The sequence below is a fragment of the Neovison vison genome, chromosome 1, assembly GCF_020171115.1.
Source record: "Neovison vison isolate M4711 chromosome 1, ASM_NN_V1, whole genome shotgun sequence".
Lineage (NCBI taxonomy): Eukaryota > Metazoa > Chordata > Mammalia > Carnivora > Mustelidae > Neogale > Neogale vison.
In genome coordinates this window covers 83,159,188-83,231,276 of record NC_058091.1, presented here as the reverse complement: position 1 = coordinate 83,231,276, position 72,089 = coordinate 83,159,188, and the positions used below count along the sequence as shown (strand labels likewise).

Below are 72,089 nucleotides of genomic sequence, written 5' to 3'. Positions count from 1 at the left end.
AGGGCACGGCTTGCATGGAGCACTGGGTGTGGTGAAAAAATAATGAGTAATGTTTTTCTGAAAATAAATAAACTGGAAAAAAAAAAAAAGAAAGATACAGGCCAGGCTTGAAAAAAGTCCATAGAAGGCAATAGGGAATCCTTTTCTGAGGCAGTAAAAGAACTGAAATCCAATACCTATGCTTCTGAAGCACTGTGTAAAAATAAAAATGGGAGGAACCCTCCCATATTCTTCCTATAAGACCAGCATTACCTTGACGCCAAACCCAGACAAAGACCCCTCCAAATAGGAGAATTACAGACTAGTATCTCTGATGAACATGGATGCAGAAATTCTCACCAAGGTCCTACCCAATAGGATCCAACTGTACATTAAAACGATTATTCACCACGCCCAAGTGGGATTTATTCATGGGATGCAAGCATGGTTCAACATCTGCAAATCAACCAATGTGATACACTACATTCATAAAAGAAAGGACAAGAACCATATAATTCTCTCAATAGATGCTGAAGTAGCATTTGACCAAGTATAGCATCCTTTCTTCATCAAAACTGGAAGTCCTCCAAAGTGGCTGCACCAACTTGCATTCCCACCAACAGTGTAAGAGGGTTCCCCTTTCTCCACATCCCCTCCAACACATGTTGTTTCCTGCCTTGCTAATTTTGGCCATTCTAACTGGTGTAAGGTGATATCTCAATGTGTTTTTAATTTGAATCTCCCTGATGGCTAGTGATGATGACCATTTTTTCATGTGTCTGATAGCCATTTGTATGTCTTCATTGGAGAAGTGTCTGTTCATATCTTCTGCCCATTTTTTTATATGATTGTCTGTTTTGTGTGTGTTGAGTTTGAGGAGTTCTTTATAGATCCTGGATATCAACCTTTTGTCTGTACTGTCATTTGCAAATATCTTCTCCCATTCCGTGGGTTGCCTTGGAGAGGGCACGGATTGCATGGAGCACTGGGTGTGGTGCAAAAACAATGAATACTGTTATGCTGAAAATAAATTTAAAAATTAAAAAGCACATAATATAAATTTATATGTCAATTACACCTCATTAAATAAAATAGAGAAAAAGCAAAAACAAAAACTGGAAGTCCTAACCTCAACAATCAGACAACAAAAAGAAATAAAAAGCATCTGAATTGGGAAAGATTCAAACCCCCACTCTTTGCAGATGACATGATACACTATGTGGAAAACCCAAAAGACTCCACCCCAAAATTGTGAGAACTCATACAGGAATTCAGCAAAGTGGCAGATATAAAATCAATGCCACACAAATCAGTTGCATTTCCACACACCAACAGTGAGACCAAAGAAAGAGAAATTAAGGAGTCAGTCCCATTTTCAATTGTGCCCAAAAAAACCCATAAGATACCTGGAAGCAAACCTAACAGAGGAGGAAAGATCTATATGCAGCAAACTATAAAACATCATGAAAGAAATTGAGGAAAACACAAAGGAATGGAAAAATGTTCCGTCTTCACCTACTGGAAGAACAAATATTGTTAAAACGTCCACAGACCTAACGCAATCTATACATTCAAAGAAATCCCTGTAAAATACCAACAACTTTTTTTCACAGAGCTCAGCAAATAATCCTAAAATTTGTATGGAAGCAGAAAAGACTCCTGGAAAGCTGAAGGAATGCTGCAAAAGAAAACCGCAGCTCGTAGCCTCACGATTGCAGAGTTCAAGCCCTATTACAAAGCTATGATCATCAAGATTCTATGGCACTGGCACAAAAACAAATGCTTAGATAAGTGGAACAAAATAAAGAACCCAGAAATGGTCCCCCAACTCTATGGCCAACTGATCTTTGATAAAGCAGGGAAGAAGAATGTCCAATGGAAAAGAGACCATCTCTTCAACAAATGGCGTAAGGAAAATTGGACAGAGACACGCAGAAGAATGAAACTAGACCACTTTCTTACACCATGCACAAATTTAGACTCAGAATGGATGAAAGACCTAAATGTGAGACAGGATTCCATCAAAATCCTAGAGGAGAACACAGGCAGCAACCTCTGTGTCCTCGACCACAGCCAATTCTTGCTAAACACATCTCCAAAGGCAAGGGAAACAAAGCCAAAAATGAACTATTGGGACTCCATCCAGATCAAAAGCTTTAGCACAGCAAAGGGAACAGTGGAGAAAACCAAAAGACAACCAACAGAATGGAAGAAGATATTTGCAAATGTCCTATCAGATAAAGTGCTAGTATCACAGTCTATATAAAGAACTTATCAGGGGCGCCTGGGTGACTCAGGGTGAAGCGCTGGCCTTTTCTCAGGTCATGATCGCAGGAGCTTGGAATTGAGCCTCTCGTTGCATCAGGCTCCCTGCTCAGTGAGGAGCTTCTTCCTCTGACCTTCCCGGTGCTAGTTCTCCCCCACCCCCTCCTCTCTCTTAAATAAATAAATAAAATCTTAAAAAAAGAAAGAACTTATCAAACTCAACACCCAAAAATAATCAAATCAAGAAATGAGCAGAAGACGTGCACAGACATTTCTCCAAAAAAGACATACAAATAGCCAATGGACACGTGGAAAAATTGCTCAAAGTCACTCAGCATCAGCAAAACACAAATCAAAACCACATTGAGATACCTCTTCACACAGGTCCAAAGTCAAAAGTGAGCTACTGGAACCCCACCCAGATATGCCGCTTTTGATCAGCAAAGGAAACCGTGGACAAAACCAAAAGACAACTAGGGCGCCTGGGTGGTTCATGGGTTAAAGCCTCTGCCTTTGGCTCTAGTCATGCTCCCAGGGTCCCTGGATCGAGTCTCCCATCAAGCTCACTGCTCACCAGGGAGCCTGCTTCCCTTCCTCTCTCTCTGCCTACTTTTGATTTCTGTCTGTCAAATAAATAAATAAAAACCTTAAAAAAAGACAACCAACAGAATGGGAGAAGATATTTGCAAATGTCTTATCAGATAAAGGGCTGGTAATCTAAATCTATAAAGAACTTTTCAAACTCAACACCCCCAAAACAAATAATCCAGTAAAGAAATGGACAGAAGACATGACAGAGACTTCCCCAAGGAAGACACAGAAATGGCCAACAGACACATGAAAAAATGATCCGCACCACAGCCCATCAGGGAAACACAAATAAAAAACACTGAGATTTCACCTCCCATCAGTCAGAATGACTGAAACTAGTAAGTCAGGAAATGACAGGTGTTGGTGAGGGTGAGGAGAGGGGGTACCCTCTCACACTGTTGGTGGGAATGCAAGGTGGTACAGCCACTCTGGAAAACAGTATGGAGGTTACTTTCAAATTTAAAAATGGAGCTATCTTCTGACCCAGTAATTGCCCTACTAGATATTTACTTGAAGAATACAAATAGCAATTCAAAGGGGCACCTGTGCCCCAATGTTAATAGCAGCAATGTCCACAATAGCCAAACCATGGAAAGAACTCAGATGTCCATTGACAGTTGAAAGGATAAAGAAGAGGTGGTATATATGTATGCAGTGGAGTACTACTCAGCCACTAAAAATGAAATTTGTCCCGTGAAAGTACATGGAGAGAAATAGAAGGTATTGTGCTAAGTGAAATAAGTCGATCAGCGAAAGACAATTATCCTAGGACCTCATTCATGTGTGGAATTTAAGTAACAAAACAGAGGATTATAGGGGAAGGGAGGGAAAAAGAAAACAAGACAAAACCAGAGAGGGAGACACACTATAAGAAACTTCTAACTGAAGGAAACTGAGGGTTGCTGGAGGGGAGGAGCTTGGGAGGATGGGTAACCAGGTGAGGGACATTAAGGAAGGCAACTTGGTGTAATGAGATCTGGTAATACATAAGACTGATGAGTCACTGAACTCTTCCTCTGAAACTAATAATACATTACATGTCAATTGATTGAATTTAAATTTTAAAAATATGTTGAGAGTAAATAATATTTTAGAGGGATTTGAACTTAAATTTTAAATAACAGTGCTGTGCAATGTCACCTTGGCACCTGAGGTAAAAGAAAAAATCAGTAATATTTTAACGTTTTGACATTGTATCTGTCACAGATTTTATGTTAATGTAAATCTTTTTACTACTTTATTACAATATTATTCATCCTAATAACTGAACTTGGTCCCTCCTTCAATTGTGCACCCAAGATCAGTGCCTCACTCACAGTACTGTAGTCCTTGGTAGAGCCAAAAGTCTTTCAGTGTTCCCTGGCCTCCATCTTAAGAATACTGGGGAGAAATTTCTGAGGTGGAACCATGTGGAGTTGTAGTAAGGGGGGCTTCTTTGTGTAAAGGAAAGTGCTCAGGGGATAAAGAAAATGAAGCCATCTTATGGCCCCAAGCAGATAGCTAAGACAAAACAATTAAAGACCTAGAAATTACTGGACTGGGGGCGAATGCCACATGTCAGAGATGTTAAATAAAATAACTGGTATGAGTTGGACCATACCACTCCAAACATATTTCAATCCAGTATAATCATTAAATTAAAATGATTTGTACTTTAAGTTTGGTGATATTGTTAATAGAATGATTCTTGTGGAACTCAGAGTGTTGAGAAGTATGGCTCTAGGATATTTTCCACCTATATATTTGGGAAAATGTTTTTTAAAAGAACCTCTTTACATTAATTTGGGTCTATCTTCTTTAAGTTTTTATTTTTTCTCAATGGTCAGACAGATCCATCTGTGTTTATTAAAAGGTTCTTGAACATTACCATCTGTTACTAAAGGTGTTTGTTTTAAAAGGTAAATGTTGACGTTACACCCTTGAAAATGACATTGAAGGTGAGTGTTAGGCACATTCTCAAAGGTATGCATTAATGTCTGTACTTTTCCTTGTCATTATGAGCTAATTTGGAGGATCCTTTTGAGACAGACACATCCCTCTGTACATTTTATGAAAGGAGCCTGGGATTATCTCTGACCTTGGTGCTCCTTTGATAATGAACAAACACACATTGCCCAGCCCTAGGAGCTAGAACACAGAGGATAAAAATGAAGATTTAATGTTTAATATTTCATATTTTAGTTTGCCACTGAAAGTTAATGTCTTACATAGTATGAAACATGTGAGTTGGTTCTGGTGGAAAGTGTGAGAACTGGAATAATAGTTTCTTTTCCTAACTGGGAGCCTGGGAAATCATGCACTTAGCCTCTGATCCTCAGTTTCCTCATTTCAAAGGTGAGGATTATAATACTTCATGAACATGAAAAATTTACTTAAAAATGACAACTAATAAACATGTTCAAATTGGTGAGTTAACACTGCAGCAGTTCATGGGTCCTTGTCTCCAAATGTCCCCAGATTTCCCATTCCACCTTGTCCTCCTGTCACACAAATGAAATTGTAGGGGAGAAGTGTACTGCCATGGGTTGATGTTTGTGTTTCCCAGAAATCCATACGTTGAAATCCTGAGCCCCATGGTGATGATGCTAGGGGGTACGCTCTGGGATGGGACAACAGATTGGTGCCCTTGTCAAAGCTGCCTTGAGTTCCCTTGCCACTTCTGCCATATGAGGTCACAGTGAGAAGACCAGGAAGGAAGGGGATTCTCTCCAGACACGAAATCCTGGTGGCATCGTCTTGGACTTCCCAGCCTCTGAACTGTGAGGTGTGTGTCTGCTGTTAGAAGCCACCCAGTCTATGCTGTCCTGTGATGGCAGCCTGAATGGACTTAGACAAATACTCCTCATCTTTCTTTTGCCTTTATTTCATCAAAAAAGTGAATCAAGGAGCAAATAAAACATGCAGCTGTGCAGGTGTTGAGTTCTTCAGCTGTGGGGCCACAGCTGACGCCCTGCATTCCAACGCTAGCAGCAAAACTGCCTCAAGTTAAAGCAACTTGAAGGGCAGCCCAGCTCCTTAGCTCCCTGTTTGATCACTTGTGGGAGTTACTGCTGTCATTGCAGTTCACCTTCCTCCTCTGTCCAGAGTAGCTGCCATCACTCCCTCACAGGTGGTGTACCCAAGAGCCCTTCCTTGTTTGCATGCAAATCTCAGTCTGTGTCCTCAGAGGATCCCAAAGGAAAGCATCCTATGAAATGATTTCAATTAAAGCAGCCTGGTGACCTGATAGTGGACAGCACTTGAATGGAGCCCACTGAGGACCAAGTTTGGTGGGACAGGTGTTGAACCAGGGTCCTTTCTCCTCAGAGATCCCAGATGGTGCTAGGAAACTGGTTCTGGGTGTGGCCTAGAAATATGTGGAAGAATTTCTGTTTGTCACAACCTATCAGGATGGGAGGAATCCAGGGATCCTAAACACATTCTGGTGTGAGGACAGCCCCAAAACTTGAAGGGCTGTTGTAGAAACAAAAGGCACAAAAATAAAGATACAAAAACCTGGAAACCTTATTCCCTTTGCTGGCCGTGTGTTCAAGTTTTGTCTCCCACACAGTCTTTGGTATCTGTGGCTAGTTGTGGAGCTTTTTTACATTTGTCCAGAATTTAGAGATGAAAGATGGACTGGAGGGAGTTTGTGCCATTATTCTGGAACCAGAGCAAGAGTGATAGAGTTATGATTAAACGGTTAAATGGAGTTTGGGAAATTATGGATGTCTTAGGTTGCCCTAGAATGGATTGGTCTCAGATAAAGTCATGGCATCCTGGAAGGGTTCTCACTTTTCCAGTGTTAGTCATATATTTACAAAGAAAAACAAGCACCTGTGGTTTTCCTTGGAACCTGGCCTTTCTCAGGTTCTTTCCTATATTTCCTGTATGCCTGTTTTTCCCAGGTAAAACCTGTACTGCATTTCAAAATCATCTCAGCTCTTATTTAGAGAAAACACCAGACAGAAGAAATTCCTCATCCAACATTTCTCATTCAATTCTATTGAAATGAGAGTAAGAGGGGTGCCAACAGCATCTTGGGAGTGTGAGTTGTGCATTTTCTTTCCCTTTCCACCTACATCTTTTTTATTATTATTATGTTATGTTAGTCACCATAAAATACATCATTAGTTTTTGATGCAGTGTTCCAAGATTCATTGTTTATGTACAACACCCAGTACTCTATGCAATACATGCCCCCCTTAATATACACCAGCAGACTCACCCATTCCCCTACCCCTGCCCTTCTACACTCTCAGTTTGTTTCTCAGAGTCCACAGTCTCATGGTTTTCTCCCCCTCTGATTTCCCCCAATTCCCTTTTTCTTTCCTTCTCCTAATGTCCTCCACTTTATTCCTTATGTTCCACATCTAAGTGAAACCATATGATAATTCACTTTCTCTGCTTGACTTATTTCACTCACCATAATCTCCTCCAGTCCCAACCATGTTGATGCAATACTTGGGTATTCATCTTTCATGATGGCTGGGTAATATTCCATTGTGTATATGGACCACATCTTCCTTATCCTTTCATCTGTTGAAGGCCATCTTGGCATCTTCCAGTTTGGCAACTGCGTCCATTACTGCTATGAATATTGGAGTACAGATGGCCCTTCATTTCACTACATCTGTATCTTTGGGGTAAATACCCAGTAATGCAATTACTGGGTCATAGGGTAGCTCTATTTTTAATTTTTTGAGGAATCTCCATACTGTTTTCCAGTGTAGCTGCCCAACTTGCACTCCCACCAACAGTGAAAGAAGATTCCCCTTTCCCCACATCCTCTCCAACATTTGTTGTTTCCTGTCTTGCTAATTTTGGCCATTCTGACTGGTATAAGGTGGTATCTCAATGTGGTTTTGATTTGAATCTCCCTGATGGCTAGTGATGATGAACATTTTCTTATGTGTCTGCTAGTTATTTGTATATCTTCATTGGAGAAGTGTCCCATTTTTTGACTTGACTATCTGTTTTGTGTGTGTGTAGTTTGAGAAGTTCTTTATAGATCTTGGATATCAGCCCTTTGTCTCTAGTGTCATTTGCAAATATCTTCTCCCACTCTATGGGTTGCCTCTTTGTTTTTCTTTGACTGTTTCCTTTGCTGTGCAGAAGCTTTTGATCTTGATGAAGTCCCAAAAGTTCATTTTTGCTTTTGTTTCCTTTGCCTTTTGAGACATGTCTTGGAAGAACTTGCTGTGGCCAATGTCAAAGAAGATACCTCCCACTGAGATCAGGAACATGGCAAGGATTCCCACTCTCACCACTGGTTGTTCAACATGGTACTAGAAGTCCTAGCAACAGCAATCAGACAAAAAGAAAGAAGTAAAAGTTATTCAAATTGGCAAAGAAGTTAAATTCTCTCTCTTTTCACAGATGACATGATATTTTATGTGGAAAACCCAAAAGATTCCACTCCCAAATTACTAGAACTCATAAAGCAATGTGGCAGGATACAAATCAATGCAAAGAAATCAGTTGCTTTCTCATACACTAACAATGAAACTGTAGAAAGGGCAATTAGAGAATCGATTCCATTTATAATAGCACCAAAAGACTAAAGATACCTTGGGATAAACCTAACCAAAAGAATTATACTCAAGGAACTATAGAACGCTCAAGAAAGATATTGAAGAAGACACAAAAAGATGGGAAAACATTCTGTGCTCATGGATTGGAAAAACAAACATTGTTAAGGGTCTATGCTGCCCAGAGCAGTCTGTATTTTCAATGCCATCCTGATCAAAATACCAGTGGCATTTTTCAAAATGCTGGAACAAACAATCTTAAAATTTGTATGGAACCAGAAAAGACCCCAAATCACTAAGGAAATGTTGAAAAATGGTGGGTATTATAGAGGGCAGGGATTGCATGGAGCACTGGGTGTGGTGCAAAAATAATGAATACTGTTTTTCTGAAAATAAATAAATTGAAAAAAAAAACATAAAAGTGGAGAAGGGGGCAGTGTGGCGTCATTATAGAGTAATGAATATGTGTTCCTAGCCATAAAAAAAAACTAGCATTTTAATGTAAGGCTCAGAGAAACCACAAAGCAAAAATCTAGAGCAGACACAAAACAAAGCAAAACAGGAAGACTGAGCAAATCATGACAAAACCCACCACTAAACAAAGGAGAATAGAAGCAGAATGAAAAAGAAGCAATATAGACATTTTAACAATGTTTATTCTTCTGATCCAAGAGCATGGAATGATCTTCTATCTTTTTGTGTCTTCTTCAATTTCTTTCATGAGTGTTCTGTAGTTCCTTGAGTACAGATCCTTTACCTCTTTGGTTAGGTTTAATCCCAGGTATCTTATGGTTCTTGGTGCTATAGTAAATGGAATCGATTCTCTAATTTTCCTTTCTGTATTTTCATTGTTAGTGTATAAGAAAGATAGGGAGGGAGACAAGCCATAAGTGACTCTTAATCTCACGAAACAAACTGTGGGTTGCTGGGGGAGGGGGGTTGGGAGAAGGGGGGTAGGGTTATGGACATTGGGGAGGGTATGTGCTTTTGGGTAAATTGGAAGGGGAGATGAACCATGAGAGACTATGGACTCTGAAAAACAATCTGAGGGGTTTGAAGTGGTGGGGGGGGTGGGAGGTTGGGGTACCAGGTGGTGGGTATTATAGAGGGCACAGCTTGCATGGAGCACTGGGTGTGGTGAAAAAATAATGAATACTGTTTTTCTGAAAATAAATAAATTGGAAAAAAAAAAAAAGAAAGCCACTGATTTCTGTACATTGACTTTGTATCCTGCCACATTGCTGAATTGTTGTATGAGTTCTAGTAGTTTGGGGGTGGAGTCTTTTGGGTTTTCCATATAAAGAATCATGTCATCTGCGAAGAGAGAGAGAGTTTGATTTCTTCATTGCCAATTTGGATACATTTTATTTCTCTTTGTTGTCTGATTGCTGTTGCTAGGACTTCTAATACTATGTTGAACAAGAGTGGTGAAAGTGGGCATCCTTGTCTTGTTCCTGATCTCAACGGGAAGGCTGCAAGCTTTTTCCCATTGAGCATGATATTTGCTGTGGGTCGTTCATAGATAGATTTGATGAAGTTCAGGAATGTTCCCTCTATCCCTATTTTTTGAAGCGTTTTAATCAGGAACGGATGCTGGATTTTGTCAAATGCACTTCCTTGGTGTTAGTTGTGATCTCTCCCTTTTCATTCATAATTTTATGAATTTGGGCTTTCTCCCTTTTCTTTTGGATTAGTGTGGCCAATGGTTTATCAATCTTATTGATTCTTTCAAAAAACCAGCTTCTAGTTTCATTGATACGTTCTACTGTATCTCTGGTTTCTACCTCATTGATCTCAGCTCTAATCTTGATGATTTCCCTTCTTATGTGTGGAGTTGGTTTGATTTGTTGTTGATTCTCCAGTTCTTTAAGGTGTAGATACAGCTGCTGTGTTCTGAATTTTTCAATTTTTTTTTGGAGGGAGGCTTGGATGGCTATGTATTTCCCCCTTAGGACCGCCTTTGTTAAAATGTCTATACTGCCTAGAGCAATCTATACTTTTAACGCCATTCCGATCAAAATTCCACCGGTATTCTTCAAAGAGCTGGAGCAAATAATCCAAAAATTTGTATGGAATCAGAAGAGACCCTGAATCACTAAGGAAAAGTTGAAAAACAAAAATAAAACTGGGGGCATTACGTTACCTGATTTCAAGCTTTATTACAAAGCTGTGATCACCAAGACAGCATGGTACTGGCATAAAAACAGACACATAGACCAGTGGAACAGAGTAGAGAGCCCAGATATGGACCCTCAACTCTATGGCCAATTAATCTTTGACAAAACAGGAAAAATTATACAGTGGAAAAAAGACAGTCTCTTCAATAAATGGTGCTGGGAAAACTGGACAGCTATATGTAGAAGAATGAAACTTGACCATTCTCTTACACCGTACACAAAGATCAACTGAAAATGGATAAAAGACCTCAACGTGAGACAGGAATCCATCAGAATCCTAGAGGAGAACATAGGCAGTAATCTCTTTGATATCAGCCACAGCAACTTCTTTCAAGATATGTCTCCAGCATAATCTTATGCTGAGTGAAATAAGTCAAGCAGAGAGAGTCAATTATCATATGGTTTCACTTATTTGTGGAGCATAACAAATAGCATGGAGGACAAGGGGCGTTAGAGAGGAGTAGGGAATTTGGGTAGATTGGAAGGGGAGGTGAACCATGAGAGACTATGGACTCTGAAAAACAGTCTGAGGGGTTTGAAGTGGCGGGGGGTGGTGGGAGTTTGGGGTACCAGGTGGTGGGTATTATAGAGGGCACGGCTTGCATGGAGCACTGGGTGTGGTGAAAAAATAATGAATAATGTTTTTCTGAAAATAAATAAATTGGAAAAAAAAAAGATATGTCTCCAAAGGCAAAGGAAACAAAAACGAAAATAAACTTCTGGGACTTCATCAAAATCAAAAGCTTCTGCACAGCAAAGGAAACAGTCAAAAAAACAAAGAGGCAACCCACGGAATGGGAGAAGATATTTGCAAATGACAGTACAGACAAAAGCTTGATATCCAGGATCTATAATGAACTCCTCAAACTCAACACACATGAAACAGGCAAACATATCAAAAAATGGGCAGAAGATATGAACAGACACTTCTCCAATGAAGACATACAAATGGCTATCAGACACATGAAGAAATGTTCTTCATCACTAGCCCTCAGGGAGATTCAAATTAAAACCACATTGGTGAAAAAATAATGAATACTGTTTTTCTGAAAATAAATAAATTGGGGAAAAAAAAAAAAAAAACCACATTGAGATATCACCTTACACCAGTTAGAATGGCCAAAATTAACAAAACAGGAAACAACATGTGTCAGAGAGGATGTGGAGAAAGGGGAACCCTCTTCCACTGTTGGTGGGACTGCAAGTTGGTGCAACCTCTTTGGAGAACAGTGTGGAGATTCCTCAAGAAATTAAAAATAGAACTTCCCTATGACCCTGCCATTGCACTCCTGCGTATTTACTCCAAAGATACAGATGTCGTGAAAAGAAGGGCCATATGTACCCCAATGTTTATAGCAGCAATGGCCACGGTCGCCAAACTATGGAAAGAACCAAGATGCCCTTCAACAGACGAATGGATAAGGAAGATGTGGTCCATATACACTATAGAGTAGTATGCCTCCATCAGAAAGGATGAATACCCAACTTTTGTAGCAACATGGACGGAACTGGAAGAGATTATGCTGAGTGAAATAAGTCAAGCAGAGAGAGTCAATTATCATATGGTTTCACTTATTTGTGGAGCATAACAAATAGCATGGAGGACAAGGGGTGTTAGAGAGGAGAAGGGATTTGTGGTAAATTGGAAGGGGAGGTGAATCATGAGAGACTATGGACTCTGAAAAATAATATGAGGAGTTTGAAGTAGCGGGGGGTGGGAGGTTGGGGTACCAAGTGGTGGGTATTATAGAGGGCACGGATTGCATGGAGCACTGGGTGTGGTGAAAAAATAATGAATACTGTTTTTCTGAAAATAAATAAATCAATTTAATTTAAAAAATTAAAAAAATAAACAACAAAATCTTAATAAATTTAATGAGGGAAGGAAAAGATCTGTACAACAAAATCTATAAGGCTTTGCTGAAGAAAATCAAAGAAGACACAAACAAGTGGAAAGACATCTCATGTCTTTGTGGATTTTTTTTTTGACAGAGAGATCACAAGTAGGCAGAGAGGCAGGAAGAGAGAGAGGGGGAAGCAGGCTCCCTGATGAGCAGATACCCCAATGTTCGGTTCAATCCCAGGACCCTGAGACCATGACCTGAGCTGCAGGCAGAGGCTTAACCTACTGAGCCACCCAGGTACCCTATGTTTGTGGGTTTTTAAAAAATAATTTTACTTTATTTTTTCAGTGTTCCAAGATTCATTGTATATGCACCACACCCAGTGCTCTATGCAATACATGCCCTCCTTAATACCCACCACTAGGCTCACCCTTCCACTCACCCTCCACCCCCCTACAACCCTCAATTTGATTCTCAGAGTCCAAAGTCTCTCATGGTTGTCTCCTCCTCCAATTTCCCCCAATTCATTTTTACATCCCTTCTCCTAATGTCCTCCATCTTATTCCTTATGTTTCACAAGTAAGTGAATCCATATAATTGACTTTTTCTGCTTGACTTATTTCACTCAACATAATCTTCTCCAGCCCCATCCATGTTGCTGCAAAATTTGGGTATTCATCCTTTATAATTATCCATCCTTCAATGGGTAATATTCCATTGTATATATGGACCACATCTTTTTTATCTGTTCATCTGTTGAAGGGCATCTCATCTCTTTTCACAGTTTGCCAATTGTGGCCATTGCTGCTATGATCACTAGGATACATATGACCCTTCTTTTCACTACATCTGTATTTTTGGAGTAAATACCCAGTAGTGCAATTCAGGGTTATAGGGTAGCTCTATTTTTACTTTCTTAAGGAATCTCCATACATTTTCCAACATGGTTGTACCAACTTGCATTTCCACTAACAGTGTAAGAGGCTTCCCCTGTCTCCACATCCTCTCCAATACTTGTTGTTTACTGATTTTGGCCATTCTAACTGGTATAAGGTGGTATCTCAATGTAGTTTTGATTTGAATTTCCCTGATGGCTAATGATAATGAACATTTTTTCCTGTGTCTGTCAGCCATTTGTATGTCTTCTTTGGAGAAGTGTCTGTTCATGTCTTCTGCCCATTTTTTGGACATGATTATCTGTTTTCTCCTGAAGCTGTTTCAAAAAATAGAAACAGAAGGAAAACTTCCAGACTCTTTCTATTAAGCCAGCATTACTCTGATCCCCAAATCAGGCAAAGACCCCATCATAAAGGAGAATTTCAGACCTATATCCCTGATGAATATGGATGCAAAGATTCTCAACAAGATCCTAGCTAATAGGATCCAACAGTACATTAAAAAGATTATCCACCATAAGCAGGTAGGATTGATCTATAGGATGTAAGAGTGGCTCAACATTTGCAAATCAATCAGTGTGATAGAACAAATTAATAAGAGAAGAGAGAGGAACCACATGGTCCTCTCAATTGATGCAGGAAAAAACATTTGACAAAATATAGCATCTTTTCCTGATTAAAACCCATCAAAGTATAGGGATAGAGGGAACATTGTTCAACTTCATAAAATCCTTCTGAAAAACCCACAGCAAATATCATTCTCAATGAGGAAAAGCTAACAGCCTTCCCACTGAGATCAGGAACACAACAAGGTTGCCCACTCTTACCACTGCTGTTTCTGTCTGTGGACTGAAAGAATGAATTTCATTAAATGTCCCCACTACCCAAAGCCATCTATGATTCAATATAATCCTCATCCAAATACCAAAAGCTTACTTCACAGAAATAAAGGAAACAACCCTAAAATGTATGGTTCAGTGGTTTAACTATGATATGGGTAGTTTTAAATCTCTTCATGTCGATGATGATCGTACTGGATGTTGAGCTTCATGGATGTGCAGATTAATATTTTTCATCAAATCTGGGAAGATCTTGGCCATAATTTCTTCAAAGATATGTTCTGACCTTTCCTTTACTCCTTGCACCTATGTTGGCATGCTTGATATTTTCTATAGGTATCTGAGGCTATGTTCAGTTTTCTTAATTCTTTGTCTATTTTTTTCACTGTAACTCTTTTTTCTATTGATCTGTCTTCATGTTTCCTGATTCTTCTGTTAGATCAAACATTTTTTGAGATTTGGTGACTCATTAAATTTGACAAATATTTTATTTGACAAATATTTTATAGCTGTTCTTTTTTTTTTATTATGCTGTTCTGTTTTCTAAGTCCAGTGTCTGGATCCATTCAGACACAATTTTTATTAATTGATATTTGTTTCCTGCATGTATGTCATACTTTCCTGTTTTTTGGCATATGGTACTTTTTTTGAGAAAACTGGACATTTTAGGATTCCAATCTTGTCCTGGAAGAGGCTTTTCTGCTTTTTTTGCTTGATTTAATTTTTAATTTTTTTTGTATAGTGACTTACTGGAACTAACTGAATGGAGTCTATCCCCAGCATTATGCATACTCTGATGTTACTACTCAATTTTTTTTTTTTTAAATTCCTGGGTTCTGTTTAATACAAGACCAACATAGCTTAGCAGTCAGTCAATAATCGGCCAGAGGTTGTGCTTAAACCCCTTAAACAGTTAATTTTTCCACTTTTCACCCTCATAAGTTTGGCAAATAATGAAATTTTGTAACAACCATAATTTTCAGTTTACTTTCCTCAAGTTATTTATTTTAGGGAATCACAACTGTTCTGTTCTAGCAATGGACAACTTTTACTTCATGGAATGTGTTACATTTTAATCAGAGAACAATGTGAAGAAAAGGTTTTCTGAATAATTGCCAGGTCAAATTTCTGTCACATTAAACACTTATTTTCTGAACAGTGAAACTTCTCCAACAAAAGGGATTAAAGCCTTCCTTAGATCAAATTTCTTTTAAATGAAAGGTGACAATAGGAAAGATGAAACCAAAGATAAACTCTAAAGTTCCCGAGAGTCATTCTTTTTTTTTTATTTCTAATTTATTTATTTTCAGAAAAACAGTATTCATTATTTTTTTCACCACACCCAGTGCTCCATGCAAACCGTGGGTGGTGGGTATTATAGGGGGCACGGTTTGCCCGAGAGTCATTCTAAGTGAGAAACACAAGCTACCTTTGCCTGGTAAAGTGTTTACAGAAGAGGAGTGAGAGGAGATACGTTAGGAAGTGTCTGAGTCATGTTCCAAATCTGATAGTGTGCATGCCATGACATCAACAAATGCCAGCCAAGTGGTGATTTATCTGAATGCATGTGAAGAGATGTTTGTTGTTCAGGAAGAAGTAACAATAGAAGAGAAGAGCATGAAAGGTCAAGAATCCAAGTACATAGAGAGGGAAATTGAATAAACCTTTGAATGTTTATCTTTTATGACCATTCTGTTTGGAAGACAAACTGACAGGAGAGAGTGTGGAACTCCTGGAAAAGAGGACAAGAACATCCCTGAGGAGCCAACCCCAGGACCTATCTCTCGCTCAGTGACATAGTGGTATGAAGACTTTGTCAACAGTAACACAGTGGAGGGTTTTAATGGCAGGAAAACGGTGATTAGTTACTTAAAACATTTCTAAATGTGATACAATCAGTAACATAAATGAATTATACTCCAAATTTGATTATATCTTTATTTCATTCATGTGGAACTTAGGTAGTCTAGATAGTATGGATCTAGAACATTTTCACCTATACTTTAAGGATAAAGTTCTTTAAAAGAAGTTCTTTTAAAAAATATTTTATTTATTCATTTGACAGAGATTACAAGTAGGCAGAGAGGCAGGCAGAGAGAGAGGAAGGGAAGCAGGCTCCCCGCTGAGCAGAGAGCCTGACTTGGGGCTCGATCCCAGGACCCTGAGATCATGACCTGAGCTGAAGGCAGGGGCTTTAACCCACTGAGACACCCAGGTGCCCCTAAAAGAACTTCTTTGTCTGTAGTGTCATTTGTGAATATCTTCTCCCATGGGTTGCCTCTTTGTTTTTTTGACTGTTTCTTTGCTGTGCAGAAACTTTTGATCTTGATGGAGTCCCAAAAGTTTATTTTCACTTTTGTTTTCTTTGCCTTTGGGGACATGTCTTGAAAGAAGTTGCTGTGGCCAGTGTTGGAGAGGTTGATGCCTATGTTCTCCTGAGGGTTCTGATAGATTCTTGCCTCACGTTGAGGCATTTTATCCATTTTGAGTTTATCTTTGTGTATGGTGTGAGAGAATGGTCGAATTTCATTCTTCTGTATATAGTTATTAAATTTTCCCAGCAACATTTATTGAAGAGACTGTCTTTTTACCACTGGATATTTTTTCCTGCTTTGTCAAAGATTATTTGAACATAGATTTGAGGGTCCATATCTGGACTCTCTACTCTGTTCCACTAATCTATGTGTCTGTCTTTGTGCCAGTACCATGCTGTCTTGGTGATCACATCTTTGTAGTAAAGTTTGAAATCAGGCAACGTGATGCCACCAGTTTTGTTTTTCTTTTTCAACATTACCTTAGCAATTTGGGGTCTCTTCTGGTTCCATACAAATTTTAGGATTGTTTGTTCCAGCACCGTGAAAAATGCTGGTGGAATTTTGATTGGGATGGCATTGAAAGTACAGATTGCTCTAGGCATCTTAACAATGTTCATTCTTCTGATCCATGAGCATGGATCTTCCATGTTTTTGTGTCTTCTTCAATTTCTTCCATGTTTTTGTGTCTTCTTCAATTTCTTTCATGAGAAAGAAACTGCAGTTCCTTGAGTACAGATCCTTTGCCTCTTTGATTAGGTTTATTCCAAGGTATCTTTTGGTTCTTGGTGCTATAGAAGATATTTGCAAATGGCATTACAGACAAAGGGCTGATACCCAAGATCTATAAAGAACTTCTCAAACTCAACACACACAAAACAGATAATCACGTCAAAAAATGGACAGAAGACATGAACAGACACTTCTCCAAAGAAGACATACAAATGGCTAACAGAGACATGAAAAAATGTTCATCGTCATTAGCCATCAGGGAAATTCAAACCAAAACTACATTGAGATACCACCTTACACCAGGTAGAATGGCCAAAATCAACAAGACAGTAAACAACAAGTATTGGAGAGGATGTAGAGACAGGGGAAGCCTCTTACACTGTTGGTGGAAATGCAAGTTGGTACAGCCACGTTGGAAAACAGTATGGAGATTCCTCAAAATATTAAAAATAGAGCTACCTGGGGTGCCTGGGTGGCTCAGTGGGTTAAGCCTCTGCCTTTGGCTCAGGTCATGATCTCAGTGTCCTGGGATCCAGCCCCACATCAGGCTCTCTGCGCAGCAGGGAGTCTGATTCCCCCTCTCTCTGCCTGCCTCTCTGCCTACTTGTGATCTCTGTCTGTCAAATGAATAAATAAAATCTTTTTTAAAAAAGTAGAGCTACCCTATAACCCTGCAATTTCACTACTGGGTATTTACCCCAAAGATACAGATGTAGTGAAAAGAAGGGCCACTTGTACCCCAATGTTCATAGCAGCAATGGCCACAGTTGCCAAACTGGAAAAAACCAAGATGCACGGATTGCATGGAGCACTGGGTGTGGTGAAAAAAAATGAATACTGTTTTTCTAAAAATAAATAAATTGAAAAAAAAAAAGATGCCCTTCAACAGATGAATGGATAAAGAAGATATGGTCCATGCCTACAAAGGAGTATTATGCCTCCATCAGAAAGAATGAATACCCAACTTTTGTATCAACATGGATGGGACTGGAAGAGATTATTCTGAGTAAAATAAGTCAAGCAGAGAGAGTCAATTATTATATGGTTTCACTTACATGTGGAACATAAGGAATAAAGTGGAGGACATTAGGAGAAGGAAAGAAGAATGAACTGGGGGAAATCAGAGGGGAGATAAACCATGAGAGACTGTGGACTCTGAGAAACAAACTGAGGGTTTTGGAGGGGAGGTAAGTGGTGAGGGGTGAGTCTGGTCATGGGTATTAAGGAAGGCACGTATAGCATGGAGCACTGGGTGTAGTGCATAAGAAGTTGATTTTGCAACACTGTAAAAAATAAAATCAAATAAAATTTTAAAAAAAGAACTTCTTGATGCAATTGGGATGTATCTTCTGATACTTAAATTTTGTATTGAAAAATCAGACAGATCCATCTCTATTCATATCAAGGCCCACAAGACATTAAGATCAGTAATTAAGAGTGTTTTTTTAAAGGTAAATATGATAAAATTTAAAATTTTTCATGTAAAAATTAATAGGTATTTAGTGCCAAGGCCCTTGAAAATGACATTAGAGTGTTTGGCAATTCTCAAATTCTCTTTTTTGTCTGTCCCTTTTCTTGCTATTATCAACTAATGTTTTTGGATACTTTTGTGATAGAAAGTATCCCTCTTCCCATGTAGTGTTTATGAAAGGAGCTCTCTGACATTGGTGCCCCTTTGATAACAAAGCCACACACAAGAGCCAGTCTCAGAAAGCTGGAGCACAGGGGAAAAAAAAGAAGATTTAGTGTTTAATTCTTAATATTTTAGTTCACCACTGAAAGTTAATGCCTTCTATCGTATGAAAAATATGAGATGGTTCTGGTAGAAAGGGTAAGAACTGGAATAATAGTTTCTTCTACTAACTGGGAGCTTGGGAAATTAATGACTTAGCCTCTGATCCTCAATTCCTCACTTATAAGTTGAGGATTATTATACTTTCTAAATGTAAATATTTTATTCATGTTTTATTCAAAAAAGGTGGTTAAGAAACATGTTCAGATGGATCAATTACCAGTGAAGTTATTTATAGGCCTTTGCTAAATCTCCCCACATTTCCATCTCCCCTTGTACCCCTACCTTGAACAATTAAGTTATAGGTAAGAAGTGTACTGTCATGGATGGTATGTTTTTGTCCCCCAGAAAGTCATATGTTGAGATCATAATCCTCAACATGATGATGCTAGGAGGTGGGTTTGGGGAGGTGATGATTGGGATTAGTGCCCTTGTCAAAGCTGCCTTGAGCACCCTTGTCACTTCCGCCATGTGAGGTAACAGTGAGAAGACCAGGAAGGAAGGGGATTCTCTCCAGACACAAAATCCTGGTGGCATTGTCTTGGACTTCTCAACCTCTGAACTGTGAGAAGTAAGTGTCTTTTTTATAAGCAACCCAGTCTGTGCCATCTTGTGAGAGCAGCCTAAATGAACTAAGACAATCTTGCTCTTGCTATTATTTTATCAAAAACTCTAATCCAGGAAAAAGCAAAATATTATTTAGCAGTGCATGTGCACATCCTCTTGTGGTGGTTGCACAGATGTTGCCCTGTATTTCAACTGCAACAGCAAAACTACCTCAAGTTAAAACAATTCTGAAGGTGCTGAAGAGCAGTCCCTTGTTGCTATTTTGTGCTGCAATGAGTAATAGTGCTTTGAACATGTAAGTACAAATCTTTGAGTAGACACGCATTTACCTTTCTTTTGGGTAGACTGCTAGATGTGGAAATGCAAATCTGTTTACCAAGAGGAGTACTATTACTTCTCTACATCCTTGTAATGTTTGTTATTGTCTGGCCTTTTTAATATAGCTATTCTTGGGGGTATGAAGTAGTATATCATTGTTGTCTTACTTTTCATTTCCCTAATAACCAAGTGGTGCTGGTCACCTTCTCATGTGTTTCTAATCATTTGTATATCTTGCCAAAGTATCTATTCAACATTTTGCTTTTTTTTTTTTTTTTTTTTTTTAACGAGAGGGAGCATGCCCACACATGAGCAGGGGTGGGGGACAGAGGGTGAGACAGAGATAATCTTAAGCAGGCTCCATGCCCACTGTGAACCTTAAACTCACAACCTGAGATCATGACCCTGAGCTGGGCATGAACTCACAACCCCGAGATCATAACCTGAGCTGAAATCAAGTCTGATGCTTAACTGACTGAGCCACACAGGTGCTTCTACATTTTGCCCATTTTTAAAAATTTAAATTCACTGATTTCTGCACATTGACTTTGTATCCTGCCACGTTGCTGAATTGCTGTATGAGTTCTAGTAGTTTGGGGGTGGAGTCTTTTGGGTTTTCCATATAAAGAATCATGTCATCTGTGAAGAGAGAGAGTTTGACTTCTTCATTACCAATTTGGATACCTTTTATTTCTCTCTGTTGTCTGATTGCTGTTGCTAGGACTTCTAATACTATGTTGAACAAGAGTGGTGAAAGTGGGCATCCTTGTCTTGTTCCTGATCTCAATGGGAAGGCTGCAAGCTTTTTCCCATTGAGGATGATATTTGCTGTGGGTCTTTCATAGATAGATTTGATGGAGGACAAGGGGTGTTAGAGAGGAGTAGGGAATTTGGGTAAATTGGAAGGGGAGGTGAACCATGAGAGACTATGGACTCTGAAAAACAATCTGAGGGGTTTGAAGTGGCGGGGGGGTGGGAGGTTGGGGTACCAGGTGGTGGGTATTATAGAGGGCACGGCTTGCATGGAGCACTGGGTGTGGTGAAAAAATAATGAATACTGTTTTTCTGAAAATAAATAAATAAATAATTAAAAAAAATTTAAATTCAATTAATCAACATATAGTGTATTATTAATTTCAGACAAAGTTTTGTGATTCATCAGAAGCATATAACACCCAGTGCTCATTAAATCAAGTGTCCTCCTTAATGCCTATCACCCAATTACCTAATCCCCCCACCTCCCATCCAGCAACCCTCATTTTGTTTCCTATGATTAGAGTATCTTGGGACATCTGGGTGGCTCAGTTGGATAAGCGTCTAACATCAGCTCAGGTAATGAGTCTAGGGTCCAAGAATCAAGTCCTGCATTACTGAGCAAGGAGCCTTCTTCTCCCTCTACCTCTGTGTCCTCATTACTCTCTCTCTGACAAATAAATAAATAATCTTTGGGGGGGGGAAAAAAGCGTATCTTACGGTTTGTCTCCCTCTCTGATTTTGTCTTACTTTCTTTTTCACCTCCTTCCCTTATAATCCTCTGTTTTTTTAATTAAATTCCACAAATGAATGAGATCCTAGGATAACTGTCTTTCACTGATTTGACTTATTGCACTTAGCACAGTACCCTCTAGTTCTCTCCATGTACTTTCACGGGACAAGATTTCATTTTTGGTGGCTGAGTAGTACTCCACTGCATACATATATACCACCTCTTCTTTATCCATTCAACTGTCAATGACATCTGGGATCTTTCCATGGTTTGGCTACTGTGGACATTACTGCTATTAACATTGGGGGGCAGGTGCCCCTTCCAATCACTATTTGTTTTCTTCAAGTAAATACCTAGTAGCGCAATTACTGGGTCAGAAGATAGCTCCATTTTCAAATTTGAAAGTAACCTCCATACTGTTTTCCAGATAGGCTGTACCACTTTGCATTCCCACCAACAGTGTGAGAGGGTTCCCCCTTTCCCCATCCTCACCAACACCTGTCAATTCCTGACTTACTAGTTGAGCCTTTCTGACTGATGGGAGGTGAAATCTCATTGTATTTTTTATTTGTGTTTCCCTGATGTGCAGTGGTGTGGAGCATTTCTTCATGTGTCTGTTGGCCATTTCTGTGTCTTCTTGGGGAAATCTCTGATCATGTCTCTGCCCATTTCCTTACTGGATTATTTGTTTGGGGAGTGTTGAGTTTGGAAAGTTCTATATAGATTTAGATTACCAGCCCTTTATCTGATAAGATATTTGCAAATATCTTCTTCCATTCTGTTTGTTGTCTTTGAGTTTTGTCCAGTTTCCTTTGCTGAGCAAAAGCTGCTTATCTGGGTGGAGTCCCAGTATTCACTTTTGACTTCTGACCTGTGTGAAGTGGTATCTCATTGTGGTTTTGGGATTTGAGTTTTGCCGATGCTGAGTGACGTTGAACATTTTTTTCACGTGTCCATTGGCTATTTGTATGTCTTTTTTGGAGAAATGTCTGTGCACGTCTTCTGCTCATTTCTTGATTTGATTATTTTTGGGTGTTGAGTTTGATAAGTTCTTTCTTTTTTTAAGATTTTATTTATTTATTTAAGAGAGAGGAGGGGGTGGGGGAGAACTAGCACCGGGAAGGTCAGAGGAAGAAGCTCCTCACTGAGCAGGGAGCCTGATGCAACGAGAGGCTCAATTCCAAGCTCCTGCGATCATGACCTGAGAAAAGGCCAGCGCTTCACCCTGAGTCACCCAGGCGCCCCTGATAAGTTCTTTATATAGACTGTGATACTAGCACTTTATCTGATAGGACATTTGCAAATATCTTCTCCCATTCTGTTGGTTGTCTTTTGGTTTTCTCCACTGTTCCCTTTGCTGTGCTAAAGCTTTTGATCTGGATGGAGTCCCAATAGTTCATTTTTGGCTTTGTTTCCCTTGCCTTTGGAGATGTGTTTAGCAAGAATTGGCTGTGGTCGAGGACACAGAGGTTGCTGCCTGTGTTCTCCTCTAGGATTTTGATGGAATCCTGTCTCACATTTAGGTCTTTCATCCATTCTGAGTCTAAATTTGTGCATGGTGTAAGAAAGTGGTCTAGTTTCATTCTTCTGCGTGTCTCTGTCCAATTTTCCTTACGCCATTTGTTGAAGAGATGGTCTCTTTTCCATTGGACATTCTTCTTCCCTGCTTTATCAAAGATCAGTTGGCCATAGAGTTGGGGGACCATTTCTGGGTTCTTTATTTTGTTCCACTTATCTAAGCATTTGTTTTTGTGCCAGTGCCATAGAATCTTGATGATCATAGCTTTGTAATAGGGCTTGAACTCTGCAATCGTGAGGCTACGAGCTGCGGTTTTCTTTTGCAGCATTCCTTCAGCTTTCCAGGAGTCTTTTCTGCTTCCATACAAATTTTAGGATTATTTGCTGAGCTCTGTGAAAAAAAGTTGTTGGTATTTTACAGGGATTTCTTTGAATGTATAGATTGCGTTAGGTCTGTGGACGTTTTAACAATATTTGTTCTTCCAGTAGGTGAAGACGGAACATTTTTCCGTTCCTTTGTGTTTTCCTCAATTTCTTTCATGATGTTTTATAGTTTGCTGCATATAGATCTTTCCTCCTCTGTTAGGTTTGCTTCCAGGTATCTTATGGGTTTTTTTGGGCACAATTGAAAATGGGACTGACTCCTTAATTTCTCTTTCTTTGGTCTCACTGTTGGTGTGTGGAAATGCAACTGATTTGTGTGGCATTGATTTTATATCTGCCACTTTGCTGAATTCCTGTATGAGTTCTCACAATTTTGGGGTGGAGTCTTTTGGGTTTTCCACATAGTGTATCATGTCATCTGCAAAGAGTGGGGGTTTGAATCTTTCCCAATTCAGATGCTTTTTATTTCTTTTTGTTGTCTGATTGTTGAGGTTAGGACTTCCAGTTTTTGTTTTTGCTTTTTCTCTATTTTATTTAATGAGGTGTAATTGACATATAAATTTATATTATGTGCTTTTTAATTTTTAAATTTATTTTCAGCATAACAGTATTCATTGTTTTTGCACCACACCCAGTGCTCCATGCAATCCGTGCCCTCTCCAAGGCAACCCACGGAATGGGAGAAGATATTTGCAAATGACAGTACAGACAAAAGGTTGATATCCAGGATCTATAAAGAACTCCTCAAACTCAACACACACAAAACAGACAATCATATAAAAAAATGGGCAGAAGATATGAACAGACACTTCTCCAATGAAGACATACAAATGGCTATCAGACACATGAAAAAATGGTCATCATCACTAGCCATCAGGGAGATTCAAATTAAAAACACATTGAGATATCACCTTACACCAGTTAGAATGGCCAAAATTAGCAAGGCAGGAAACAACATGTGTTGGAGGGGATGTGGAGAAAGGGGAACCCTCTTACACTGTTGGTGGGAATGCAAGTTGGTGCAGCCACTTTGGAGGACTTCCAGTTTTGATGAAGAAAGGATGCTATACTTGGTCAAATGCTACTTCAGCATCTATTGAGAGAATTATATGGTTCTTGTCCTTTCTTTTATGAATGTAGTGTATCACATTGGTTGATTTGCAGATGTTGAACCATGCTTGCATCCCATGAATAAATCCCACTTGGGCGTGGTGAATAATCGTTTTAATGTACAGTTGGATCCTATTGGGTAGGACCTTGGTGAGAATTTCTGCATCCATGTTCATCAGAGATACTAGTCTGTAATTCTCCTATTGGAGGGGTCTTTGTCTGGGTTTGGCGTCAAGGTAATGCTGGTCTTATAGGAAGAATATGGGAGGGTTCCTCCCATTTTTATTTTTACACAGTGCTTCAGAAGCATAGGTATTGGATTTCAGTTCTTTTACTGCCTCAGAAAAGGATTCCCTATTGCCTTCTATGGACTTTTTTCAAGCCTGGCCTGTATCTTTCTTTTTTTTTTTTTCCAGTTTATTTATTTTCAGAAAAACATTACTCATTATTTTTTCACCACACCCAGTGCTCCATGCAAGCCGTGCCCTCTATAATACCCACCACCTGGTACCCCAACCTCCCACCCCCCCCGCCACTTCAAACCCCTCAGATTGTTTTTCAGAGTCCATAGTCTCTCATGGTTCACCTCCCCTTCCAATTTACCCAAATTCCCTACTCCTCTCTAACGCCCCTTGTCCTCCATGCTATTTGTTATGCTCCACAAATAAGTGAAACCATATGATAATTGACTCTCTCTGCTTGACTTATTTCACTCAGCATAATCTCTTCCAGTCCCGTCCATGTTGCTACAAAAGTTGGGTATTCATCCTTTCTGATGGAGGCATAATACTCCATAGTGTATATGGACCACATCTTCCTTATCCATTCATCCGTTGAAGGGCATCTTGGCCTGTATCTTTCTAATCATTGTTTTGAACTCTAGATCTGGTATCTCGCACTTGTATACTGATTAGGTCCCTGGCAAATCAGGACTGCCTCTTGTTCTCTTGTTTGAGGTGAGTAGTTCCATCTTGTCATTCTGTCCAGAGAAGAACAGGTGAATGACAGAACAAAATACTAAAATGGCAAGAGCCAATGCACCAGAGAAATATATACTAAACAGACTAGTGGAGAACAAAACTGGAAAAAAAAATACAATCAAGTTGTTGAATCATCCAGAGCAATACACTCGATCCTGTGTGTATTTTGATCTATTTTGATCCAAAAATTGTAAAGAAAGAGAAATTTAGATATGTACAAAAGTAAACTATGGTGAAAGGATAGAATGCAACTGTAAAACTGAAGATTAAAAGACCAAAAAAGAAAAAGGACTGTAAACGGACCGGTGAACAGAACAGCAATACACTGTATCCTGCTTGTATTTTGGTCTGTTTGTTAGAAGAAACTGCATCTTGTTGAAAAGAAAGAAGAAAAAAATTATGTATATACAAAAATAAAATTAAATACATTGAAAGGATAGAATGAAAATGAAAAAAGACTTAAGAGAGCTGATCGAGTAAGAAATTGATTGGAAAAAGAAGGAAAAAAATTAAAATTGAAAGACTAAATAATCATGGGCACAAAAAGTGTAGATTTTAATATGCCATTTTGGGCTAGTGGTGGAGTTTTGCAGTTCTTTGTGACCAGCAAACTTGATCTTAGCTGGAAATTCTTTCTGATCTTCTGGGGGAGGGACCTCCTGGAGTGATTCTCAGGTGTTTTTGCCATGGTGGAACTTCCCTGCCCTTCCCAGGGGCCAAGTTAAATAAGGGGTTCTGGATTGGACTTTGTGGCTTCTGTTCCGTAAACACTCTCCACCTGCAGCTCTAGTGGATGGGAATGAAATGGCAGCCTCCCAATATTGATCCAGCCTCCATCCAAGGAGAGAGCTTGAGAGCTCAGGGCCCCACTCCTCATTGCACCCTCAGGGAAAAAGCCACAATCACTCCTTTCTCCCTGGTCTCCATCTGCTCTCTGGGCTCTCCCAGCCTGTGAACCAGCGTTTCTATCTTAGACAGACAACCCCATATCGAGTCTCCAAACCCTGCAGACTCCTGTGGTGTGTTTCTGCCCCACTCCTCTCAGGGGAGGATGGGAGTGGCTCGCCAGTTCTGCCATTTGTCGGGCCCCTGCTCAGAGAGCAGGGGTCGGACCGTCTGGTGGTTTCTGGTTTATGGCAACTCCGAGCTGAGTCCTGGGCTCACTGATTGCAGCGGGCTTCCCCCATCCAGTGCCTGGTAGCTCTGCCACACTCAGGCACCCCGGGTCTTCCCGTGACCCTGCGGATCCTGAGAGCACATTGTCCCAGTGAGGGTTTCGCCCCCACTTAGCACCCTGAGTGATAGCCCTTACCAGAGGAGGCTTCTAAAACTTCCAGTTTTGTGCTCTGCTGCTCTATCACTTTCTGGTAGCCAGCTCATAGAGGCCACCCCCACCCCCGCCCCTGCCCCATGGTTAATCTCCCCATATATCACCTCGGATTCACTTCTCTGCACCTCCTACCTTGCAGAAAGTGGTCACTTTTCTATTTGTAGGGTCGCAGCTATTCTTTTCTTTGATCTCTGGTTGAGTCCACAGGTGTTCAGAAGGATTTAATAGCTATCCGCTGAGTTTCTAGGACCAGGCAAAACTACAGTTAAGGTCTCCTACTCTTCCACTATCTTGGGCTCCTTCCTCTCAGCTCTAGGACCTTTGTCCCTCAAGATATTTTTGAAACCTTCCCATTATTCCCCCATCTTTTGTTAAGTGGAAGATGCACGAAATTATGCATTCCCAGCCCACATCATTCCCCATCTCCTTTTTTCCTTTTTGTACCAAGAGCTTTGCCCAAAAAGGGTGACAGGAAACGAAAACCTGTAAATACATAGTGTATCTTTTTGGGAGCACTCTCTATCTCTGTTACCCTGACATAGGCCCTAAAGAAGCACCAAGTTAATATCCTTCCCATTTATGTATTTCTATGGACTTGTACTCTAGGTGTCATTCGTGAAAATCTTTTCTATCTTGTTAGAACTCAATGGTCTCTCTAAAATTGCTCCCTACAGTTCTGGAAGCGTGTGACCTGTTTTGATATATAATCATACACTGTCTACCTTTGCTGCCAGATATGTATGATTCCTGAAGGACAAACATTGTGAACTCCTGGAGGTCATTTGCCAAGCTTGTGTTGTAACAGTAATCATGGGCAAGCACATAAATATTGAACCCCCCATTCTCCTTTTTCCTGAATCCAAGAATGCATCACTTTGCTTCTTGGCAAAGATATCTTTGGACTTTGTGACAGTACAATCCATGAACTCTTACTTTGTATCCATAAGAGCCATTCTGGATCCCTCTTCCTGGTTTTACCCCCAGTAGGAAATGTTCATGTAACCCTTTCCTTGGGTTTGCCTTAGGCCACTATGTATCCACTTTTTATCCTATGGCATCCTTGCTGGCACAAAAATATGAGGTGATGCAGAATCAGGAGGCATTGTGCAAAGCTGCCGGTGGCAAATACCGAATGCTTTGGGAGGTGAAGGCCAGGAAACTCGGAAAGTTCTGTTGAACTCCCAAGGACTGTGGTGAAGGGATTGAGTCACCTATATCTTGTGTCAAATGTAAGGGGGCACCCAAATCTCAGTAATTGGGATAAATTATGTTTTAATGAAGTCCTTAAAAAAATAAAAATTAATGTAGATAAAAATCCATGGTAAGTAAAATGTCTACTTATTAGATTGGGCAGTGCTTTTGATTCGGGAGACAATATCCTTGTCACTATGATTTGCAATTCTAACTTGGTATCCTTTTCCAATACTTTTTTTAAAGACTTACTTATTTATTTGAGAGAGAGCATGTTGGGGAGAAAAAAGGAGAGGGAATCTGAAGTAGACTCCCAGTTGAGCAGAGAGCTCATATGGGGCTCCATCTTACCACTCTGAGATCAAAACCCAAGCTAAAACTAGGAAGCTGACACTCCTCTGACTGTGCCACCAGATGCCCCTCCAATATCCTTGAACTTCCTCCAGCAAAATGATATCTCACTTCCTACCGTACTGAATGGCTGTATCAGAAAGACTGGAAGTAACTCACATTAGTGAGGAAATGGAGTAATGGGAATCCTTTCCAGTGGTGCTGATGTAAAGGTAGAGTCATTGGAAAAGCAGTTTGGCATTTCAGCTTGGAGGTGTCTACCGAAAAGAAATGAAACCCTATGTGCCTTCAAGGACTTGTTCACGAATGTTCATAGTGTTATCATTCAGAGTAGCCAAAAGTAGAAGTTATGGATTTAGAAGGTACAAGGACAGCAAAGCACATGGAAGGATTCATGCTTGAGCCTGGCACATATTGACTATATAGCTGAAAATGGCTAACTCTTATATAATCAATATGTTTAAGGGCTGTCTGGGTGGGTGAGTCATTTAAGTGTCTGCTTTCGGCTCAGGTCATTTCCTCAGGGTTGTGCTCCCTGCTCAGCAAGGATTCTGCTTCTCTCTATCACTCTGCCCCACCCTCCTGCTCATGCTTGCTCTCTCTCTCTCTCTCTCTCTCTCTCTCAAATAAATAAATAATTTTTTTAAAAAAATTAATATGTTTAAAGAAGCAAATCTTACAGTGATTTTGTGTCATTTTAATGCCTTTTTAATTAGCCTATAATTTATTATTTGACCCAGGGATGCAGGGCTGTGAATCATCAGGCTTAAACATTTCACAGCACATCGCACATACTGTCCTCAATGTCCATAACTCAGCCACCCTAACCCTACCCCTCACCCTCCAGCAACCCTCAATTTCTTTTGTGAGATAAAGACACTCTATGGTTTGTCTCCCCCCCGAGCCTATCTTGTTCATTTTTTTCCTTCCCTGCTCCCCACAATCCCCCACCCTGCCTCTCAAATTCTTCATATGAGAGTTACCATATGATAATTGTCTTTCTCTGACTGACTTATTTCACTTAGCATAACACCCTCTAGTTCCATCCATGTCATTGCCAATGGCAAGACTTCGGCTTTTGATGGCTGCATAATATTCCATTGTATATCTATACCACATTTTCTTCATCCATTCATCTGTTAATGGACATCTAGCTTCTTTCCATAGTTTGGCTATTGTGGACATTGCTGCTATAAACATTCAGGTGCACATGCCCCTTCTGATCACTACATTTGTATCTTTGGTAAATACCTAACAGTGCAATTGCTGGGTTGTAGGGTATCTCTATTTTCAACCTTTTGAGGAACCTCTGTGCCATTCTCCAGAGTGGCTATACCAGCTTGCATTCCCAACACAAGTGTAGGAGGGGTCCCCTTTCTCCACAGCCTCACCAACAACTGTCGTTTCCTGACTTGTTAATTTTAGCCATTCTGACTGGTGTGAGGTGGTATCTCACTGTGGTTTTATTTGTATTTCCCTAATGCCGAGTAATATTGAACACTTTCTCATGTGTCTGTTTGCCATTTGGATGTCTTCTTTGCTTAAATATCTGTTTTTGTCTTCTGCCCATTTCTTTTTTTTTTTCTTTTTTTTTTCCAATTTATTTATTTTCAGAAAAACATTATTCATTATTTTTTCACCACACCCAGTGCTCCATGCAAGCCGTGCTTTCTATAATACCCACCACCTGGTACCCCAACCTCCCACCCCCCCGCCACTTCAAACCCCTCAGATTGTTTTTCAGAGTCCATAGTCTCTCATGGTTCACCTCCCCTTCCAATTTACCCAAATTCCCTACTCCTCTCTAACGCCCCTTGTCCTCCATGCTATTTGTTATGCTCCACAAATAAGTGAAACCATATGATAATTGACTCTCTCTGCTTGATTTCTTGAGTGGATTACTTGTTCTTTGGGTATTGAGTTTGATAAGTTCTTTATAGATTATGGATACTAGCTCTTTATCTGATCTGTCATTTGCAAATATCTTGTCCCATTCTGCCAGTTGTCTTTGGTTTTGTTGACTGTTTCCTTTGCTGTGCAAAAGCTTTTGATCTTGATGTCCCAGTAGTTCATTCTCGCCCTTGCTTCCCTTGGTTGTTCCGGCTGAGGTCAAAGAGTTTGCTGCCTATGTTCTCCTCAAGGATTTTGGTGGATACCTATCTCACATTGAGGTCTTTCACCCACACAGTTGCATTTCTAAGGGCTACGGAGAAACAGACCTCCTGGTGTCTTAGTGGAATGGGGATGAAGCAGACAGACTTGAGTCATGTTAAATCGAAGACCCAGTTTCAACCCAGTTCAATCCCTAATGGGAAATTACAAGCTAAAAGAGGGGTATTAAGGATTTTTCATTTCTAGAGTGAAACAGAGCAGGTTCTGAATCAGAGGGCTAACACTACTTAGTTGCCCAGGGGAAATTTCTTTTCTCCTCTACACCTCTTGCTTTCCCAGCTCTGAAAGAGCACCTACCTCATCAGGGTTTTGTTAATCATAAAGGAGTTAATACATATGTAATTCTAAAGGCAATATCTTGCATACAGAAGGTGTCAATATTTAATTACTTTTGAGCACAAGATTTCCTACTGTCTCCCCCACACAAAACCTAGTTTGAGAAGAAATAAGGAGAAAGGAAGAGAAAAGGGAGGTCTCCCTCCAGTCATATATCCCCCTTCTAAGCCCATACCTGTGGAAGAAAGGATTCGGGAAGGCAGGAAGTGGTATACCAGGAGCCGCCCTGGAAGAGGAGAAATCCTTCCCAATGCAAGGACCAGGGCCCCTTATATCCTTGTGTAAAGCTGCAGCTCAGGAAAGAAATGAGGTGTGTTTCTTAGAAACAATAAAGAGAGCAAGGTTCAATAGAAGTCAAGACACATAAGGCAGCCAGCAACCCCAAGCTGGGCACAAAAAAGCAGACATATGTCAGCTGGTCTGCAGAATCTGATAGGTGACCGCACTCACAACCCCACACTCCTGCAGGCCGCACTGACTGCCCTGTTTCCATTCAGCCAGCCTTACTACCAGAAACCCAGGAGATATGTGAACAGGCAAAACTCCAGGAGCAGTGATCAGCAGGTGGAAAACATAACTCAAAAATATGCTCCTCCTGTATTACATTTAGCAAAATATTTCTATTGGAGAAAGACAACTATCATATGATCTCCCTGATACGAGGAGGTGGAGATGCAACGTATGGGGTTTGGTAGGTAGGAAAAGAATAAATGAAAGCAGATGGGATTGGGAGGGAGACAAACCATAAGAGACTCTTAATCTCACAAACAATCTGAGGGTTGTGGGGGTGAGGTTGGAGGGGAGGGGTCTAACGAGAGGGTGGTGGGGTTATGGACATTGGAGAGAATACGTGATCTGGTGAGTGCTATGAAGTGTGTAAACTTGGCAATTTACAGAATTGTACCCCTGGGGCTATTAACACATTATATGCTTATTAAAAAATTAAAGAAAAATTACTAAAAAAAAAATCCTCCTCCCAATAACTACAAATACCACAGAGGCCTGCTTAGGATAAACTGCACAGGAGATAAGTGAGGCTTGTATAAACCCATGCATCTGTACCAAATGACAGGAAAGAAAACACAAATTAATGCTAAGGGTACAATATCTTTGAATGGGAAGATAATCAATTAGTGGTAATGCCAGTTTTTAAATGACTTTTTAGGAATAAATCAGTACTCAGCAACATTCTAACACAACTCATTATGACAGTTGATTAACTTCTTTGAGAAATTACGGTGTGGTTGTGAGAAACATATAACAGCAGAAAAATAGGTCCTTTTGCCCGAGTCTGCTCATGTGCATGGAACTGATGGGAACGAGGTCATGTTTCTTTGAATTTATTGAAATGCCTTTTTAACATGGTGGCTCTTTGATAAATGGTCTTGGGTCAATTTGTTATGTGTGAGAAAAATATAGTTGTCTTACAACAGAAGAGAAAGAAAGATAAGATTTACGAATGCATGAAAATACCCGTGATGGTAACACTCAAAGTCAGACACAAAACCTAGAAGCCATAAAATGTAAGGTTGACTCACTATGTAAAAATTAAAACCTGACATATGAAGAAAGGCCATAAGTACCCTTTTTTATAAATGACAAGGCTTCTATTACAAGATGTAAATTGATCACATGTTATGACCTCCTATTTGGCCGAAGACCTTTGGAATTTCTGGATATAAAATAAAAACTCTTCCCCAACTATATGCCAAAACCAAGAGGAAACCCTCTCCTGAACAGGCACTGGGGGATCCTCGTCAATGGACAACAGGCCACAGATGGCAAATGATGGAGAGATGGATATTCATAGTTATGCATCACTCAGGTTTTACAGTAATGATTCAGTGACAGTCAAAGATGAACGTGGACAAGTCAATATGTTTCCTTCTGACAGTGTTTTTTAATGGATCTGTGCCTTGCTTCACATTCTAGTCTTCATTCATGTCCCAGATGAACTCCAGGGGAAAATCCTTCATCTCCCTTTGGAAAATCTGGTCAGAACTTTCATTCTGCTCAACAGTCAGGTGATTTTTCCAGTCTCCGATGGTACCTGGGAGGAAAAACAAGTCAACTGCATCAGTGAAGATTCCAGGGAAGAGGGGACATTATACTTTAGTGGTGTTGGAGAAGAATTGCTGGCACTCTCCTTTTTCTCCCCAAAATGCCCCCCACTGACTCCTGCACATGGCCATACCCCGTCACTCTCTCACCTCCTGGACAGGGGGCAAACTCATCCTGGCAGTTCTGCTGTAATTGAAGATCACTAGCCCAACTTCTCAGCTGGCAGCCAGCTGGAAAAGAAGAAAATCCTGGCAACTTGCTTACTATTGCATTTCAGGCTAGCTTGGGCTCTGGTAGTTTTCTGAAGTCCTTTAAAAGTTCCATACAATCACATATCGATGAGCTAACATTTATTGATGAGGACACAGGTGCTCAGAGAGACTTGGAAAATGCCGCCCGAGGTCCTACACTTTGGGTCGGCTCACCTGTAGTTACTCCTTCGTTACCCACTTTAGGTTCACAACAGTCTTACTTTAAACTTCTAGATGTGGAGTCCTGATGACACACAGAGGCTGACAGAAGCAGAGGCCAGAACAGAAACCCTGATCTTCAAACACACTGCACTGTAAACAAATAACTGAAACAAACGGAAACTCTAAGGAAACCGGAGACACAAACCACAACAGTGCAGGTCGCTCACGCTAGTGCAAATGACGTCCCGCCCTGTTTCATCTCACCTAAGAGAAGAGTGCTTGTGAGTGCACAATAAACATAAGGGGACGCAAGTCACTTCCACATGCGGTTTGACTCCTCCTAGCTTTCCTCTTAGCCATTCCAGTCTGTCATTTTCAGGTGTGTGAAAGACGGAGGAACACAGAACGTTTTCTCTTTATGTATGTAAGTTATGTATGAAGTTATTAATTTATAATCCCAGTCACCAGAAGTATGAGATATTTGGACAAATGAGAAATTCCTATACTTTTTTATGATGTAAGAATCTGGTTTCCTAGAGGACACATGACAGTCCTGCCCAAGAACAAAAGTGCAGTGAATGTGTGTTCTTTTTTTTAAAAATTAATTAATTTATTTTCAGCATAACAGTATTCATTATTTTTTCACCACACCTAGTGCTCCATGCAATCTGTGCCCTCTATAATACCCACCACCTGGTACCCCAACCTCCCACCCCCCCCGCCACTTCAAACCCCTCAGATTGTTTTTCAGAGTCCATAGTCTCTCATGATTCACCTCCCCTTCCAATTTACCACAAATCCCTTCTTCTCTCTAACTCCCCATGTCTTCCATGCTTTTTGTTATGCTCCACAAATAAGTGAAACCATATGATAATTGACTCTCTCTGCTTGACTTATTTCACTCAGCATAATCTCTTCCAGTCCCGTCCATTTTGCTACAAAAGTTGGGTATAGAGCAAAGGAAACAGTCAAAAAACAAAGAGGCATCCCACAGAATGGGAGAAGATATTTGCAAATGACAGTACAGACAAAAGCTTGATATCCAGGATCTATAATGAACTACTCAAACTCAACATACACAAAACAGACAATCATATAAAAAAATGGGCAGAAGATATGAACAGACACTTCTCCAATCAAGACATACAAATGGCTATCAGACACATGAAAAAGTGTTCATCATCACTAGCCCTCAGGGAGATTCAAATTAAAACCACATTGAGGTATCACCTTACACCAGTTAGAATGGCCAAAATTAACAAGACAGGAAACAACATGTGTTGGAGATGATGTGGAGAAAGGGGAGCCCTCTTACACTGTTGGTGGGAATGCAAGTTGGTGCAGCCTCTTTGGAGAACAGTGTGGAGATTCCTCAAGAAATTAAAAATAGAACTTCCCTATGACCCTGCCATTGCACTCCTGCATATTTACTCCAAAGATACAGATGTCGTGAAAAGAAGGGCCATCTGTTCCCCAATGTTTATAGCAGCAATGGCCACAGTCACCAAACTATGGAAAGAACCAAGATGCCCTTCAATGGATGAATGGATAAGGAAAATATGGTCCATATACACTATGGAGTATTATGCCTCCATCAGAAAGGATGAATGTGTATTCTTAAGTCAACCCTGGAAGAGCTTGAGGGTAAAGCACAGAGAAGGAAGAGCAGGCAGTGAGGTCCACAGACCTGTCATTAACTCTCCAACAGGAGCTGAGCACACGCTAATGAGGGGAAGCAGACTAACACTAAATGAACAACCAGTTGTGGAGACATTGTGCTAGGAATCGGTAGATTCTCTGGGGGCCATGGGAAAGACCTCGTGACTATAAGTCACTCATTAGATTCATTCAGCGAACAAATAACAGAGTCTCCTTGTAGAACACCAGAAGAAATCATAGGAATTCATCTTTCTAGCCAAATGAATAGGTCCATGAGGGCCCATGATGTTAGGAGAGTCCACCAACAAACTTAGAAGCTACACTCTGCCCCATTGCTACCAGAGTGCAACTTGGCCGCTCACTGTCACCCTCACCTTTGCGAAGGAAATGACCTTTTGCATTTGGCCCAAATGCAGTGGCTATTATATGTCATAATTTGCCAGTGGGTCATCCTTCATGTTCTCAAATGTGGCCTGTCTCACAACTGCATCCATATCCTCTTCACTCAATCCTTTCCCCAGAAACCTGCAGATTTTTAACACAGAACCTCTGGGATCCTGAAATAAATCAGAGTATGGTAAATTATGCAATTATAAGAGAGAAGACTTCAACTAAACTCACAGCTAAGTATTCTTATGGTAGTGAAAAATGCAGGTACTTATGATGGCTAGAAAAATGGAGTTGCACCATGAGAAGTGACTTGCTTATTCCTTCTTGGTAAATTCATCTTCCACTGTGCAGTGTTTTAGAGCACATTTGAGTTCATTTAGGAACACTCATATTCATTTTATCTGCATTAAATCAGCAAAAATTGGGAGCAGATACCTATGTCAGACACTGTCCATGCAATGGAGCAAGGGCACAGAGGCACAACAGAGAATCAGAGCTGGGAAATCAGTACTCAGACCTATGGGCAGAAAGTCATTGTGTGACAGAATTCAGAGAAAGTCTCAACAAAGAAGACAAATTTGTCCTGAGAGTTCAAGCAAAAAGAGGGGTTTTCTAGATAGTCACACTGAAGGGGTGGAGTCCAGACAAAAGAAAGAATATACGCAGTGTTGGTGTTGCATGGAAGGTATGAGTCACCAGGTCAGGTGACTGTCAGAATTTCAGTTTCCCTGGTGGAGTTTCACAGGCTCACGGCTCGTGTGAGAAAGTGGTGAGATGAGGGCAGAGGCAGTGGAGAAGCCATAATGTGGGGAAGGTTACAAGGCCAGACACAGACCTGAATCTCACTTTGGTAGGTGTTACAGACTCAACAAGAGTCTAGGCAGGGTGTCATGAGCTTGGGGCAGGGGTAACAGAAACCAGGGACAAATACTCAGCAGGTGGCAGCCCTTAATCTTGCCTGGCTTGCAGCTCCTTCTCCTCCTCTGTGTTTAGAGATCCCTGGTGGTGTTCGGGCAGCAGTGCCCAGTCCCTGTCCAGTAATGATCCTGATTGATCAAAGATCCTCAGGGTAATCCCATTGCCCTCTAGGAGATATTCACCTGGGTTGGTCCACATGACCCAATTTTGGTATTGAAACAGAAAGATGAAGTCAAACAGAAGCTTAAAAGAGTGATTTTCCTTCTAGTGATGAGATGGGAGCAAAGCAAGGCAAGAAAGTCCTTCTTCTCCCACTTCCTTCTCTTTCTGTCATACATGCTATCATCTGAGGACATCACTTTGGAGCCCCCATCCTGCTACTATGAGGGGAGACATCATTGCCACACTAAATATGAGAGGAAGGAAAGAGAGAAAATGCCTGGGACATTCAGGACATGCTGGAGTCGCCACAAACAGTATCAGGATAGCCTGCCTCTGGGATTCAGTCAATAAGTAGTAGAAGTTCTTCTGTTTTAAGGTGTTCATAGTTGACTACTGGGAGCTGGATTCTTTCTAATCATAACACAGACATTTCGCTTAATTTTTCCTGCAGGGCTTAACTATACACTATACACTATAAATTTTATGAGTATAAAATTTCCCATGAGATGCATCCCAGAATGATGAATATAACATCAAGCATGCTACTAGAATCAATAATGCAAAAATTAGATTACATAATACACAAAAGACTGACCAATAATCTGGCTCACAATAATCAAATAGGTGCATACCCATAAGGATAAACAGACAATGCCTCACACACAGTTACTTCTTGAAAAGAAAGTCCCAGGTAATTAGTCGTAAATGACCACCTGGTAATCAAGGTACAGGAGTGATAGAAGAAAAATGTCTCCTGTACACCTACTCTGGGATCTCAAATTTGGTATTGTTTTTGGGTGTTCTACCCATGCACCATCAATTCATTCAGTCAGGGTGCCTTTCAGCTGCCACAGTCTCTGACGTCATGTTTCTCACCTTCTTCATCTCCTCACAGGTCATGAACTGAATGTTGAAGAGGCTTCTCTGCTCATACCAACCTCTGATGTGGTCAAACCAAAGGCTTCCCACCACTGGGGGAGAAACAGATACATATTTAGGTAAATATGTTGAACAGGTGGAAAAGAAGCTACAGTTGTGGGAGGTGCAGGAATCTTTAGTAACAAAGAAGGGAAAGGAAGTTTGTTTGCAGATATCAGATTTCCCCTAGCACCTGGCTCTGGGAGAACTATCCACCTTCTCCTAGGAAACAATTCCATAAACTCGGAACAATTGGTCTCTTAAAAATGCAATTCATATAGACAGAAATCATTTTCCCAAGGGAGAGAAAAACTGAAACCAGGAAACAGAAGAAAGAATCTTCTCCTTTTGTTCCTCCTGCTGTCCACAAAGACCCAGGGAGCTATTTCCTTGATGTATGCAACATGAAGGCTCCCTGATGGGTCACTTGAGCTCTGCACAGAGACTAATGTTAGTTAACTCTCCTGTTCCAGATCATATCTCTACCTCTGTAGGCCTTTCCCCTGCTCAAACAGCCACACTGGCACCTCAGAAAAGAGTGCAAGGGGCACTTGGCTGTCTCCTGTGATAGAGTAGGCAATGCTTGATCACGGGGTTGTGAGTTGGAGCCCCACAGTGGGCATAGAGATTACTAAAAATTACTAAAAAAATTTTAAATAAAAATTTAATAAAAGTAAAAAAAAAAGAAAGGAATGTGGAACAGAATTTTGTCAAATAGATCTCCCCATGCAATATGCAGGTACAGCCCAATCCTGTGATCTAAATTGAGATGCTTCTCTCTGAGCTAGAGTCGAAAACTGTAAGCTTATGAACCCCCTTTGTCATGGTTAGATGTAAATATTTTCTGATGATATAACTGTAACTTGTCAGTCTCCTGAGAGGGAGCAGGAGTAAGCAAAATTTGTATCAATGGCTGGTTGTCATCCAAGACAACCCTAACAACTGGCTTGATACATTGATTACTGACCCCTGTTCGACTATCTTGTCATACTCTCTCTGCCAAATTCACTAGTTAAATATTTACCACAGGATGCCAAATGAATTACTTATGGTATAAATTATAGTTACCTCTTCCTTCAAGAAATTGTTTCATGAATTCCTCAAAGGTACCTGTAAATTGTATCATCACATTCTTTGCAAAGTGAAAATATGAGCACATAACATCCTTAGGGTTTCTGTACACATAAATAATCTGGAAAGAAAGGAGGCATTCATTATTTCTGAGGCTTTCATTCTCTCATATTTTTACCCTACTACTTTCCAATCGGATGAAGCCCATTCTCTTAACTTTACACTTTCCTAATATGTCATGTATAAACTCAGCCCTCTTTGTATTTTGGGTTTCCCCTTCTCAGCCATGCCTCTCCCTTTATGACTGGCCTAGTGACTATCAGTTACTCCTCAAGACACACTTCCCATGGTACCTCTTCTCAACTCACCCTGAGAGAGAGCAACAATAGCCTCTTGTCCCTACAGCAACAAGCTAATACATGTGGCAATACCCCAAAGCTATAAGAATGTGTAACAGTAGGGAAAACTTACTAAGATAGTTTCAAATCATCTTAGAAAATTCAGTGTGTTTTTTAATCCTTCAGCATATGGCTTACATAGTTCTTATTTATATATCTTCATTGTGTAAACTACAGGTACTTTTCATGCAGCAGTTACTTCAGTATTTTTTGCATTGGAGGAATATAGGATTCATTTAAATAGTTGTTTGCTTTAAACAATCCGAAGACATACTATCATAAAACACCTAAGCAACCCAATAACATTAGAATATAAAATATCATCAATCTCTGTCCAACCCACATTTAAGTGGCTTATTCGCTGTGTGTACAGAATATTCAGGGGCCCTGGATGAAACCCAAGGCTTGTGTTTTCACTGTACAATGGCATGTGTATATTGTGTGACTCTTTTGGGAAGCATCTAGGAAAGCGTTCAGTCACCTACTGCCTCCCTGCACATTGCCTGGAGCCAACCTTAAGCTAGGCGATGGGAAGATGATGTGAGCACTGAGTGGCCCCACTGTACTGGAAATAGAGCCCTTCTCTCATCAGGATTATCTGATATCAACAAAGTGACTGATAATATCAAACAACTGTCAGCAGTGGTTGATACCTCTGTAATGAAAGAAAAGATCCTCCTAAACATGAAGGAAGAAGTTCTTTTCATTCCTTTGCTGTGACTCTTCATGCCTCCTGCTTCTGCCTTGAGAATAGCTTCTTGTCATTAATCTTTATGCTTAGAGAAGTAAATAGTGACTTGTGCACAATGGTACAACTGAGTCACTTATGCCACGTGTCCTGATCCTAACCCTCTTATGTAGATAATGATGCGTTTGTTAACACAGGGGACCTGGGAATTGGAGTGGTTTGAAAATAAAATCAAAATGCCATTAGGATATTGGAGTTCACGTTTCGATAATAGAGTCCAGAGAAACATTCTACAGTCTCTGTAGAACTAATATAGAAAGGGAATTTGGGTAAATTGGAAGGGGAGGTGAACCATGAGAGACTATGGACTCTGAAAAACAATCTGAGGGGTTTGAAGTGGCGGGGGGGTGGGAGGTTGGGGTACCAGGTGGTGGGTATTATAGAGGGCACAGCTTGCATGGAGCACTGGGTGTGGTGGAAAAATAATGAATACTGTTTTTCTGAAAATAAATAAATTGGAAAAAAATAAAAATAAATAAAAAAAATAAAATACCAAAAAAAAGAGAAAGTAGTAAATAACAGTTTATAGCAATCTAGGATTAAAGGGAGAAATCAACTACATATACATAGTATTTAAAAAGTCTTTGAAGTATTTAATACTATATACATAGTATTTAAAGTATGAAAGTATTCAGGTGATTAGGCAATGTAAAATAGGGATTCATAACAGAGGGAGGAGAAGTCCAGGCCAAACACCTGGGAATCATCAGCTCTCAGAGGTTAGTCAGAGAAGGACAAGCCACTAAAAAGGAAGGAGCAGTGTCCCAGAAAGCCATATATAAGGTAAAGAAGAAGCAGTGAACATTTCCTAAATAGTAGAGGTATCAGCTTTTCTCCCAAAACACCAAAGCCCAAGATAAGAGTGCAACGGGTTAGGTTAACTCATCATCTCAATGTTGTCAATGACTTAGAGTCTCCCATATTTGTACTCTGATGTGTTCACCCTACTCCACATGTCAGATGGCTACCACTTTTCATCCCCATGGTCTCCTTAAAGAGTGAAGAAACCTTTTGTGAGAAAACATGGAAGAAACTTCTTCCCTTGTGTCATTGCTCATAAGCATGTCCCTCACCTGGGCCTGAATAAATCCCTACAAGCTGCCTGGCTCCAAACCCTGGACTTGGAGCAATCAAAGCGTACTTTGGACCCTACTCCAGGGTAAAAATATCAAGCCAGAATCACATAGAAGATACAAATCCAAGCATAACGGCAGTTCTACTGACATGAAATTGATGCAAAGGAGTGGTTATAGGGTTGGGATCCATTAGTATCTGCTCTAAGTGTCCACTGAGAACACTGAGTTTCCAGGAACACCAGGAAAAGAAAATGTTTAAAGAGGTAAAAAGTGATAAACTACATCAGATGGCAGTGGTAGGCCAGGAAAATGATAAGAAATGATCCTGCATTTTGAAAATGTTAAAAAAAAAAAAAGGTGACATTGACATTCAGGATCCAATGAAAGAGCTAAATTCTTTTAAGATGTTTCTCTCAAACTGGGAATGAAAGGCAGTAGCTGAAAATGGAAACAGAGCAAGAGAAATGATGTTTTACTATAAAAATGTGCCACATGAAAACCTGGTTACGGGCCACATGGAATAATCCTGTAATCAGAAGGAAATTGGAGATGAATGAAACGTAGAAATTATATTGCTCAAGCGAACTCTTTGAGAATGAAGCAGGTAGAGCCGTTTTCCCCGGATAATCAGCTAGATGGGCAACCTTGAGCATCACAGGACATTTAGCAGCACCTGGGCCTCAACCCACTAAAGACGGCAGCATCACCACCCTCGCCAAAATGCTCCAAATATCCTGTGGGGGAAATGTCTTCCTTCCGGGAAACAGTGGGATGGATAAAAGGAATACAAAAGGGATCCAAACCATGAGTGGAGGGGCAGATATGTAATGAGAACAGAAATGGTCAGCACATCCCTCTTTTCTTCTTTGGCTTTGAGAATGGCTTCTTGTCATTAATCTATATGCTTAGAGAAGTAAAAAGTGACCTAGGCACAACAGTACAACTGAGTCACTTATGCCACATGTCCTGATCCTAACCCTCTTAGGTAGATAATGACACATTAGTGAATACAGGGAACCTGCGAAATGGAATGGTTTGAAGATAAAATCAAAATGTCATTAGGATTTACACATGCCACTTTTCTTCTTCAGGAGGTTTCCACTGTGGAGGTCTTTGATTGGGAATGGTCTTTTGGGGGCTATTTGCTGGAACAGGGGGAGCAGAATGCTACTGCAGTTTGAGAAGACAGAAGACAATAGCAAGCAGTCGTTTTTAGAAAGGCAAGGGGGAAGCAAAACATTTAAAAAGTAAATTTTGAGGGGCACTTGGGTGGCTCAGTGGTTTAAGCCTCTGCCTTTAGCTCGGGTCATGATCTCAGGGTCCTGGGATTGAGCCCCACGTCGGGCTCTCTGCTCAGCGGGGAGCCTGCTTCCCCCTCTCTCTCTGCCTGCCTCTCTGCCTACTTGTGATCTCTCTCTGTCTATCGAATAGATAAATAAAAGTCTATAAAAAATCATTAAAAAGTAAATTTTGAGTATTGAGGCCATAAAAGTAAAAAGGAGATGCAACTTTTACATGAATTGGAATTTTTCCTATCACATTACCAGATTCGTGAACACAGGTACAAATATACACATATTGGGTTTCACCAGAATTAGGTGTTGGCAGATGATCATAATAGAGTTGACTAGGGCAAGAGAATTGAGACAAAAAGGATTTGAATGTCAAATATGGAGCCATTGGTGGACGTGAACTGGAAGAGATGGATGAGAGAGTGTGGAGAGGGAGTGGAGAGGTGGAGGGGGAGGGAACTGGAGATATGAATGTGGTGACTGGTCACTCCAGGGACACCTGAAAGGAGTGGGAGGCAAAGGAGGCAGCTCTCAGAGAACAAGATGCTTCAAGTCAGGATTCAAGTTAGGGCAATTACTGGTGATGCCTTTGTTCATTCACTCAACTCTACTACCCTCTGGACACTGTTCTGTGTACTGCAAACTCCATCTCTCTCATGTTTACACTCTGGCCAGAAATGGACATTAAATAAACAGGTACACAGATGGCAAATGGTGTCAGGAATAAAGGCCGGTTTATACCACATTATAAACTCCGGAGGTTGGTGGAGGAAAAGGTTGCTGATGGTGGTGTCAATACTAAGAGGTTTGGCAGGGTTAGGGGTAAGGGAGGCCAGTGCAGAGCCTGAGGCGGTCAACATGAAGGAGGCAATCCTGCACTTGCATGACCCTGAGAATGACTGCCTCTTTCCCATTGACCCCGCTGGGGCAATTTAGCTCACCCTTGTTTGGTGCTGACAAAACACCATTCACTTCAAGTTAGAAATAATCCCATGAGCAACAGGAGTAGAGGGAGAGTGGAAAGTCATGAGTCAAGAGCTGAAATTGCAGGGAGCCTGCTTCCTCCTCTCTCTCTCTGCCTGCCTCTATGCCTGCTTGTGATCTCTCTCTGTCAAATAGATAAAAAAAAAAAAAAAAAAAGCGCTGAAATTATCAGTGGATGGAGGTGACTGATCAAGGGAGACGGAGAGACAATTCTTCAGCAGAGACGAATGATTTCCTCTGAGGTTCCCTCGGAATTCCAAGGAACAGGGTACATTTGAAGAGGAAGTAGGGAAAAGTAGGTGAAGTGTGAAAAGGAAAGAGGGAGGGCATGCAGAGTAAACAGAAGAAATTGCTAGCATTTTATACATCCTTGCTAATACAGCTGATTCAAAAATGAAAGGATGTATATTATATATAATATAATAACGCACTGTATAAAGTAAATTAAATCCACATTTATACACCCTTTCATTTTCTAATGGCTGCATTACTTGTAAAATCAGAAAATAAAGGGTGCAAGATTCAAATCTGATACTATGAGATAAGAAAACTGATGGCTCTTGAAAATTGAAGTAAAGGGGTGCCTGAGCTGCTTAGTTGGTTTAGCATCTGCCTTCAGCCCAGGTCATGATCCCAGGGTCCTGAGATCAAGCCCTGCATGGGAGTAGGGCTGGGTGGAGGGGTCCTTTACAGCAGGGAGCCTGTTTCTCCCTCAATCTGTCCTGCTTATTCCCTCGCGCGCTCTATCTCTCTCTCTCTCAAATAAATAAAATCTTTAAAACAAAAAAGAAAACTAAAGTGTGTAAAATGCTACATTTGCCAACAACTGGATGAGTGCACGGTGTTGATGTCCTGAAATGAAATGAAATAGTGAATAAGAGCGGTTAGCTCTCAACAGTCAGCATCCATTTCCTACTTTGGCTTTTTTGTTCTTCAGCCCACTGGGAACCAAGTAGTATGGGAGGTGGGTAGAGAAGAGATGAGGGGATGGTCTTTCCCCAAAATCCATTTCTGGAGCTTTGTACTCCAAGTAGGGGACTCCATCCTTGGTTTCCAGTTTTCCAGTGCCTTTGCGATGCTCCTCAGAATAAATCAGACTTAATAATTGCTGAAACCAGATGGTTCCTGTAAAAGAAATAATTTCGTTTTCAATGATGATCCAAAATGGAGGTAGATGTATCATGAATTTTTAATCAGAGTTTGTTACTATAATAAGTACAATGTGATTTCATCTGAATGGAATCGTTAATATATGTAAATGCAGTGTGGGAGAAAGAAAACAAATATGGTCTTTCTTTTCCTGTTTCAGGAGATGCTCCACCTGAAACTCTGTGGGCATTTGTCCCACAAAGTTATTTTTTTACTCTTCTGTGTTTCTTCTGCTTCACATAGGGGTCTTTCAAATGATATTCTATGCCTGCTTTTCTACTTCCTTCCTCAACCCCACTCCTAGAACATGAGCCAAAAGAAGCCAAGGAAAAGGAACTCCGTGGAAGGAGGCAGTTCCCAGCATTGCGGGCTTCCCCATGTTTGCTTCTGTTTCCTGTGATCTCCCCTTCAGGAAACAATGTTCATTATAAATCCCTATAGGAGGCTCCTGGACACCGACATGCAGACAAAAAGGGAAAGACGATGCAGAATGTTGGACCTTTCGCTTTAAGTGGGATGTGACAATTCTTATGATGACTATTTCACCTAATGTCACTTAGAGTGGACATTTGTCACAAAATATGTGGGTGTAATTGCTTGGTTACTTTCCCTACAGTTCATGTGCGTGCTTCATATATGGGGCTTTAAGGTTGAAAACACACCTCACACAGGTAATCCTTCTGACATATCCAGGCAATGCCTTAAAAGACTTACCACAACAAAAAGTCACAGGTCCCAGAAAGACTCAAATCAACTTCTGAAATGAGAAAACCCACTGGCCCCTTGTCCATTCCCATCCCAGGCTTCCTTACTGAGACCATCCCATCACCCATGCTAAGTAGCAGCACCCAGTGAGCAAGATCACCATTGGACATACATTCCTTGCTGGCAGATGCAGCTGGTGTGCCCCTTATCTGGTCTACCCAGGACCTTATTATAGATGTTGTAGTCCTCCAGTGTTGCCAAGGGAAGACCAAGGCCACAAGAGGCCTTTGTGTTACCACAGCTGGAGCTCAGACTGAATGAAAACTCTTTGCTACAAAGCTCTGAAAGTCTTTCTGGCATCCTTTCAGCTTTCCCAGATAACAGACACTGCTTCTGCAGGAGGGATCACAGCTTCAGGGTAGCTGAGAAGTTATCTAGAATGCCACAGTTCAATAGGGACTCAATGAGAGAATGCAAAATCTCTGCACAGATTCAAAAATTCAAATATGTTCAGCTTCTTCTCCCACTCCACCTTTCTTTTTGTTTTGTTTGTTTTTTTCAGATTTTATTCCTTTATTTGAGAGAGGGAGAGTGACAGAGAGGGATAACAATAGGGGGAAAGGGTAGAGAGAGAAGCAGAGTCCCCACTGAGCAGGGACCTTGATGTGAAACGTAATCACAGGATCCTGGGCTCGTGACCTGAGCCAAAGGCAGAAGTTAACTGAGGTACTCAGGCGCCCATGCCACTTTCATTCACACTGTGTCCTTCTGTCTCTCTTTCTTTCTTTCTTCCTTTCTCTTTCTTCCCTTCTTTCCCTTCCTTCCTTCCTTCCTTCCTTCCTTCCTTCCTTCCTTTTTCCCTTTCTCCCTCCCTCCCTTCCTTTCTTTCTTTTTCACCTATTTCATGGTCAGGTGTTAGCAAGATGGGGTTCTAAGCTTTTCCCTTCAGTTCTTCATATAGTAACACCACTGATGCTCTGTAGGCCCTCCCTGATCTGTTTATTCCTTTATCTCATCTCCTGCTTCCATTCTACCCCTATCCCCACCAGAGACAAGCAGACTTTGGGACTTAAAGTGCATTCTTTGCTGAATGTGTTCTTATGAAATAGGTATTAATGTATGTGTTTGTATTTTCAATCCATGGGCATCATATCTTTCTGTTTGCCACTGTGCACTGTGGTTTCACATTTATTTATATGCTACGTTTCATCCATTGTGTCTAACAGATGCTGTTTCAGGGTGTGCATTCCCACACTGTCCTGTATGCTCTCCCCCAATGGACACCTGCCCCCAAACAATTTGCAGTATTCACTCTCACTCCTGCTCCCTGGGCACCTGCATGAGATTTTCTTGGAGGCAAATAGGCAAGACAGGAATTGCCTCCTATGTCTGGACTGCGATTGTGCAGGGAGTAGCAGATGGCTCTCCGGAGAAGCTGCTTCAATCTACTCTCTCAGGGAAATATATTAATGCATGCAGATTACTGTGTACTCCCTGTCAGCATTCAGAGTTATCCACCCCTCCATTGTTGGTCAGTCAAGTAGATGTAAATGAACAAATCATTGTTTACCAGTTTGGGGAAGTTTTTGGTATTAGTGGAGGGTGATATTTTCTGCACATTTCCTGCTCCTTTCTTTGGCTCTTTTTATACTCAGATTGCTGCCCCCTACTTCTTGATTTGTAGTCCTACTGTGTTGTGGATATTAATTTTAAATTGCCGACATTGCAAATATTTCCTCTCTTTCTGTCCCCTATTATATGGACATAACCAAGAAAATAAGCTTCTGCACGGTGAAGGAAACAATCAACAAAACTAAAAGGCAATCTTCAGAATGGCAGAAGATACATGCAAATGACATATCTCATATGGGTTAGTATCCGAAGTCTCCAAAGAAATTTTCTAACTCAACACCCAAAAAACAAATAATCCAGTTAAGAAATGGGCAAAAGAAATGAATAGACATTTTTTCCAAAGAAGACATACAGATGCCTAACAGACACATGAAAGATGCTCAACATCATTCATCGTCAGGGAAATACAAACCAAAAGTGCAACAAGATAAAACCATACACCTGTCAGATGGCTGATATTACAGCCCAGGACACATCACGTGTTGGTGAGGTTGAGACAAAAGAGAACCCTCTTGCAGTGTTGGTGGGAATGTAAACTGGAGCAGCCACTTGGAAAACAGTATGGAGGTTCCTCAAGAAATTAAAAATAGAACTACCCCCGGGGACAAGATGACGGGAAGTAGGAGGAGGCACCTTTTCAACCTGTACCCTAAAGTGAGCTGATTACCTACCAAAGAACTCCGATCACCCATGAAATCAGCCTGAGATCAGAATTATACATGTCTGGATCTCTACAGGGGCAGAAGATGCCAGTGGGCAGGTAAAGCAGAGTGGGAATGGCAGACTGATACTAGAAGATAAACAAAAGGGGGAGGGAGCCACCAGAGGCAACCAGTTGGAAAGTAATACCCCCAATACGAGCGAGAGTGCCCTGCATCTGGGGACCAGCATTAACTTGGAGACTGGTTGAAAGCACTCCAAAAGAGCAAAGGATCACGGTGGGGCGGGGGATTGTGGGAATCGGGGCGGCTAGGGACAGGGGCTTAAGTCCCTGGTCAGAGGACAGCCTCCCCTGGCACTGAGCCAGAGAGAGTGCGGCAGAGAAACCAGGTCTTGGTCCCTAAGCCGCCAGCGCGCCGAGAACGCGTGGGGTCGGGCTCCTATGAGGGGCTGGGAGTCACACCGGAGGGCAGAATGTGCAAGCCCGGTATGGAGCCTGAGATGCGCGAGTGCCTCATCCTCCCCTGAGAGAGGTACAAAGGCCCAGCCGGCGCCCTTTGATACGCGCCATTGTTTCAGAGCCTAAGATGTGTACACCAAACTCTCCCCCCAGAGAGGTGCACGAAGGCCCAGGCTCGTGCTTTCGGACCTGCGCCCCGTTTTCAGAACCTGAGACCCGCCCGCAACCCACAGCCTCCCCCGAAAGAGGTACGCTCAAGCTGGGCGCTCTTAGACCCAGAAAGACCAGGCACTCCCAGCCTGAGCCAGCAGGAAAATCTCAGTGTGCGATCGGGGCTTGGAACCTCTCTGGAGATCTGGAGCTGCCCAGACAGCCACTGCTGCTGTGGCTTTGGGTACAAGAAAAAGATCCTGCATCCCCAGGGACTGCGACTCGGAACCTGCTCTGCCAGCAGCCAAGGGGGAACTTATGTGGGCTCTGCAGCCAGACTGAGGCTTCTCTCTGAGAGGAAGGTCAGGGTGCAGTTTGCTTTTCTCTAAAACTACAAAAACCATCAAAAGCGGTCATGGTGAGAGGAAAAAAAAAAGTGAACAAACATAAAAACCAACAGAGAACAAAAGCCTGAAAAAAGCCAGTTTCCTCAGAGCCCACCCCCTTGGGGGGACAGGAGGACTTAACTCAGGGAACATCATTGACTGACAACCCACGTGGCAGGCCCCTCCCCCAGAAAACAAACCAAGAAAGGGGGAAAAAAAAAAAGGACGACAAGAGAACCACCACCACTACTTCATAGGAAAACTTTTATTTTTTACTTGTTCACACTATTCTGGTTCATTTTATTTTTTATATAGATTTTTTTAACCTCTTTACCATCACAGTGAGCTGTCCAGTACATAGGATTCCATAATAACCTTCTAACCTGAACTTTTTGATACATACATCTATGTTTTTCTTTTGCATTTCTATCTTTTGAATTTCTTTTTTTAAACTTTAGTTTAGTTTAGTCTAGTTTATTCATTTTTATTTTTATTTTCTAATATTCATATAGAGTTAAACTTCAAAGTAATCCACTTTCCCCAATCAATACTACCCCTATAGGTAAACCAATTTTTAATCCCCATTTATCTTAGGAAAGTTGAGTCCTTTAACAAAGATATCAAGATACATCCAGGAACAATCAAAACAATGTTCCTCGCCAACACGGAGAATTTATTTATTTATTTATTTTTAAATTTATTTTTTATTTATTTTCGGCATAACAGTATTCATTATTTCTTCACCACACCCAGTGCTCCATGCAATCCGTGCCCTCTATAATACCCACCATCTGGTACCCCAACCTCCCACCCACCCGCCAATTCAAACCCCTCAGATTGTTTTTATTTTAATTTAACTTTTTAAAAGATTTTATTTATTTATTTGTCAGAGACAAGGGAGAGAGAGCGAGCGAGCACAGGCAGACAGAGAGGAAGGCAGAGGCAGAGGGAGAAGCAGGCTCCCTGCCGAGCAAGGAGCCCAATGTGGGACTCAATCCCAGGACCCTGGGATCATGACCTGAGCTGAAGGCAGCTGCTTAACCAACTGAGCCCCCCAAGAGTCCCTCTCAGATTGTTTCTTAGAGTCCATAGTCTCTCATGGTTCACCTCCCCTTCCAATTTCCCCCAATTGCCTTCTCCTCTCTAACTCCCCATGTCCTCCATGCTATTTGTTATGCTCCACTAGTAAGTGAAATCATATGATAATTGACTCTCTCTGCTTGACTTATTTCACTTAGCATAATCTCTTCCAGTCCCATCCATGTTGCTACAAAAGTTGGGTATTCATCCTTTCTGATGGAGGCATAATACTCCATAGTGTATATGGACCACATTTTCCTTATCCATTCGTCCGTTGAAGGGCATCTTGGTTCTTTCCATAGTTTGGCGACTGTGGCCATTGCTGCTATAAACATTGGGATACAGATGGCCCTTCTTTTCACGACATCTGTATCTTTGGGGTAAATACCCAGGAGTGCAATGGCAGTGTCATAGGAAAGTTCTATTTTTAATTTCTTGAGGAATCTCCACACTGTTCTCCAAAGAGGCTGCACCAATTTGCATTCCCACCAACAGTGGAAGAGGGTTCCCCTTTCTCCACATCCCCTCCAACACATGTTGTTTCCTGTCTTGTTACTTTTGGCCATTCTAATTGGTGTAAGGTGATATCTCAATGTGGTTTTAATTTGAATCTCCCTGAGGGCTAGTGATGATGAACATTTTTTCTTGTGTCTGATAGCCATTTGTATGTCTTGATTGGAGAAGTGTCTGTTCATATCTTCTGCCCATTTTTTGATATGTTTGCCTGTTTCGTGTGTGTTGAGTTTGAGGAGTTCATTATAGATCCTGGATATCAAGCTTTTGTCTGTACTGTCATTTGCAAATATCTTCTCCCATTCCGTGGGTTGCCTCTTTGTTTTTTTGACTGTTTCCTTTGCTGTGCAGAAGCTTTTGATTTTGATGAAGTCCCAAAAGTTTATTTTCGCTTTTGTTTCCTTTGCCTTTGGAGACATATCTTGAAAGAAGTTGCTGTGGCTGATATCGAAGAGATTGCTGCCTATGTTCTCCTCTAGGATTCTGATGGATTCCTGTCTCACGTTGAGGTCTTTTATCCATTTTAGAGTTTATCTTTGTGTATGGTGTAAGAGAATGGTTGAGTTTCATTCTTCTACATATAGCTGTCCAGTTTTCCCAGCACCATTTATTGAAGAGACTGTCTTTTTTCCACTGTATATTTTTTCCTGTTTTGTCGAAGATTAATTGACCATAGAGTTGAGGGTCCATATCTGGGCTCTCTACTCTGTTCCACTGGTCTATGTGTCTGTTTTTATGCCAGTACCACGCTGTCTTGGTGATCACAGCTTTGTAATAAAGCTTGAAATCAGGTAATGTGATGCCCCCAGCTTTATTTTTGTTTTTCAACATTTCTTTAGTGATTCGGGGTCTCTTCTGATTCCATAATAATTTTAGGATTATTTGCTCCAGCTCTTTGAAGAATACCAGTGGAATTTTGATCGGAATGGCATTAAAAGTATAGATTGCTCTAGGCAGTATAGACAATTTAACAATGTTTATTCTTCCGATCCAAGAGCATGGAATGGTCTTCTATCTTTTTGTGTCTTCTTCAATTTCTTTCATGAGTGTTCTGTAGTTCCTCGAGTACAGATCCTTTACTTCTTTGGTTAGGTTTATTCCCAGGTATCTTATGGTTCTTGGTGCTATAGTAAATGGAATCGATTCTCTAATTTCCCTTTCTGTATTTTCATTTTTAGTGTATAAGAAAGCCACTGATTTCTGTACATTGACTTTGTATCCTGCCACGTTTCTGAATTGTTGTATGAGTTCTAGTAGTTTGGGGGTGGAGTCTTTTGGGTTTTCCACATAAAGAATCATGTCATCTATGAAGAGAGAGTTTGACTTCTTCATTACCAATTTGGATACATTTTATTTCTCTTTGTTGTCTGATTGCTGTTGCTAGGACTTCTAATACTATGTTGAACAAGAGTGGTAAAAGTAGGCATCCTTGTCTTGTTCCTGATCTCAATGGGAAGGCTGCAAGCTTTTTCCCATTGAGCATGATATTTGCTGTGGGTCTTTCATATAAAATATACAGTTGAAAAAAGACAGTCTCTTCAATAAATGGTGCTGGGAAAACTGGGCAGCTATATGTAGAAGAATGAAACTAGACCATTCTCTTACACCATACACAAAGATAAACTCAAAATGGAAATAAGACCTCAACGTGAGACAGGAGTCCATCAGAATCCTAGAGGAGAACATAGACAGTAATCTCTTCGATATCAGCCACAGCAACTTCTTTCAAGATATATCTCCAAAGGCAAAGGAAACTAAAGCGAAAATAAACTTTTGGGACTTCATCAAAATCAAAAGCTTCTGCACAGCAAAGGAAACAGTTAAAAAAAACAAACAAACAAAGAGGCAACCCACGGAATGGGAGAATATTTGCAAATGACAGTACAGACAAAAGCTTGATATTCAGGATCTACAATGAACTCCTCAAACTCAACAGGCATAAAACAGACAATCATATCAAAAAATGGGCAGAAGATAAGAACAGACCCTTTCCAATCAAGACATACAAATGGCTATCAGACACATGAAAAAAATGTTCATCATCACTAGCCATCAGGAAGATTCAAATTAAAACCACATTGAGATATCACCTTACACCAGTTAGAATGGCCAAAAGTAACAAGACAGGAAACAACATGTGTTGGAGGGGATGTGGAGAAAGGGGAACCCTCTTCCACTGTTGGTGGGAATGCAAATTGGTGCAGCCTCTTTGGAGAACAGTGTGGAGATTCCTCAAGAAATTAAAAATAGAACTTTCCTATGACACTGCCATTGCACTCCTGGGTATTTACCCCAAAGATACAGATGTCGTGAAAAGAAGGGCCATCTGTATCCCAATGTTTATAGCAGCAATGGCCATGGTTGCCAAACTTTGGAAAAAACCATGATGCCTTTCAACGAACGAATGGATAAGGAAAATGTGGTCCATATACACTATAGAGTATTATGCCTCCATCAGAAAGGATGAATACCCAACTTTTATAGCAACATGGACGGAACTGGAAGAGATTATGCTGAGTGAAATAAGTCAAGCAGAGAGAGTCAATTATCATATGGTTTCACTTATTGGTGGAGCATAACAAATAGCATGGAGGACATGGGGAGTTAGAGAGGAGAAGGCAATTGGGGGAAATTGGAAGGGGAGGTAAACCATGAGAGACCATGGACTCTGAAAAACAATCTGAGGGGTTTGAAGTGGCAGGGGCGTGGGAGGTTGGGGTACCAGGTGGTGGGTATTAAGGAGGGCACGGATTGCATGGAGCACTGGGTGTGGTGAAAAAATAATGAATACTGTTATGTTGAAAATAAATAAAAAATAAATTAATAAAATAAAAATAAATAAAAATAGAACTACTCTGTAACCCTGCAACTGCAATATCAATTGTATTTACCACAATGCACAAAAATCCTGAAATAAAGAGATAAATGCATCCCCCCTTTTGTAGCAGCATTACCAAAAAGAGCCAAATGATAGTTAGAGCCCTAATATCCATTGACTGATAATCAGATAAAGAAGATTTACAATGGACTATTATTCAGCCAACAAAAAGAATGAAATCTTGTCATTTGTTATTATGCAGATGGAGCTAGAGTATATTAGGCTAAGCAAAAAAGGTGAGGCAGAGAAAGACAATATGATTTCACTCATACTGAGGAATTTTAGAAACAAAATAGATGAACATGGGGTGGGGAAGAGAGAGACAGAAACCATAAAACAGTCTCATAACTACTCATAACTACAGAAACAACTACAGGGAACAGAGAGGAATGATGAGAATGATGAGATAGAGAAGATTCATAAGAAAATGGGTCACCAACAAGGAAACGACTTACTTGACACAAGGAGGTCACAGCCATTGAGACCAAACTTGAACAGAAATGCAGGCCCGCCACAATCTGCTACAGGCCTGCCAGATGGAAGACATTAGGTGGGCACTACCTAAGGGCACTATGAAAGACATTAGTGAGGGAAAGTATAGCTCCTAGGAGGAGGACCGAGTGAGTGGTTCCCAGTGAACCTCCAGTTCTCTGTGTGAGAAGCCCTCATTGAGACTGACTACAGTAACCTGTGTGAAGATCCGAGGATGCCCAGGCTGAGGAGATCAAACGGGAACTGAATACACTGTGGCAGAAGCTGAATGAGCAATGAGTGTACTCCAGCATATAGCTGCCCCTGACATGAAAGCCATAGAAAACCTAGGAGGTGTCTGAGACAACTTTCAGGAGACCCCAGATGAGCCCAAACGCAAGCCAGTTAAGCCAAGCAGTCATTCGAAGAGATCAAGAAGGAGCACTTTGACTGCTTCAATACTTGCTTTGAATCTGTGGCCACCAACATCAATGAGATTTACAAGCCTTTTCAGTAACAGAGTGCCCAAGCATTTCTGAGCCCTGAGAACCCTGAGGAGCCCGACTTGGATGGCACCAACTCCAACTATTTGGCTCCTGGCAAAGGCTTCTGGCCTATGGACAACTTGTCAGTGCTTGAGAGAACAGTGGCTGCTCTAGCCTTATTCCTGGCCATTCACAATAAGAAGCCAGCCCCCTTCATTATTCTGGATGAGATCGATGCTGCCTGGGATGACATCTACATTGGCTAGATGGTTAATTACACCAAGGAGTAATCAACTTACCACTTCCAGGAAATTGTCATCTCTTTCAAGGAGGAGTTAGACACCAAGGCTGAGAGCCTCCTTGCTGTCTACCTTGAGCGAAGAAACTATGTCAACAGCAAAATCCTGACCTTCCACCTTACCAAGTACACAGATGCCACTGCCAACCCCCAATGAAGAGTAGCAATAACTGTGTCCTCCTGCCCTGTCTCTGGCCCTAAGCTACACCTCTCCCAACCTCTGGATATTTAGCCCCAACCTCCTCCTACCTCATGTTCCTAACTGGTATAATCATGGGATTCAGGCACCGCTGACAAATACTAAGTACTAAGACAGAGATGATACTAGGTCTGGAGCAAAAATTTCTCAGCTACAAGGAGCACCAGGTCTTTGGAAGGAGGTGATAAACTGAACTGAACTGAACAGGGCCATCTGTCCATTATCTCCATCTCCTATCCTCGACCTCCCCCACCATCACCCATAGTCATGGGTCCCTTGGGCCCCTTGCATCTTACTTGTATATGGGTATGTATGTGTGTGTATATATATGTACATGTGTGTATAAATGAGTGTGTTTGCCATATAATAAAGATATTGGATACCCATCCTAGAAGAGCCTAGGCTGAATCTGATTTCCAGAGAACTCTCTTTGACAGCACCCCAGTGCTGGGCAGAGGTATTTAGGACCTCATCAGAATCAGTCAGGTGAAACTGCCCTCCTTCATAAATTTGTGTTTTCATTAATCTGTGTATTGATCAGCCATATCCTCAGCATTCTTTATTTGTCAGGCTCTTTTCTTAAAATACAGAGCTGAATCAGATATGATCTCTACCCTCCTACTGAGGAGATGCAGTGGGTTCCTGATTTCTCATGGTCAGCGAAATCATATTTATACATACTTTGAATGACAGAAGAGGATGATCACCTCCAGGCTTCCTGAGCTGAAGCTTGATGAATTGGTAGGATTTGGTTGGGTACTAGGAGCAGAGCCTGGGCTCTAAGGACAGACAGCTTTGGGTTCTAGTCTCTTTTTAAAATCACATACTTGTTTGTTGTTGGGCACATCTTTGACATTTCTGTGCCTCTGTTTCCTCATCTGTAAAAATGGAGCTAACAATATGACCTACCCCATAGGATTTAATGATGTCAAGCTCCTTGCTGGCAGCCTTACCTCTGCTTGGAGCCCAGTGTGCACCGACCCATCAGAAGACGAGCCTTCTCATACTTAGACCCCTGAGAGCTCTGATCCCAGTTGTTGGGGATAGAAGGAGCCTCCAGTTTGGGACATGCTAACTGCCTTGGTTATTGACGAAGTTCCAGGGCCCCACTGGGATTTACCTGGTATGTGAAGTGCCCAAGGAAGCCTGTAGCTTCAATCATGTATGGTATCCAGGTGCCTGGGCTCCAACCTGGATTGTGAGGAAGTAGGGGGAAGGTAGAACTGGGCCACATCCTGGGCGAATGTGTGTGAAGGTTCCTCTGGGATCTAGGTGTGTCAGCTGCAGGGACCGTGCAGAGGAAGCACAGCCTGCTGCTATGAGGTCAATATTTGCTTGTTCACGTACACTGTCAGATCATCAACTTGTCCTGATTGTCTTCTGCATTCTTGTTTTGTAAATGTTCAACCAGATCTAATTACTCAAGTGTCTCATGAATCCATTCTCTAAGACATAGATTTATAAGAAGATCTTGCCCCTTTTGACTACCATTGGCCGTCTCTCTCAAACTGCTGTTACGTATGCTAGACTCTTAAGACTTTGATATATATGAGTTCATTGAAACTATTATGGTGTATTTAATACAAATGGTATATTGCATCGTTATGCAATTTGCTTTCTTCACTTAACCTTGTTTTTGAGATCTATGCATGTTGATTTTGCTAAATGTAGCTTCAACTCATCCTTTGCAACCGCTTAATAGAGTGTCATCATAAGACTCTATCCCACCTTCCCCGTTTCTTTTGTGATAACTAGTTAAGACAGTTTTCCACTTTGCTATTACAGAACAGGACACAGGAACACTGTGTGGTGTGTGTGGGGGGTATGTATGTGTGTGTACCAAGGTTGCTTCCTTGAGGTTCAATGCAGAGTCATAGGCTATTTATGTTTTTGTTTCAAATAGATACTTCTAAATTGCCCTCCTGTATTATTACTCAATGTTTTTCTTGAGGTTGTCTTAAGTGTAACATTGTTATCTCCTTTAGTTTCATCGTAAGTAGTGACATCTATAAAACCACAGATTTGATGTCCTAATTATATATTTTTCTAATACATATTAAAAGGCACAACTCAAAAAAGTTTTCTGTACAGCAAAGAAAACTATCAACAAAATGAAATGGCAGCCCATTAAAAGGAAAAATATTTGGGAATCATTTATGATTAGTAGTTAATATAAAAACATATCAAGAACTCATACAATGCAATAGCAAATATAACAAAACCAATTAAAACATGGGCAAAGGCTGTGAATAGACGTGACTGTATATATACACACAGATATATATGTACCTATGCATTATACATATGTCTCTATGTTTTAGTCTGATCAGAGTGCTATAGCAAAAGTAGACCCAAATAGGTGGGGATTATTCCACACCATAGTGTTAGTAAAAGTTAATTTCCTCCTTCTCATGCACTTGGATAGTAAATACAACTTCACCTCTCTGTCTAAAGTAGCTGGCTAAATGGTAAATATTTCTGCATTTCCAAGCCCACTTTGGCACCATAGTGTTTGATAGGGTGTCTTTAACATGGCTACTTCTGTATTTTCTCTGTTTCCTTGTCCACTTCAAAAATAACTTCTAGGGACACCTGGGTGGCTCAGTCGGTTTAGCATCTGCCTTCAGGTCAGGTCATGATCCCAGGGTCCTACTTCACCCTCTGCCTGCCATTCCCCCTGCTTGTGTGCACTCTCACTGTCGCTGTCTCTCTGATCAATAAATAAATAAAAAATCTTAAAAAAAGAACTTCTAGCTCATTGTATATTAATTCAGTTGACACTATAATATCCAATAGATTAGTGTATATGTCCATATAAATACTACTAAAAATCATGTTACTTCTTAGATTAACTATTAGAACAGAGAACTCACCAGATTTGGGGTATGTGATTATGAAGACATCATTTTCTCTGATTTCAAAATTATCTAAGTTTTCTATAAAGCCAATATTAAGTGATGAATGATTAAAATAATATCCTTTAAATTTGAATAAGAATTTCTCCATGTCTTCCATACTTCATTCACCTGCAAAAGAGAGACAGAACGATTGGAGAGAAATTGGTAAAATTTTATGTTTTCTTCCCTTCTGTCTCTCAGTTGTTGACCATATACTGAGAAAAGAAATTGATACATTATTTTCATCACAGTCACTGAAAACTGGCTGGCTCTGAAAGTTACTGTCCTGGGTTCTGAGTGTGAGTTTGGTCCAATGCCAGGAGACAGCTGTTCACGGGCTAGAGGTTAGTTTTATGGGTATGTGTTCCATTTCAATAGCTACCAGAAAAATGGTTTGAAAATAATTTTCAAAAGATTTTATTTATTTATTTGACAGAGGGAAAGATCACAAGTAGGTAGAGAGGCAGGCAGAGAGAGAGAGGAGGAAGCAGACTTCCTGCTGAGCAGAGAGCCCGATGCGGCACTTGATCCTAGGACCCCGAGATCATGACCTGAGCTAAAGGCAGAAGCCCAACCCACTGAGCCACCCAGGTGCCCCTGAAAATAATTTTGTAGTTGCAAAAAAGATACTTTAATCAGAAAACACACATATATATGTATATACACACACACATACAAATGAACATACGAGTTGAACTTGAACCGGCTTCAGACACACTCGTCCCCCAGCACTCCTTCATCACCTGGGCTTTACTTCCCTCATACCCGACGTACAATGTGTTAGCATTCAGCAGGTTTCTGGAAGCTTTTCTTTATATGTTTTTTTGGTGGGAGTTATGTATTCATGATCTCTTTGGTAACTTTAAATTTTGTTTTATTTCTTAACGTGCCACTTTTTAAGAATGGTGAAGTTTTCATCTGATATTGGTCTTAGTGTTATACTTACATTACAGAAGAACTTGGAATTTTTTTCCCATGTACTGGAATAGCTTAAAAAACACTGGGGCTATCTAGATTTTCATAGGTTGAGTAGATTTTCCCTATGAAATCATCTAGGCCAGTGATTCTATGTAGGGGAAGCTATTACACAACTTTCTGCATTATTTCAATAGAAATTTGTCTGCTTGGATCTGCTATATCAACTGCATTTTTAATAAAGTTTATTTTCCTAGAAAAAAAAAAGAAAAAAAAAGAATGACTGGGGTAGTGCAAGCATGAGTTAACAGACATGACTGTCTTCCAGTTTGCATTTGAGCAATTCAGCTGTAAATTATGACAAAATGAACAAAAGCACAATGTAAAAGTCCAAAAGAAAACATTCAAATAATGGCTGATACACAGAAAGTAGAAACCAAGCCTCATGAGTCATCATTTATGTATATACTTTGCCTTTCATTATTATCCCTCACTGATTATATGGAAGATAATCTTTAAGACTATGAATCCTGAGGTTACAGTGGACTTGGGAGTTCTTCCAGATGATTCTAAGTGTCTTCTTTCTATTTCCAATGTACTTGGACATAGGAACAGTGGAGAAAATCAGAGATTCAGGATCACACAGATTGAAAACAATTCCAGTATACCCCAGATAGGGTCATTATAAGACAAAGGGAAATAAGAAATCTTTAAAATATATTTGACAGTTACACTGTTACTAGAAGACAGAGGGCTGATAGACTCTCTTTACAAAGGAGAATTGGGAAAGCTCCAAAGTAGCTGGAATCATCACCATGAATGGGTAGCCAGGGAAGAAATGGAGACCAGACAGGGAAGGAGAGAGGAAGAGAGAGGAGATAAGTTATTCTGTCACTAGAGTTATTTAAGGCTACTCAGTGTTGCCATCCTTGGTGTTCAAAGAAACAACCTAATTTACAACTCCATGCCCACTGGGCTCTAATATTAACTTCCATTATCAAGGAGCACTGGCTCCCTAACAGAAGCCAGTTCCATGTTTTGGGATCAAAACAATATCAATGAGCCTTAACATCTTGACTTTTTCCTGAACATAATTTGACCACCTTATACTCTACTTATATTAGATCCTAGCATAATTACTACACTCATGGTGAATTAAATATTTCTTTTAGTATACTTTCTTAAATGTCTAAATAAATATTAGAATTAGAAAATGGCTCAGTTCGTTGGAAGTCAAAGCAAAAGAAGGACAGTGTAGTCTTGCTTCCTGCAGAGGAGCTGATACCTTACACATTTTTAGCCTAGTGTTTAGAAAAACACCAAACACCTAAAACTGCATAACTAGTGAGTATAGACAAGAGAAAGAAAGCAGAAAGTATGTTATCCCAAAAGTATCAATCTGGCATGTGGATGATGTTTTAGTTGAAAGCAATTAAGACCCAGCAGACTCACAACAGTTTTCTACCTTCTGCTTGAAAGGATTTAGATAGGCACATCTGGCATGGAGCACTGGGTGTGGTGCATAAACAATGAATTCTGTTATGCTGAAAAGAAATTAATTTAAAAAATATAAAACCTTTAAAAAAAAGGTTTAGATAGGGAGCTACATCAGGTATAGAGCTCCTACCACATGTAACTTTTTCTGTTAGAAAGACTCTTTTGGTGGCATGGTACACATCTCTACCACATATGGGATCTCCCCATCTTCCTTTGAATTGTCTTCCTCCTCTTTGATTTCTGAAGCATTTCATCCCCTTCTCCTCACCTTAAAATGATTTATAAGACTAAAATTTCAAACTGCCTTTGACTCATCATGACTTTGTGGTCTCCCACACACATGTAGTTATATTTCTCTTCTGTGAATTTATCTGACTTATGTCAATTTGATTATTAGACCATCCAGAGAACCTGGAAGGGAAAAGGGAAAAGTGTTTCATCCCCAAGCCAGAATGAAGCTACTCACCTTAGAGTTCTTTGAAATGAGGTCTGAACATCTGATACAAAGGCAAGTGAGAAGAAGAACTGTGTGCTGCTGAAGGAGAAAGGCACAGGTAAAAACTACGTTTTCCGCAAAGAGATTTGGTACTTCACCAGTTAGCATTCCAAGAACCAATAAATCATTAACGGAGGGGTTAGGCAGATGTTGTCCAATAGATCATCCAAAGGTGGAAAGCACTGAGGCATTTACCATAAGTAATGGAAGATAAATGCTTGGAGCAACTCAGCAATGCTGGGCAGGGTATTAAAGTCTCTGCTTTTGAATTATAGCAGAAAATATGCATGTATTTGCTTGCTGTCTTACTCATGATACTCTAATGGCCAGAGATCAGTAGTACAATGGATAAGGTTGCTTCTTCTTCAATAGCAGGAGTATTGGTGTCTTTGATTCCTAGTGTTGTGTCTTATGAAACAGAATGGAGAAAAAGTGTAGTGTGAAGAATTGAGAAGTTGAGGGGAGAAATCCATATCTGCAAGAAGAAAATACATGTATTTTGAGGGATTAGGCACTTTCACAAATATCACAATATGTTGGACACCAATGTAATATCATTTAACTACCAATCACCACTTGCCTGTATTAAAACCCTCGATGGTCTTACTGTTGGCGAGATCTTCATACCACTATATCACAGAGCAGGAGATTTGTCCTGGGATGGCTCTCAGGGACTGTTTTGTGTCCTCTTTCTCAGGGGTCCCACACTCTGTCAAGTTTGTCCTCCAAATAGAATGGTCATAAAGTCTAGACATTCAAAGGTTTGTTCAAATTCCCTTTCTGTGTAAGTGGGCCCTATAAGCTGCTTCTCTTCTATTGTTACCTCTTCCTGAGTAATAAACATCTCTTCACATCCACACAGATAAATCACCACTCGCTGGCATTTGTTGCTGTCATGGCATGCACACTATCAGATTTGGAACATGACTCAAGCCTTCCTAACGCATGTCTTCTCGCCCCTCTTCTGTAAATGCTCCACCAGGAAAAGGTAGCTTGTGTCTCTCACTTAGAACGACTCTCAGGAACTTTAGAGTTCATCTTTGGTTTCATCTTTCCTATTGTCTCCATTCAAAGTTTGATCTAAGGAAGGCTTTAATCCCTTTTATTGGAGAAGTTTTACTGCACAGAAAATAAATGTTTAATGTGACAAAAATTTGACCTGGCAGTTATTCAGAAAACCTTCTCCTCACAGTGTTCTCTAGATTAAAATGTAACACATTCCATGAAGCAAAAGTCGTCGTTCCTAGAAAGCAATCATTGAGAGTCCCCAAAACAAATAACTTGAGGGAAGTAAACTGAAACTTCTGGTTATGCAACTTTTCATTATTTGCCAAACTTATGAGGGTGAAAAATGGGAAAATTACCTTCTTAAGGGGTTTAAGCACAACCTCTGACTCAGAATAGGCTGACTGCTAAGCTATATTGGTCTCATCTTAAATAGCTTTCTTAGCTATTTAACAGCCACCCTGTGATCTGAGAGATGAATGCATTGTCCCCTAGGCTATGTTAGCAGACTCATAGAATATGCAGAGTAGCATATCATATCTTTCCCATAAATGGACCCTTCTAATTCCAGTAAGACCCCTTGTCACACATCACGGGTTTGAAAATCCATGTTAAAGATTTATGAATTTCCTGAAAGACCAATGAAAGCAGGCAGAAAGAAGAGAAAAGGGGCTTCTTCTCTGAGTTCTGCCCTCCTTGCCTTCTCCTCTCCTTCCCACCAAAGTCTGGAGAAATCTTCCATCCATCGGTGCAGGGATTGCCGGCCATTCCTGGCAACCTTGTCTAAACAGACCCTAACCCCGGGCTTAGCGAACGAAGCAGCTATAAAAAATAAGCCCTATTTGAGTCACTCCATCTCAAAAGTACGTTTGACCAGACAGAAGAAAGAATTAGGAAACACGAAGAGGACAGAGAAGAATTACAATGAAAAGACTGGAAAGACAAAGAATTAAGAAAACTGAACATAGCCTCAGAGACCTGGAGGAAATGTCCAGTGTGCCAATGTAAGTGCAAGGAGAGGAAAGGGCAGAGAAGAATCTTTGAAGAACTTATGACTCAGATCTTCGCAAATTTGATGGAAAACACTAATCAGCCAATCCATGACACTCAACAAACAAGCAGGATCAACGTGAAGCGATTTAAAGCTACCTGGATCATAGTTACATCACCGAAACATACATTTTAGGGTCCTTTGCTTTTTGGGAAAGGTGCTTTTGGTATTTTGAGGAGGATTGCATTGCATCTGTCAACAGTGTTGGCGGGTAGGGACATTCAATGATACGCATCCTTCCAGTCCACAAACATGAGATGTCTTTCCATTTGTGTGTGTCTTCTTCTTGGACTTCTTCAGCAAAGTCTTGTAGTTTACCTTGTGCAGGTCCTTCACTTCCCTGGTTACATTACAGAGATTTTATTGGTTTTGTTGCTCCTATGAATGAGATACCTGTATTTCATTTTTCATTTTTATTCTTTATTATTTTCTTTTAATTTTTTTTTCTTTTCAGCATAACAGTATTCAATGTTTTTGCACCACACCCAGTGCTCCATGCAATCCGTGCCCTCTCTAATACCCACCACCTGGATCCCCAACCTGCCACCCACTGCCCCTTCAAAACCCTCCGATTGTTTTTCAGAGTCCATAGTCTCTCATGGTTCACCTCCCCTTCCAATTTTCCTCAACTCCCTTCTCCTCTCCTATATATAAAGTTGAATCATCTGCAAGTGGTGGCTATTTTACTTCCACCTTTCTGACTTGGATGCCATTTATTTCTTTGTCTTGCCTAAAGGCTCTAGCTAGTGCTTTTTGTAGGGAAAGAATGGTGAGAATGGGCATTCAAGTCTTGCTCCTGATCTTGGAGGAAAACCTTTAAATCTTTCACTATTGAAAGTGATATATGCTGTGGCTCCTCATAGATAGTCTTTAATATGTTGAGCTATATTCCATACTCTGTCTCTTTAGGGTTTTAAACATGAAAGGATGTTGTGTGTTTTCATTTGCATTTTCAGTGTCTGTTGAGATAATCATGGTATAGTATCTTTGATTCTATTGGTATATGACATTTACTGAGTTGTGTGTGTGAATGAAACTTGCATTGTAGAGATAAATCTCACTTGGTCCAGCGGTCTACTACTGATTAGGTGTTATTGAGTTTGGTTTGCTTTCTTGTGGAGAATTTTTGCATTGCTTCAGGGTTATTGGTCTATATGTTTGTTTGTTTTTAATTTGTATCAATTAACCAACATAGAGTACACCATTAGTTTCAGATATAGAGTTCAGTGATTCATCACTTGCATGTAACACGCAGTGCTCATCACATCACGCTCCCTCCGTAATGCCCATCACCCAGTTACCCCATCGCCCCATGCACCTCCCTTCCAGAAATCCTCAGTTTGTTCCCTATAGTTGCAACACTTTCGTGGTTTGTCTCCCTCTCTGAATCTTCCTATTCACCTTTCCCTGCTTACAAATACCAAAAACCCCACAACTAGCCACAGATACCAAAGAGCATACGGGAGACAAAACTTGAACACATGGCCAGCAAAGGGAATAAGGTTCCCAGGTTTCTGTTTATTTTTGTTCCTTTTGTTTCTGCAACAACCCTTCCCGTTGTGGGGCTGTCCTCATATCTCATGGAATGTGTTTGGGATCCCTGGCTTCTTCCCACTGTGATAGCTTGTGACAAACAGAAATGCACCCACATATTTCCAGGCCACACTCAGAACCAGTTTCCTAGCACCATTTGGGGTCTTGGCGAGCAAGGACTCTGGCTCAACACCCATCCCACCAAACTCTGCCCTCAGTGGGCTCCGCTCCAGTGCTGTTCTGCCATCGGGTTACCAGGCTGCTTTAATTGAAGTCATTTCATAGGATGCTTTCTTTTGGGATCCTCTGAGGACAGAGACCGAGATTTGCATGGGGACTGGGAAGGACCTTCCGGAACACCACCTGTGAGAGAGTGATGGCAGCTACTCTGGGAAGAGGAGGAAACTGAACTGCGATGACAGAGCACTAAGACCCACAAGTGATCAAACAGGGAGCTAAGGAGCTGGGCTGAACTTCAAGTTGTTTTAACTTGAGGAAGTTTTGCTAATAGGGTTGGAATGCAGGGCATCAGCTGAAGGACACACTACCTGCACTGCTGCATGTTTTCTTAGATTCACTTTTTTGATGAAATAAAGGCAAAAGAAAGATGAGGAGTATTTGTCTGAATCCATTCAGGTTGCCATCACAGGACAGCACAGACTGGGTGGCTTATAACAGCAGACAGACACTTCTCACAGTTCAGAGGCTGGGAAGTCCAAGGCAATGCCACCAGGATTTTGTGTCTGGAGAGAATCCCCTTCCTTCCTGGTCATCTCACTGTGACCTCATATGGCAGAAGTGGCAAGGTAGCACAAGGCAGCTTTGACTAGGGCACTAATCCCAGTTGTCCCCTCCCAGAGTCTACCCCCTCACATCATCACCACAGGGCTTAGGATTTCAACATACGAATTTCTGGGAAACACAAACATCAGCCCATGGCAGTACACGTCTCCCCTACAATTTCATTGTGGTGGCAGGGGGAAAGGTGGAGTGGGGAATGTGGGGCTTATTGGACAAAAGCCCATGAACAAAGGCAGTGTGTACTCACCAATTTGAACATGTTTATTAGTTGTCATTTTTCAGTAAATTTTTCATGTTCAGGAAGTATTATAATCCTCACCTTTGAGATGAGAAAATTGAGGACCTGAGGCTGAGCATGATTTCTCAGGCTCCCAGTTAGAAGAAAGAACTATTATTCCAGTTCTCATGCTTTGCACCAGAACCATCTCACAAGTTTTCATGCTATGCAAGATATTACCTTTCAGTAGGAGAAGAATCCATGAAACAAGATGGGATAGGGAGGGAGACAAACCATAAGTGACTCTTAATCTCAGTGGTGAACTAAAATCTTCGTTTTTATCCTCTGGTGCTCCAGCTCTCTAGGGCTGGGCAATGTGTGTTGGCTCATGATCAAGGGAACACTATCTACCAGAAAGTGATAGATCAGTGGAGTTAGGACTCAATGGTTTCTCTGAAATTACTCCCTGCTATTCTGGAAGTGTGTGACCTGACTTGATATATAATCATACAGTGTCTACCTTTGCTAACAGATATGTATGATCGCCCAAGGACAAGCACTGTGAGCTACTGGAGGTCATTGCTGAGCTTGTTTTGTAACAGTAAGAATGGGCTAGCACATGAATATTGGAATATTGAAAACCCATATTATCCTTTTTCCTGAATCCAAGAATGCATCGATTGGCTTCTTGGCAAAGATGTCTCTGGACTTTGTGGCGATACAGATATCTCTGGACTTTGTGACAGTACATTCCATGAACTCATACTTCGTATCCATAAGAGCTGTTCTGGATCACTCTTCCTGGTTTTACTTTCAGTAGGAATTGTTCATGTAACCCTTACATTGGATTTGCCTTAGACCACTATGTATCCACTTTTTATCCTATGGCATCCTTGCTGGCACAATAATATGAGGTAATGCAGAATCTAGAGGCATTGTGCAAAGCTGCAGGTGGCAAATACTGAATGCCTTGGGAGGTGGAGGCCAGGAAACTTGGAAAGCCCTGTTGAACTCCCAAGGACGTGGTGAAGGGATTGAATCACCTATATCTGGTGCCAAATTTAAGGGGGCACCCATTTCTCAGTAATTGGGATAAGTAATGTTTTAACGCAGTCCTTAAAAAATAAAAATTAATGTAGACAAAACCCATAGTAAGTAAAATATCCACATATTAGATTGGACAGTGCTTTTGATCCAGGCAACAATATCCATGTCACTATGATTTGAAATTCTAACTTGGCATCCTTCTCCAATATTTTTTTAGAAGATTTAGAGATTATGCTGAGTGAAATAAGTCAAGCAGAGAGAGTCAATTATCATATGGTTTCACTTATTTGTGGAGCATAACAAATAGCATGGAGGACAAGGGGCGTTAGAGAGGAGTAAGGAATTTGGGTAAATTGGAAGGGGAGGTGAACCATGAGAGACTATGGACTCTGAAAAACAGTCTGAGGGGTTTGAAGTGGCGGGGGGGGTGGGAGGTTGGGGTACCAGGTGGTGGGTATTATAGAGGGCACGGCTTGCATGGAGCACTGGGTGTGGTGAAAAAATAATGAATACTGTTTTTCTGAAAATAAATAAATTTGGAAAAAAAAAGAAGATTTACTTTCTTATTTGAGAGAGAGCATGTTGGGGAGGGTCAGAGGGAGAGGGAGAGAGAATCTGAAGCAGACTTCCTGCTGAGGAGAGAACTCATATGGGGCTCCATCTCACCATCCTGAGATCAAACCCAGGATAAACCAGGAAGCTGACACTCCTCTGACTGTGCCACCAGGTGCCCCTCCAGTATTCTTGAACTTCCTCCAGGAAAATGATATCCCACTTCCTACTGTACTGAATGGCTATATCACAAAGATTGGAAGTAACTCATACTACTGAGGACGTGGAGAAATGGGAATCCTTTCCAGTGCTGATGTAAGATAGAGTTTTTGAGAGAAGTTTGGCATTTCAACATGGAGGTCTTTACCGAAAAGAAATGAAAAAAAAAATTTGAGTTTATCTTTGTGTATGGTGTAAGAGAATGGTCGAGTTTCATTCTTCTGCATATAGCTGTCCAGTTTTCCCAGCACCATTTATTGAAGAGACTGTTTTTAGTGAAAGGAAGGGCAATTTGTACCCAAATGTTTATAGAAGCAATGGCCACAGTCGCCAAACTATGGAAAGAACCAAGATGCCCTTCAACGGACGAATGGATAAGGAAGATGTGGGCCATATACACTATGGAGTATTATGCCTCCATCAGAAAGGATGAATACCCAACTTTTGTAGCAACATGGACGGGGCTGGAAGAGATTATGTTGAGGGAAATAAGTCAAGCAGAGAGAGTCAATTATCATATGGTTTCACTTATTTTTGGAACATAACAAATAGCATGGAGGACAAGGGGAAATGGAGAGGGAAGGGAGTTGGGGGAAATTGGAAGGGGAGGTAAACCATGAGAGATTATGGACTCTGAAAAACAATCTGAGGGTTTCGAAGTCACGGGGGGTGGGAGGTCGGGGATACCAGGTGGTGGGTATTGGAGAGGGCACAGATTGCATGGAGCACTCAGTGTGGTGCAAAAACAATGAATACTGTTACACTAAAAATAAATAAATAAATAAATGAATAAATAAATAAATAAATGAAAAAAACATGTCCCTTCAATGACTTGTTCGTGAATGTTCATAGCGGTATCATTTAGAATAGCCAAAAGCAGCCATTATGTGTTTGGTACAAGGACAACAAAATACATGGAAGGAGTCGTGCTTGAGCCTGGCACATATTGACTATATAGCTGGAAACGGCTAGCTCTTATATGATTAATATGTTTATGGGGTGTCTGGGTGGATCAGGGCCCTTTATATCCTTTTGTAAAGCTGCAGCTCAGGAAAGAAATGAGGTGTGTTTCTTAAAAAAGATAAACAGAGCGAAGGTCAGTGGAAGTCAAGGCACACGAGCCAGCCAGCAACCGCAAGCTGGACTGAAACACATAGCCATAGGAAGCGGGCCTGCAGAATCTGATGGGTGGCCGCACCCACACCCCACACCCCTGCAGGCCTGCACTGACTGCCCTGCTTCCTCTCAGCCAGCCTTACTACCAGAAACCCAGGAGAAACATGAGCAGGCAAAGCTCCAGGAGCAGTGATCAGCAGTTGGAAAACAGAACTCAAAAATATCCTCCTCCCAATAGCTACAAATACCACAGAGGCCTGCTTTGGGTAAACTCCAGAGGAAATAAGCGAAGCTTGGATAAGGCCCCAGTCTCTGTACCAAATGACAGGAAAGAAAACACAAATTAATGCTGAGGGTACAAGTATCTCTGAATGGGAAGGCTCAATTAGTGGCGATGCCAGTTTTTAAATGACTTTTTAGGAATAAAGCTGTACTCAGCAACATTTCTTTTTTTTTTTTTTCTTTTACTTTTTCAGCGTTCCAAGATTCATTGTTTATGCACCACACCCAGTGCTACATGGAATACGTGCCCTCCTTAAGACCCACCACCAGGCTCACACGTCCCCCCATCTTCCTCCCCTCCAAAATCCTCGGTTTATTCCTCAGAGTCCACAGTCTCTCATGTGTCTTCTCTCCCTCCAATTTCCCCGTATTCACATTTCCTTCCCTTCTCCTAATGCCCTCCGTATTATTCCCTATGCTCCACAAGTAAGTGAAAACATATGAAAATTGACTTTCTCTACTCAGCAACATTTCAATACAACTCGTCAGATGTTTATTAACTTATTTAAGAAATTCTGGCGTGGTTATGAGAAAAGTACATCATCAGAAAAATGAGTTGGCTCACGCGCATGAAACTGGAACGAGGTCATGTCTCTTTGAATTTATTAAAATGTCTATTTAAAATGGTGGCTCTTTGATAAATGGTCTTGGGTCAATTTGTTACATGTGAGAAAAATATAGCTTTCTTACAACAGAAGAGAAAGAAAGATAGGATTTATGAATGCATGAAAATACTCGTGATGGCAACACTTAAAGTCAGACACAAAACCTAAGAGCCATAAAATGTAAGGTTGACTTACTACATAAAAATTAAAACCTAAGATGTGAAGAAAGGCCGTAAGTACCTTTTTTTATAAATGACAATACTTCTATTATAAGATGTAAATTGATCACAAATTATGACCTTCATTTTGGCCCAGGACCTTTGGAATTTCCGAACATAAAATAAAAACTCTTCCCTAATTATATGCCAAAACCAAGATGAAACCCTCTTCTGAACAGAAACTGGGGAATCCCCACCAATGGACAACAGGCCACAGATGGCATTTGATGAAGAGTTGGAATATTTGTAGTTATTCATCACTCATGTTTTACAGTAATGATTCAGTGACAGTCAAAGTTGAAAGTATACAATTCAATATGTTTCCTTCTGAAAGTGCTTTCTTAAAGGATCTGTGCTTTGCTTCGCATTCTAGTCTTCATTCATGTCCCAGATGAACTCCAGGGGAAAATCTTTCATCTCCCTTTGGAAAATCTTGTCAAACCTTTCATTCTGCTCAACAGTCAGGTGATTTTTCCAGTCTCCGATGGTACCTGGGAAGAAAAAGAAGGCAACTGCATCTGTGAAGATTCCGCGGAAGAGGAGGCTTGATACCTTAGTGGTGTTGGGAGAAGCATTGCTGGCACTCTCATTTTTCTCCCCATAAGGCCCCACACTGACTTCTGCACACGGCCATGCCCCGTCACTCTCTCACCTCCTGGCCGGGGGCAAACTCATCCTGGCAGTTATGCTATAATTGAAGATCATTAGCCCTCCTAGTTTTCCTCTTAACCATTTCAGTCTGTCATTTTCAGGTGTGTGAAAGATGGAGGAACACAGAACATTTTCTGTTTTCAAAGAGAAACAGTGGCATGTGCAAGGACAAAGGTAGTTGAGAAGGGCCTTAGCATCGACAACACGGTAGGGTGTGTGGGGCATACAGGAAGGCAAGTCCCCACCTCAGGTGGGCTCCCAGGTACCAGTGGTCAATTTTTGAGTTGAACAGGAAAAGACATAGGAAGAGATTAAATGAAGGAAATCCTATTTTAGAGAAGTCAAAGCAAGTATTTCCTGCTACTTGACATAGAGGCATAGAACCCTTGACCAAATGCAAAATTTGTCTCTAATTCTGTATGATACATTTTCCATGTATTAAAATCATAAAATATCATTTAGAATGATTGTATAAATAAAAAAATATTTCAATATGTTCCAATGTATCAGTTATATAAGGAGCTATTCATTTAAAATTCCAGTCACCACAGGTATGAGATATGGAGACAATGGCGATATTCCTATACCTTTTTATGATGTAAGAATCTGGTTTCCTAGAGGACACATGACAGTCCTGCCCAAGAGCAAAAGTGCAGTGAATGTGTGTTCTTAAGCCATCCCCAGAGGAGCTTGAGGGTAAAGCACAGAGAAGGAAGAGCAGCCAGTGAGGGCCACAGACCTGTCATTACCTCTCCATCAAAAATGAGCCCAGCTGAGCCCACACTAATGAGGGGAAGCAGACTAACACTAAATGAACAACCATTTGTGGAGACATTTTGCTAGGAATCGGTAGATTGTCAGGGGGCCATGGGGAAGACCTTGTGACTGTATGTTACTCATTAGATTCATTCAGAGAACAAATACTAGAATCTCCATGTAGATCATCAGAAGAAATCATAGGAAGTCATCTTTCTAGCCAAATGAACAGGCCCATGAGGGCCCATGATGTTAGGAGAGTCCACCAACAAACTTAGAAGCTACACTCTGCCCCATTGCTACCAGAGTGCAACTTGGCCACTCACTGTTCACCCTCACCTTTGCGAAGGAAATGACCTTTTGCATTTGGCCCAAATACAGTGGCTATTATACTGTCATAATTTGCCAGTGGGTCATCCTTCATGTTCTCAAATATGGCCTGTCTCACAACAGCATCCATATCCTCGTCACTCAATCCTTTTTCCAGAAACTTGCAGATTTTTAACACAGAACCTCTGGGATCCTGAAATAAATCAGAGTATGATAAATTTTGCACATTATAAGAAAGAAGACTTCAGCAAAAGTCACACCTAAGTATCGTTAGGGGAGTGAAAAATGCAGGTACCTATGCTGGCTAGAAAAATGGAGTTGTACTATGAGAAGTGACTTGCTTATTCCTTCTTGATAAATTCATCTTTCACTGTGCACGTTCTAGAACATATTTGGGTTCATTTAGGAACACTCATGTTCATTTTATCTGCGTTAGCTCAGCAAGTATTGGGGGAGCAGATACCTATGTCAGACACTGCCCATGCGAAGGAGCAAGGGCACAGAGGCACAACAGGGAATCGGAGCTGGGAAATCAGTACTCAGACCTATGGGCAGAGAGTAGGTGTGTAACAGAATTCAGAGAAAGTCTCAACAGAGATGTCAAATTTGTCCTGAGAATTCAAGCAAAAAGAGGTGTTTTCTAGATAGTCACACTGAAGGGGTGGAGTCCAGACAAAAGAAAGAATATACACAGTGCTGGGGTTGCATGGAAGGTATGAGATACCAGGTCACAGGACCATCAGAATTTGAGTTTCCCTGGTGTAGCTTCACAGGCACTCGGCTCAGGTGAGAAAGTGGGGAGAAGAGGCTGGAGGCAATGGAGAGGCCATAGTGTGAAGAATGTTACAAGGCCAATCACGGTGGGAGTCTCTCTTTGGTAGGTGTTACAGATTCAACAAGAGAGTCCAGGCATGGTGTCATGAGCTTGGGGCAGGGATAACAGAAACCAGGGACAAATACTCAGCAGGTGGCAGCCCTTAATCTTGCCTGGCTTGCAGCTTTTTCTCCTCTTTCCTGCTTAGAGATCCCTGGTGGTGTTCGGGCAGCAGTGCCCAGTCCCTGTCCTGTAATGATCCTGACTGATCCAAGATCCTCATGCACTCCCATTGCTCTCTACAAGACATTCATCTAGGGTGGTCACAATGCCCCAATTTTGGTATTGAAACAGAAAGATGAAGTCAAATAGAAGTTTAAAAGAGTGATTTTCCTCCCAGTGATGAGATGGTAGCAAAGCAAGGCAAGGAAGTCCTTCTTGTCCCACTTCCCTCTCTTTCTGCCATACATGCTGTCATCTAAGGACATCACTTTGGAGCTACAAGAACCATCCTGCTAATATGAGAGGAGACATCATTGCCACACTAGATATGCTAGGAAAGAAGGACAGAAAATGCCTGGGACATTCACGACATGCTGAGGATGCCACAAACTCTATCAGGCTAGCCTGCCTCTGGGAGTCAGACAATCAGTAATAGAACTTCTCCTGTTTTAATGCGTTCATCGTTGACTACTGGGAGCTGTATTCCTCCTAATCAAACACAGACATTTCATTTAATTTTTCGTATAGTGCTTAACCATACACAGATAAGATTAAAGTTCCCCATGAGATGCATCCCACAATGTTGAATATAACACCTAGAAAGTTACCAGAATCAAAATGCAGAAAATTGATTTCATAATTCATCAAGGGGTGACCAAAAATCTGGCTCATGATAGTCAAACATGTGTATGGCCTCATAGATAAACAGACAATGCCTCACACACAGTCAGTTAAAGAAAGTTCCAGTTAATTAATTGTAAATGACAACCTGGTAATCAAGGTACAGGTTGATAGAAGAAAGAGGTCTCCTGTACACCTAATCTGGGATCTCAAATTCGATATTGTTTTTGGATTTTCTACCCACGAACAATTAATTCATTCGGTCAGGGTGCCTTTCAGCTGCCATGAAGTCTCTGATGTCATGTTTCTCACCTTCTTCATCTCCTCATACATCATGAACTGAATGTTGAAGAGGCTTCTGTGCTCATACCAACCTTTGATGTGGTCAAACCAAAGGCTTCCCATCAC

General features: G+C 40.9%; 1 protein-coding gene and 1 pseudogene across 1 annotated transcript in view; both read right to left on the bottom strand.

Moving 5' to 3' along the window:
- Positions 1 to 32,608: 32,608 nt before the first annotated feature.
- On the bottom strand, positions 32,609 to 56,851 carry LOC122899378 (annotated as a pseudogene).
- Positions 56,852 to 68,656: 11,805 nt separating this feature from the next.
- LOC122899372 (amine sulfotransferase-like) overlaps positions 68,657 to 72,089 on the bottom strand; it is a 20,229-nt gene continuing 16,796 nt past the window's right edge. The window contains exons 4-6 of the mRNA XM_044237002.1: positions 71,994 to 72,088; positions 70,034 to 70,217; positions 68,657 to 68,778 (exon numbers count right to left, since the gene is read on the bottom strand). Coding sequence (XP_044092937.1) covers positions 68,657 to 68,778; positions 70,034 to 70,217; positions 71,994 to 72,088 — 401 coding nt within the window. The remainder of the gene's footprint in view (positions 68,779 to 70,033; positions 70,218 to 71,993; position 72,089) is intronic.